Source organism: Haliotis rufescens, unplaced genomic scaffold (genome assembly GCF_023055435.1).
Source record: "Haliotis rufescens isolate VD_foot unplaced genomic scaffold, xgHalRufe1.0.p SCAF_9, whole genome shotgun sequence".
NCBI classification, from domain to species: domain Eukaryota; kingdom Metazoa; phylum Mollusca; class Gastropoda; order Lepetellida; family Haliotidae; genus Haliotis; species Haliotis rufescens.
The window spans coordinates 17572775-17644863 of record NW_025964383.1 but is presented as its reverse complement, the minus strand read 5'-3'; the positions used below and the strand labels follow the sequence as shown (position 1 = coordinate 17644863).

Genomic DNA, 72089 nt, shown 5'->3' with positions numbered 1-72089 from the left:
TGCAACACTGTGTACATGCCAATGAGAATTAATTCGTTGTAATGAAATAAGAGGTAATTGAAGTCGCTCAGAAACGTTCCGAATGTATCTATCGTCTGAACTTCCGATACCTACGGTCAATACTCCTTGTATTGAAAACGCATGTTTTTCACAATATAACGCAGAACGGCCGTCATTTTGTGACAAAGGGAATCCTATTTCAACTCTTATCATTTCACCTGTAGATGTAAACAATAAACATTTCACCTATCCATGTATGTTATAGTTCGGCTTCAAGATGTACGCATTGTATAGTCTATATGTTTTATCTAGACATCTAGATGTACAGAAGGTATAGTTAATCTACGTGGCTAAGTTGTCTTAAGGTATTATTCAGTAGATGTCAATGGACACTCGTACAGTCACCCTACCTGTCTTGGTGTAAACATGAAACAACGGTCTCCGACAATTCTCCACTGGTCCAACATGACGCTTCTCTCTCGATTTCTGTAACAGAAAGATTTGACGAATTCAACACATAACATCTGATAGCTATTGATGAAGGTCTTGTAAAGTTAAACACATCTGCCATAGTAAATAGTAGTTATCTTGGATAGCATTGTCAATTAATTTAAGGAATCAACATGTCACTCAAGGTGGTACACGGGCTAACATTTCAGAAGCAGCTGCTCTTAGAAAACTGGACATGCGTATACCTGGTTTGTGGCTACAGAAGATATTGAGGGCAATGTTCAGACGTTCAACTCTCCCAGACCCTGATCGTTGGCATTCATCTGCTGTTGTCAGTGTCTGCTGGCTGCAAAGAGAAAATATTTATTGCAAGTCTCTCTGCCTAACATTCGAAATTATATTCTGAAGGTTGAATGTAAGTGGTTGGTAATTCAGTTAATTTGTATGTGTGCCAACCTCTTCATTATCAATGTTGCGGTGGTTCGGTGAAAATAATAACAGCTTTATCAATATGGCACATTAAATAATAGTTAGTAAGAAGTTGTCATATTTACAAAATGACCCTTGTAACTTTACCCGACTTCTACTATGTAAGCATATCACATACGGATGGGATTGTATGGTTACGATTAATTAGTGTAATGGTTGCTCGAACTACAGATGCATGGCAATTGTTCATGTCTCCATGGCAGTACAAAGGTGGCAAATTCAAATATCAATAGTTGACATCAATAACACTCTAGGCTATCGGAGAGTTACGATAAACACAATTACTGAAAGTAGACTGATATCCTTGTCAGAACAACTTTTCAGCAATCGACTGGATCTTGGAATGACTTTCACGATAGGAAATATCATCAACAAGTGTTTTTAAGCCTACTGATTGCTGAGTAGTTTTTAATATTGGCTAGTATTGTGCACAACCACCAGTAGCTAAAGTGATGACCAAATCCTGCTGGGGTATCATGCAGGAAGCCAAGGTACTGTAAGTCCTCATGATCCCCAGCGACGTGGCCTAGCTTTGGTTACTGGTGGCCATTAGCCCATGTATTAAACATGTATACATGATATTGTTATGCTTAAATATATTTGATAAATTGTTTTTAAATATAACTTTGCATAAATGACTCAATTGTAAACTTGAATAATGCCGATGGGACGTTAAATTTTAACTCACTCACTCACTCGTCAGAGGTTGACTATTACTTTCTCTGAAAGGAAGCAGCTTAACAATTATTGTTTTTAAAAAGATTTTATTAGCAAAATAACGATACTAACCTGCAATCAAGGCTCAGTCTGCCATCTTCGATAAGATTGCTAAACCTTGGTCTTTGCAAGATCCCCAATATTTGTGCAAAAACGTTCTGACATTCATCAGATCTATCTGGTAAAGTCTCTCTCCTCGTAGGCCACTCAAGGCCGGACACTGGAAGGTCACACAGAGAAGGATATAATTGTCAGCGAAGGTAATATTGCCGTAATAGTATTTACCAAGACTTCAATATAATGTAGTATGTATCGCACAATGTTGCTGGTGGTAAAATACATGAAAGGAAACTTGAATAAAAGCGACGAAAACCTTTCCGTATTCCAAAAAAAGTTTCGATTGTACGATACCGACGATATGGTGAGCATGTGTTGATGAATCAGTATCAACTAGTGATTAAACGGGTTTATGTACGGGGATTTAATATAACAACAAAAATTCCCCATTTCACGTTGAAGCGATGTGTTGTATATTTTCTTCTGGCAATAAATTCTTCGACATAATATCTTCCATAGCTTTAATGAATTTGGAGAAGCAGGCCTTTAACCATTTTTTACTCATATGTCAATGTGTCGTTTTGCTGCTATTACAATATTATTGAGAATGATGTCATTAAGCATCCAAAAAGACTCATTATCAATATTGTACATAAGTTAAGAATTGTTTTAGATCCCCCCAAAAGTTGTTGACAATTATGCATTCTCGAGAAACACAGCAAGTTGTGACACACATATGTCAACTAGTGTCCACACAAAGTGACCACATCGACGGAATCAGTGAATGAGATGTTAAACGCCGCTTTTAACAGTTTTCTGTTATATACCAGTGTAATGAGGTAGCGTGATAAGGATTATGATGAGGATGTATCTGGGATTTAAATCAACGATCACTGTGTGCTGGCTGGCATGCTTATGGTATGCAACTCATTTCGTTAGTCTGCCATGTATACATACTGAAACATGCTACAGTATAATGGTTACCTACCAGATGAGAGGAGAGCAGCAGCAACACACATCACAAACTTCATCCTGGCAGCATGCAGTCGATGTGCACGATGTCACAGAACATCCCAGGTGTTTATATAAGAAGCATTCAGAAAGGTAATGATTTTTCCAATTTGTTTCAATTGCAAGAGTAATCATCCTTCCAAGTCATTTGTCAACTTAAAAGGTTATGAGGAATTCAGTAAACTGAATAATATGCCCACAATTACCCGACTTTCCTATAAATCTGTATAACGACTTAATTTGATGGAACAATAAGGAGAGACATCCAGCTAAGACATTAACATTTCAAAGGGGCGTGAACACCCAACTGAATACAACTAAATATCCCAAAGGAATTTCGAAGAAGAATTGGTTGTCAACAGTGATGGACCTTGACCTGAATTTCATATTGCAATTTTTTTGCAATCATGATTCATGTATTGCGATATGTACCACATATATTGCATTTGAGCAGTAATTTGTTGAACATGAATACACCCCCCCCCCCCCCCCCCCCCCCCCCAATCCCCCCATCACTGCACATTTTTGACATGTTTGTATTCTGTGGGATGTTGCTATGGTCACAAAACATGCGTAAAGACACATTATATACGGGAATCTAGTCGCGAAACAATTCGTCTTTTCGATCACAGAAAACCGTTGCTAATTTCCTTTATTTTCATAATTGAATTCGATTTGTCACCTGCTTGTGTAAAGTTTTCCATCAGGTCTTTGTTTTGTTTGTTTGTTGTTAAACGCCGCACTCAGCAATATTCCAGCTATATGACGGCGGTCTGTAAATAATCGAGATTGGACCAGACAATCCAGAGATTGACATCATGAGCATCGACCCACGCAATTGGGATACAATGACCAACAACCAAGTCATACACCCGATCCACCCGATCCCGTTAGTTGCCTCGTGTGAAGATATGCAGGATGTTGGAAAAACACAATATACCGGTATTTTCCAAACATACAGTGATAGTATTCATTAGTATTGTCGTGAGAGGTGGTTGTAGCAAGAGGCGACTAACGGGATCGGGTGGTCAGACTCGCTGACTTGATTGATGCATGTTTTGTTTCTTTGCTTGTTGTTTAACGCCCACTCAGCAATTTTCCAGCTATATGACGGCTGTCTGTAAAATAATCGATCGATGGCAATTGGGATCGATGGCATGTATCAACCAAGTCGGCGAGCCTGACCACCTGATCCCGTTAGTCGCCTTTTACGATAAGCATAGTCACCTTTTACGGCAACTATGGGTTGCTGAAGACCAACTCTATCCCGGAAACTTCACGGGTCGTTGATGCATGTCATCGTATACCTGTTTTCCTGACATCAGATCGAGACTTGGCACATTGCCTTAAATACGTAATGTCAGCGATAATACATACCAGTCGAAACTGATGACTAAACCGTCAGCGTTGTATTATATTCACTTCGAGTAGTTAGTTTTATAGCAGTCCGACATTTTTTGGCCATTTGAAATTGTGAATAGTGGCATTAAATATAATATATTTAGGCCCCTTAATCAGTTGTTGATCACTCTTCATATAAATGCATTAGCTATGTACCTGTTGTGAAGAACGCATTCATATTTCAACTCTCCCTTGAAATTCCCTGACAGCTAGGCACATCTTTTTATACTTCAACTCTCCCTTTGAGCCGATAACAAGCAACGAGATTCGCAAATGTACAAGTATTTCAATTCTTCCATTAAACCATATAATGATGTGAGAACGAATGTCCTTTTATGTTTTTGAAATATCCTTTGGACCCCAGTGAGGGTTAGACACTGATCATCAACTGTGTATCATTCAACCCTTACTTTGCATCCATAGACATAGACATTGAATAGTTCCAGTGTATACATCCTTAACAGAAGATGTTAGGGAAGTGAACAGTCCCAGTGTATAGATCCTTAACAGAAGATGTTGGGGAAGTGAACAGTCCCAGTGTATAGATCCTTAACAGAAGATGTTGGGGCAGTGAATAATCCTAGTGTATAGATCCTTAACAGAAAATGTTGGGGCAGTGAATAATCCTAGTGTATAGATCCTTAACAGAAAATGTTGGGGCAGTGAATAGTCTCAGTGTATAGATCCTTAACAGAAGATGTTGGGGGCAGTCAACAGTCCCAGTGTATAGATCCTTTACAGAAGATGTCGGGGGCAGTGAATAGTCCAGTCCCAGTGTATAGATCCTTGACAGAAGGTGTTGGGGCAGTGAATAGTCCTAGTGTATAGACCCTTAACAGAAGATGTTGGGAACAGTGAATAGTTGCAGTGTATGGATCCTTTACAGAAGATGTTGGGGCAGTGAAAAGTCCCAGTGTATAGATCCTAAACAGAAGTAGTTCCTTTGGATACTTGATTGAGGCATTTTGAGAAAATTAGTTTGCGAACCTTCCAAATATCCAGGTTGGGAGAGATTAAATTTTATTACATGAAATCATATGGTGGTCTGATAAAATTTATTTTCATTTTCTCAGTTATATCGGTAACGCCATCAAATAATAACCACAGTATTGTTACACTCCTAACAATGATACTTCTAAGTTTATAAATAAAAACATCACAAAAGGTGATGTGTTTTAAAAATGATTAATTGCAGTATCAGGACCACAAGGCTGCTCATAACTTTAAATTTGGCTGTTGACCATTTAATGTTGAAATTTACATAAATACACAACAGAGTAAACTCTGACAAAATGTCACTTGGAAGTAATGATTTTTATTTCCAACGTATTAAAGGTTATTATAGTTAATACTTATTCACATGAAGTGCCCATTAATCATAATGTAATATGTCAACGACAAAGGACAGTCTCGAGGATCTGCCAAATAAGATTATATAAAATTACCAATTGATTGAATGGCTATCATGCAAGTGATGCTTATGGGTGTATTATGTCAACAAAAGGTCACGCTCTCTCAAACAAAACACGATCAAAATCAACCCTCAAAAGGCAACCGACATTTGAAATTCCTTTTCAAAGAGGCACAATTCATAAAAGGTCTGGTCATTTCATTCTAGAAATTGTATGGTAATGAGCGAATGAGTTAAGATTTATAGTGACATTTGCAATATTCCAGCCATATCGTGACTAAATAAAGTAATTTAAGAAATAAACGACGAGTTGTTTATCGTACAATAAAACACTGCAGGGAGAATACACAATGAGAGGCCCCCATTCCATCTTATTTACAAGATTTTTCACCCCGACACACATTTTCAGTTACAAAAGAATGTCACCAAGTTATTTTCTATCATCAAATAAAGTAATTGCATATACGTAGGGCCTTCATCCTGTTTTCCTAAAGTATTTAATTTTGAAATCAAGTCAGATAGAGCCATTTGCTTTTCCCCAATTTCCTGCAATGCGTTAAATTAAAAGTAGTTACAAACACACTTACGTATGTTGAGACCCATCACCTTTAGCCTCATGCCTAATGTCACACCCATGACGAGCATGTACAATCTGTATGTTAACAGGCCGCCGTCGCATGGCAGGAGTACTGATAAGCATGTACAAGCCATATGTTAACAGGCTGCCGTCGCATGGCAGGAGTACTGACGAGCATGTACAATCTGTATGTTAACAGGCTGCCGTCGCATGGCAGGAGTACTGACAAGCATGTACAATCTGTATGTTAACAGGCCGCCGTCGCATGGCAGGAGTACTGATAAGCATGTACAAGCCATATGTTAACAGGCTGCCGTCGCATGGCAGGAGTACTGACGAGCATGTACAATCTGTATGTTAACAGGCTGCTGTCGCATGGCAGGAGTACTGACAAGCATGTACAAGCTATATGTTAACAGGCTGCTGTCGCATGACAGGAGTACTGACAAGCATGTACAAGCTATATGTTAACAGGCCGCTGTCGCATGGCAGGAGTTCTGACAAGCATTTACAAGCTATATGTTAACAGGCCGCTGTCGCATGGCAGGAGTACTGACGAGCATGTACAAGCTATACGTTTACAGGCCGCCGTCGCATGGCAGGAGTACTGACAAGCATGTACAAGCTATATGTTAACAGGCCGCCGTCGCATGGCAGGAGTACTGACAAGCATGTACAAGCTATATGTTAACAGGCCGCCGTCGCATGGCAGGAGTACTGACAAGCATGTACAAGCTATATGTTAACAGGCCGCTGTCGCATGGCAGGAGTACTGACGAGCATGTACAAGCTATATGTTAACAGGCCGCTGTCGCATGGCAGGAGTACTGACAAGCATTTACAAGCTATATGTTAACAGGCCGCCGTCGCATGGCAGGAGTACTGACGAGCATGTACAAGCTATATGTTAACAGGCCGCTGTCGCATGGCAGGAGTACTGACAAGCATTTACAAGCTATATGTTAACAGGCCGCCGTCGCATGGCAGGAGTACTGACAAGCATTACAAGCTATATGTTAACAGGCTGCTGTCGAATGGCAGGAGTACTGACAAGCATGTACAATCTGTATGTTAACAGGCCGCCGTCGCATGGCAGGGGTACTGACGAGCATGTACAAGCTATATGTTAACAGGCCGCTGTCGCATGGCAGGAGTACTGACGAGCATGTACAAGCTATATGTTAACAGGCTGCCGTCGCATGACAGGAGTACTGACGAGCATGTACAAGCTATATGTTAACAGGCCGCTGTCGCATGGCAGGAGTTCTGACAAGCATTTACAAGCTATATGTTAACAGGCCGCCGTCGCATGGCAGGAGTACTGACGAGCATGTACAAGCTATACGTTTACAGGCCGCCGTCGCATGGCAGGAGTACTGACAAGCATGTACAAGCTATATGTTAACAGGCCGCCGTCGCATGGCAGGAGTACTGACGAGCATGTACAAGCTATATGTTAACAGGCCGCCGTCGCATGGCAGGAGTACTGACAAGCATGTACAAGCTATATGTTAACAGGCCGCTGTCGCATGGCAGGAGTACTGACGAGCATGTACAAGCTATATGTTAACAGGCCGCTGTCGCATGGCAGGAGTACTGACAAGCATTTACAAGCTATATGTTAACAGACTGCCGTCGCATGGCAGGAGTTCTGACAAGCATGTACAAGCTATACGTGAACAGGCCGCCGTCGCATGGCAGGAGTTCTGACAAGCATGTACAAGCTATATGTTAACAGGCCGCCGTCCCATGGCAGGAGTTCTGACAAGCATGTACAAGCTATATGTTAACAGGCTGCCGTCGCATGGCAGTAGTACTGACGAGCATGTACAAGCTATATGTTAACAGGCCGCCGTCGCATGGCAGGAGTACTGCTGTTCAGCGTCAGGCAACTGACAAACACTTACTTTTTATGATTTAGTTGGAATCGCAAATGGACGCAAATGCAGACATTTCTTTTGATTATGGAAATGGTTTCAGCTGTTAATGATACATATCTTGATATTAATACTTTTGGTACAGGTACAAAGTCTGTGACAAAGAGGGTCGACGGGGTAGTGGTAAAAGCATTCATCCATAGCTAATCCACTCACTCACTCACTTAACTGTAATCAACATCTAGGCAACTATTTATTGACCTACTTATTGACTGAAAATAGAATATTAACATCAGACCCTCTTCTCCAAAACGATTGCAAACCTATCAGGCTGGAGTGTAAGAAACTACATCTAAACGTCGCTCCGGTGGGGTAGGACATCTATGTCATCCCAAATTTTCAGTGATCCATTCATATAGTTTAAACTTTAATTTTGCCTTTTACACGGTTTAAGTGGATGATCGATTATTCTCTGGCCTTGCCGTTTTATATTTCCGGGAATGAAGCTGAAAATTTTAGCCTGATAGTTTGTGAATAAATAGTTTATTCCTAAATTCTTTGGAATGTTCCATTATGGGAAAAATAGAAAGAAATCATCCAGCAGTTCCATCGGCCTAGTCTTGCATACTGTACATTGGGCCTGTGAAATTCCAGGTTAGAATTGATCTTCAGCTACCCATGCTTGTCTTAAGAGGCGACTAACTGGATCAGGAGGTCAGGCTCGATGATGCTAATCATGGATACGATATATTGATGGACAACTTCTTTATTACTATTAGGAGCGACGTTTAGATGTAGTTTCTTACACTCCAGCCTGATAGGTTTGCAATCGTTTTGGAGAAGAGGGTCTGATGTTAATATTCTATTTTCAGTCAATAAGTAGGTCAATAAATAGTTGCCTAGATGTTGATTACAGTTAAGTGAGTGAGTGAGTGGATTAGCTATGGATGAATGCTTTTACCACTACCCCGTCGACCCTCTTTGTCACAGACTTTGTACCTGTACCAAAAGTATTAATATCCAGATATGTATCATTAACAGCTGAAACCATTTCCATAATCAAAAGAAATGTCCGCATTTGCGTCCATTTGCGATTCCAACTAAATCATAATCTTTTCTGGCGGACAAAAATAAAGAGTTGTAAATGTTATGCTACTGAAAATATAATATTTGGTCATTCGTCTGATCAATGTTTTTATTCACTTCAAAAATCACACTGATACTTTTCAAATAAAAACAATTCCATCTTTTGATTTCTGTCTATTTTATTCTGCTTCATGTGTGTTTCAGGGGTATTTCATGTCAATTCATGTCATTTCATGTCGTTTTACTTCATTATTGACCGCAAATAAAGCAAAGTACCATTACTCTAGATTGTAAATACAAATAAACTATACTCAAAAACATTGCTTTGCAAAAGAGCATTGATTTTAGGACACATTAGGAAATTTATGGTAATTACAAAATGTTATTTACCAGAAGCAATGTAATTAATTCAAATACATAATATCACAATTATATACATGAAAAACTAAAGATGTTAGTAAAAATGCTGTTGTATTTACCTAGTTGTTGACCACTTTAATCACATCATGTGACTACCTAGCCAGCTGCCATGTGGCTCTGTGCATGCCTTACATGCCTTGATTACATGCATTTATAAATAGACTGGGGCAAAGCGCACCCTATTGGGCTTAAGAAAATGAAAATAGTCTACCTTGATACCCAACTGAAGCATCATAAAATGAAGACACCTTTAAGTGTATGACCATTACAGTTATATCATAGCAAATTTATTGACAAAACTCATACCTGGTGTAACAACTCAATTAACAATATCCATATCGGGTCTGACCACAAATTGCGTTGGTACAGACGAGGCAGTGGCGGCGTATTGAAAATAAATGTCAACCAAACACTGGCCCAAACGTGCAAGAGTTACCAGGTGGTTCTGGTCCTGTCGTAGGCCTCGGTCCATTTGGAGAAAACAGCCGGCCATGGCAGTAGAGCAATGTTATGCTGCCTAAAAAGGTCTGTTACAAAACGTGGAACGTGTGGGAGGGAATTATCCTTCTACAAAGGGACGTTACGTCTATGCATTGCACAAAGGGTAGAACATGATCTCGAACGATGTCGTCCCGTTATCGTACGCCATTCAAAATGAGTTGTCTTATAAGTTGAGATGCCACCCCATACCATAGCATTTTCCCCTCGACGTTGAATAACATAAGCCTAGCTAAAACGTTCCCTGGACGCCTGGAGAACCTTGCACGACCACCATAGCTGTCCTGATGAAACCCGGACTCATCTGAGAACAGAATACTGTCCCAGTCTTGTCTTCTGAAACTCAGACGCTGTCTACTGCTCACGGTAACGTAGAAGCAAAATTGGGCGTGCACGTGCAAACTGTGAATCACGACCTTAAGGTCGAGGAGAGATATCTTCATGAATGTGTATTGAAATATGCATTAATATCCCCTGCCCGGGTTTTCGGCGTGACGAGCGAACGCTTTCACCACTAGGCTACCTGACCGCCCCGCATTAAGAAGTTCAACTGTTCAGTAGGTCATAGTTGCGGAAAATTACAATAAACTTCAGTTACAGATCTCCATAACGAATATTTAATATCCGACTAAAGATTGCGGCTTCCTCCCATTAGCATTTTATCCTCAGCAGTTTGAACTTTACATAAAGTAACCTCTCTGTGACACTGTATGTGGTAAGCTTATTACTGGTATAAGTGGATACGTCAACATCAAATGTAATTGCTTTAGAATATTACTTTTTGTAAGAATTACACATTGGACGTTTGGAGGCGTCTCAGGATGTGTGCAATTACCACTAGCTATGAGAGGAAATTGGAAACATACACAGACTGCCTGACTATAGATAGGATGTGATGTTAACAATTACAGGGTGTGACCATGCATATGTTTACACGATCATTAGGGGACAACAAGGGTATCAGAGTATAATTAGAGGAAGTTGTTAGTGAATCCATAACAGCATGTAGATTTCAAATCTATTTCTCCTCTGTGGGTAATCCTTTCACGCTGATGGGAGGAGGTCACTCAACCAGTTCATGCATTCTTTGTCAAAGAAGATCAGACTTGGATAGAATCTAATGCTTTGAAGGTTTGTGTATCGTTTTGCGTATTAAGAAGTGTTGCTACTGTTCATTGAGTGTTGCAGTCTAGTTTGGTTTGGAGTGTTGTTTGTAATGCGTGCAGTGTAGTAGTACGTTTTCTGGTGTTTCTAGTTGGTTGCAGTGGGGGCATTTACCTGTTTTGTGTTTCTTTATCTTATGTAGATATGGTATAGTCTTGTGTGACATGTGTGTAGTTTAATTATTGCCCTGTCAATGTTTTTGGATTCATGATGAATCTTGACTTTTTTGAGTGGCTTTTGGAGCACATGTTTTAGTTTGCAGTTTGAGTTTTGCCACTTTTGGAGAAAAAAAAAATCTAAGTGATGCTCTTAATTTAGTTTTTGGATATTGGTAGGTTAAGGCTCGTGTGGGGGTTTTGGCGGTGTTTGGATCAGTTGCCTTATTTATTTTCCAGGAGAGTGTTCTGTCTATTTTTGGGGTTTGAAGTATGGGTGTGAATATGCTGTTTGGTTTGGTTTTAAGTCGTTTAGGTTGTGTAAGTTTAAATAATCTAGTATGCGTTGTGACATTGGTGTTAACTGTGGGTTTTTGCGAGCGAGCGCTTGATTTTCCTAGACTGATGTTATGTTTGAGGATTTGTTGGATGTGGGTGTTTGACTCTTTTGGCATGTATATATGCAGTGTATGAGGGACGTTGGAAGTGATATGAATTGTGTATTTGCTGGCCATGGACAAGTACTTAATGCTTTATAATGTCAGCAATTTACTCTATGAAATAGGAACTATGAAATACAAAAGTCGTGAGTTTCATCCGTGCATGATTCATTTGGCGTTAAGCCTCTAATTCCAGGTCGTTGTATTTCACACTCACATTGTACATAGGACACTGTTTGATGGTTGGGATGACGAAATCGGACGTGTTGAAGATCAAAGAGGAAAGGAAAAGAGTGTTTCTGAGTCTCCTTTGAGGACACTGGACCATGTTAGAGTTCATTGCCAAATCAATATATATATATATATTCCGTTGTTCCGCTATGTCGGTTGTATATATATATATATATATATATATATATATATATATATATATATACATATATACCCAAAACCACCACACGAGCAAATGTCGGTAGTATATATATATATATATATATATATATATATATATACACATACATATACATATATATACATATACTACCGACATAGCGGAACAACGGAATCCAATCATGAAACGACAGGTGTAATGAAGGTAATTGTCTGTAAAATTATTTTCGAGGGAGACACGCAAATCACCTTGATGGTATGCTGTTGATTAACTTGCATATGGTTGCCCTGGGTATTGCCCGCCTTTCCGCCATACCCCAAGCTGGGCCCCGTTGGCGGGTGCTGGGTCTATGGCGTTCACTCTCCGCCCGAGAACATCCCACAAATGCTCCATTGGGGATATGTCAGGGGACTTAGCGGGCTAGTCCCATCTCCGTATGCCTTCTCGTTGGAGATAATCGGTGACGAACTGTGCACGATGTGGTCAGGCATTGTCATTTTGCTGTTCAACATTTCTACCGATAATTCTAGCCAATGGAACAACGACAGGACGCACAACTTCTTCAACATATCGCTGGCCAGTCAAATGTCCATTCACAACAACCAAATCAGTTTGCCTGTCATGTCTGATACCGCCCCACTACATGACACTTCCGACCCTATGACGAACATGGTATAGAAGTGTTGCCCTAGCATACTGCTCGCCGCCACGTTGCCAGCAACGGTTTCTGCCATCTGCGAATCGTAGGCATAAACCTTCATTCGTCTGTAAACGTGGTGTAACGCCATTTGCGCACAGCCCGTCCCTGGTGTTGAGAAGCCAACCTCAGTCTTTGGTAAGCTGTTAGGGTCACCCCCTTCACCCGGCGCATTGCTTTCGGTCGGGCTGCACAGAGCCGGCTTTTAGTGGTAGATGTTGGAATTTGTCCACCTGTTATTGTACGTAATTCTCAAGTGATCGCCGGAGCAGATATAAATCTAGAGCCAAGTGAAATTAAGGTAATGAGACGATTTTGTTTAGGTGTTGTCATTTTAGGCTTGCCACGCCCATGTCTAATTGCAACTCCGCCCGTATGACCTCACTTGTCCTACAGTCGACAAATTACATTTTTTGATTTGCCATACATTCGGGCAACATTGTATACCACATGGCGACAATAATAGAAGGAATGTAGTGCTCAAGTTATCTCCACATCACATGTGTTCAACAGACAATGAACCTATTGATACTGCTATCTAACAATGATAAATAAAAGTATATCCAAATCAAATAAATGAAATAGTACTAATAGAACGCCATGCGAACACGTTGTTTTTAATTACTCGTGCCACGGATGATTTACATAAAGCTGTAGTCCGGTGAACAAATTGCAATGAAGCTTCTGCCTTAGCTACATACACTGTGGTTAGGTTTTATATGCATCATACATGTACCTATGATCATGGGTTCGAATCCCGGTTCGTCCCGATTATGTTTTTATCCCTGCTCCTTGGTTTCACCAAATTTGGTAATCGTTTAAGACCAGCATTAATTTGGGCTTTCCTCAAACATTAGGCTGACAGGCTTTGATAAAAGTGGAATCCTGTACAAGGGCCGTTAATTCCAACACACACACACACACACACACACACACACACACACACACACACACACACACACTCTCTCTCTCTCTCTCTCTCTCTCTCTCTCTCTCTCTCTCTCTCTCTCTCTCTCTCTCTCTCGTGGCTATACAGAGACTCATAACACTGGTTTGCCAGTTTCTTTAAATAAATGCAGGTTCGTTGAACAGTGAATGACTACGACTACGAATCAAGGCTACTACATCCCGCCTGCTTACCATCACCTAACTGCTAAATCCCTATGTCCATCCAATCATCTCTATCAGTCTGCTTGCTGACTCTGTGTCCATTAGACAATTCACTGGCTTCTAATTCACTGGCTTCCACTCATCACTATCAGCTTCCGTGGTTGTTTACCCTGTCCCATTAGTCTCTCTCTCTCTCTCTCTCTCTCTCTCTCTCTCTCTCTCTCTCTCTCTCTCTCTCTCTCTCTCTCTCGTGGATATACAGGGACTCATAACACTGGTTTGCCAGTTTCCTTGAATAAATGCAGGTTCGTTGAACAGTGAATGACTACGACGATTACGTTAATGTTTATAGCATAAGAGCATCTATCTGCATTCAGTATGATTTTTTATAGGAAAGCAAATTTTGTTTCGTTTTTTTAAATATTTAATCCTGCGATTATAACGGATGCTAAAGCTTCGAACGCTGGTGGTATAGTAAAATATGTATGCAGTTCTTTTGATCCTAAAACATAGTATTTGTCTTTGTACGGTTCTATACTGTATGATACCATTCTAACGACGTGTTATTTGATTCTGGTCTTTGTAAAAGCTGATTTATCTATTTGATCTTTAAAATAACCTATCCACAGAGCTAGATAAACAAAGACCTAAGACCATCATATGATAAAATATTTTAACCTCATTATGCTGACGCATGCCATGATATTGATTGTTTGATTTTATACATTTCAAATATTTAAAATATGCCTGCAGTTAAAAACACCTGTTATTTATCGATTGATCTGTATGGATTCTGGCGTCACATGAATCTGTGTACACCTACAATTTAAACTAAAAATATGTGTCGTTTTCTGATCTATGCATTACACACTCAGTAACGATAGAACACGGACTGCTTTCTATTTTATGCAAGAGATTCCAAACAACGGAAAATGCAGTATTGAACGCCTGAACCAGCTCGCCACGAATGTAGAGTTTGCTGACTTCTCTCTCAGTTCGATCAGATGTAGCTTACAGGGATGCATATTTACCGAGCCATCCATGTACATCAACCAAACAACTTAAATGCTAATAGCATCTAATTAACCCAACTTTTCCTTCATCTCCTTCAGTAAGTCGACTGTGGGACGATGGAATACAGTTAGGGGATTACAGTTAAATGGTTTATTAAATGTCCACAGTCATGGACGTTATAAGCTTGTACATATATGTAGTTGGTCATTTGGTGCTTTTCGTTGGTTCGTCCTGTACTCGTTTCGGGAACTTGACAGGTTTGTAGAAAATCAATTTTTTAATATGTTGTTTGTGGGAAATCAGTTTCATAATATTTTGTATATTTTCACTAATATTACACTGCATTAGTTTGGTGCATTGTCTGTACATGAATCACAACACGTTGGTATAGGGATTACTGTTAAATGATTTTATGATACCCAAGATTAATGAAGTTTATTTAAGCGACAATGTAGTCAATATTTTACTCATCTTGATCTGTAGATACATTAAAATAGTCATAAGAGACTGGTAACGTAGATTACAGTAGCAGCTTTTAATTAAGATTTTCTTCACCCTGCAGTCTTGTAATATAAACCTCCTCCTGTAATCTCTCTTAATGCCAGCTGTTGTTTTTCCCATCTGAAATTTGAGTGAGTAGAATTGTTTTAAGCCGCTTTCAGCAATGTTTCAGCAATATCACGACGGAGACACCAGAAATGGGCTCCACACATTGTACCAATATGGGGAATGGAAAACGGACCTTGGCGTGACGCTACCCCACATTTGAAATATACATGTAGTTATAATCTTAGTAAGTGCATGTTTTCTATATGAGTAATCGTGTAAATCAAACCATTATCTGCAATGTACAACATGCCGCGAGGGATGTGTCTGGGAACATGGTAGACAGAGAAACTATGTGATATGTAACATTAATAATAGAAAACATAGATACGATATGACATTCACGCTAAATACATCCACTGTGCTTTTGCTGGGAGAATGCTAAAAGCGGTGTAAAATCCAATTCACTCACTCATTTACACTAGATGTATACATTGTGATTTCATTGTTCAAGGTACAAATGTGCATAATAGTTTTTATCTTAAAATTTATTAAACAGCACCTTCCAGAATAATACTGGGAAAAAATGAACTACATCACCTCTTAAGCAAGATGTCTCTCCATCCGGGTTCATCTTTGATTTTTGTTAGTCATTCATCAATAGGTAAGTGAATCTTCCTTTACTTCTTCAAATTCAAGAAATGTATTTGCCAGGGATTGTTGAATCTGTGGTCTGTGATTATGTTTTTTTGCGTCCACAATCAAGACACATTTGCCTACTCGACATCTTATAGTGTTCCTGTTATTATTTCATTTTTTGAAAATGAATTGTCCCATTCTCGCGATTTCGTGTCTTTGAGGCCTAATTTGACAAGTCGAGATTGCGGGATTGCGAGATTTTGCATCATGTCCAAATGTCGCATTCTCGTGTTGTCGACATTTGACAAAAAGTGCTATGTAGCAGATACACAGGCATGCTACGAGAATGCTAAAGAAACGATGGTCGAAATTCAGACTAATTTATTAAGATTCAAACATAACATGATGTTTTGCTCCACTTTTATCGGAAGGTGTGTTTGCATGGATACGTCTAAGGAAAAGTATCCAAAATCAGCTGCCGGAAGATGGCGCCAGTAGTGTTGGTACACTCTCTAAGATTGCTCACATTTTGGTCAGCACATTCAGCAACAGCACGCCTGAAACAGAATAAACAAATTCAGTAAATAATAACATGTATATTGTACATCTTGTCGCCAAATATGACACTCGCGTTAATGGAGAGATTTGATTCATATATTGCAATTATCTCGTCACAAGTATCTTTTTTATAATAATAAAGGTGCAAATTTGTTATTTAGGTCAACTTAAGGAAGGAAAACAGGAAGTGAGGCAAGTCTTAGATGATGTTTCCACTACAAAGAGAAATATTTTGCTTGGTCCAACAAATGTACCCCCGAATGCCTGTTTCAAAGGTTTACCATTACCCTTAATGCAAAGAAGGAAGGACTGGGCCACCCCTGTCCCCCATTTGTCACTAACGTGGTGACCATTTATATAGATTCATCACTATTTCCAAAGGGTCAGGATAATTTGTCAATACTGAAAGCAAATGTCATCTGTGGTTTGCTGAGAAAACAAAATGTGAAATACTAGTATTCGACTTCCTTGTGCTTAACGTCTATAGGAAATTTGGGGACAGGACATTTAGGAAAGAAAAAGGCATCCTCATGGGCGTCCAATTTGCTTCCACCTTGATGAGATGTATATTTGTGCATATAAATCGGAATTACAGCTCGGACTGTCAAAATGAAAACATTTGGCTGAGAGTGTTTCTCTGAAGCTTCATGAATATAGATTTATCAGATCGATCAGTAATGGTCTAATAGCCACAATCCGATAGTGGTTCATAAACACATGATTTAACAGTCGATTTCGTTTGATTACAGGAACGAATTTACGGTTGATACTATTTTATAAGAATTTTGTTTTTAATTTGACGCATCAGTGACTTATTTATGCTTTTATCCGCCTATCATTGAGTGTTAACATTTGGCTATGTATATATAAGTGCAAATTTTATATATTTCGTCCCACCCCGCCGTGATATTGCTGGAATACGCTAAAAGCAGCGTAAAACCATACTCACTCACATACTCATATATATAGGGACATTGTGTCGCTGCTGTTAGTAACTTGAACACTGGGACCATCACACTTAGGGTACCTGCTTACAGTTAGAGCAGTCCCGTGAAGATTCAGGGTAGAATTGGTCTAACAATTAGAGGCGACTAACGGGATCTGGTGGTCAGGCTCGCTGACTTGGTTGATGCATGTCATCGATCCCAATTGCGTGGATGGATGCTCATGATATCAATCACTGGGTTGTCTGGTTGGAATATTGCTGGGTGCGGCGTAAAACAACAAACCAACCAACTACAGCTAGATTAAGTCACTGTTTAGATACTTGCTGGAAGCTGATATATTGGTCTTAAAGTCAAACGAAAGTCCATCAGTTGGTGGTGTGTTTTTTGCCAGTTGTTCTATTCACTCACAATTGAAGCATTAATGCAGGTGCAACATGTACAGTCTCCGTGCATAATTTCATTTTGTAACTACAAATTTAATTAGTATCTCTTCATGAACTAGTTGGAGATTCCTCATAACCATATTTATTTCTTTGTTTAACTCCACACTCAGCAATACCCCAGCTGTTGAGTATTTTATTCTGTGAAGGACCACAAATCGGAAGGATAATTTCACCGTCCGTATAGTCATTCTACTGAAAATTCCAAAGACCAAGTTATCAATTTAGATATCTTTTGATAGGGTAATTGTGCGTTACTGTACGTGCCCTGACGTTTGTGACTGACACCGGACTGATGTCTAGCAAAGATCCAAGAAGTTTATGTGCATCACGAATGCATTTACCAAATGATCTATGGAAGATGTCTACATATCATGAAAGTATTGGACACTTCAAGGGGCCATATATCCGTACAGACACCACATATCGTCACACATCTACATTGCGACACTGTGTACATGCCAATGAGAATTAATTCGTTGTAATGAAATAAGAGGTAATTGAAGTCGCTCAGAAACGTTCCGAATGTATCTATCGTCTGAACTTCCGATACCTACGGTCAATACTTCTTGTATTGAAAACGCATGTTTTTCACAATATAACGCAGAACGGCCGTCATTTTGTGACAAAGGGAATCCTACTTCAACTCTTATCATTTCACCTGTAGATGTAAACAATAAACATTTCACCTATCCATGTATGTAATAGTTCGGCTTCAAGATGTACGCATTGTATAGTCTATATGTTTTATCTAGACATCTAGATGTACAGAAGGTATAGTTAATCTACGTGGCTAAGTTGTCTTAAGGTATTATTCAGTAGATGTCAATGGACACTCGTACAGTCACCCTACCTGTCTTGGTGTAAACATGAAACAACGGTCTCCGACAATTCTCCACTGGTCCAACATGACGCTTCTCTCTCGATTTCTGTAACAGAAAGATTTGACGAATTCAACACATAACATCTGATAGCTATTGATGAAGGTCTTGTAAAGTTAAACACATCTGCCATAGTAAATAGTAGTTATCTTGGATAGCATTGTCAATTAATTTAAGGAATCAACATGTCACTCAAGGTGGTACACGGGCTAACATTTCAGAAGCAGCTGCTCTTAGAAAACTGGACGTGCGTATACCTGGTTTGTGGCTACAGAAGATATTGAGGGCAATGTTCAGACGTTCAACTCTCCCAGACCCTGATCGTTGGCATTCATCTGCTGTTGTCAATGTCTGCTGGCTGCAAAGAGAAAATATTTATTGCAAGTCTTTCTGCCTAACATTCGAAATTATATTCTGAAGGTTGAATGTAAGTGGTTGGTAATTCAGTTAATTTGTATGTGTGCCAACCTCTTCATTATCAATGTTGCGGTGGTTCGGTGAAAATAATAACAGCTTTATCAATATGGCACATTAAATAATAGTTAGTAAGAAGTTGTCATATTTACAAAATGACCCTTGTAACTTTACCCGACTTCTACTATGTAAGCATATCACATACGGATGGGATTGTATGGTTACGATTAATTAGTGTAATGGTTGCTCGAACTACAGATGCATGGCAATTGTTCATGTCTCCATGGCAGTACAAAGGTGGCAAATTCAAATATCAATAGTTGACATCAATAACACTCTAGGCTATCGGAGAGTTACGATAAACACAATTACTGAAAGTAGACTGATATCCTTGTCAGAACAACTTTTCAGCAATCGACTGGATCTTGGAATGACTTTCACGATAGGAAATATCATCAACCAGTGTTTTTAAGCCTACTGATTGCTGAGTAGTTTTTAATATTGGCTAGTATTGTGCACAACCACCAGTAGCTAAAGTGATGACCAAATCCTGCTGGGGTATCATGCAGGAAGCCAAGGTACTGTAAGTCCTCATGATCCCCAGCGACGTGGCCTAGCTTTGGTTACTGGTGGCCATTAGCCCATGTATTAAACATGTATACATGATATTGTTATGCTTAAATATATTTGATAAATTGTTTTTAAATATAACTTTGCATAAATGACTCAATTGTAAACTTGAATAATGCCGATGGGACGTTAAATTTTAACTCACTCACTCACTCGTCAGAGGTTGACTATTACTTTCTCTGAAAGGAAGCAGCTTAACAATTATTGTTTTTAAAAAGATTTTATTAGCAAAATAACGATACTAACCTGCAATCAAGGCTCAGTCTGCCATCTTCGATAAGATTGCTAAACCTTGGTCTTTGCAAGATCCCCAATATTTGTGCAAAAACGTTCTGACATTCATCAGATCTATCTGGTAAAGTCTCTCTCCTCGTAGGCCACTCAAGACCGGACACTGGAAGGTCACACAGAGAAGGATATAATTGTCAGCGAAGGTAATATTGCCGTAATAGTATTTACCAAGACTTCAATATAATGTAGTATGTATCGCACAATGTTGCTGGTGGTAAAATACATGAAAGGAAACTTGAATAAAAGCGACGAAAACCTTTCCGTATTCCAAAAAAAGTTTCGATTGTACGATACCGACGATATGGTGAGCATGTGTTGATGAATCAGTATCAACTAGTGATTAAACGGTTTTATGTACGGGGATTTAATATAACAACAAAAATTCCCCATTTCACGTTGAAGCGATGTGTTGTATATTTTCTTCTGGCAATAAATTCTTCGACATAATATCTTCCATAGCTTTAATGAATTTGGAGAAGCAGGCCTTAAACCATTTTTTACTCATATGTCAATGTGTCGTTTTGCTGCTATTACAATATTATTGAGAATGATGTCATTAAGCATCCAAAAAGACTCATTATCAATATTGTACATAAGTTAAGAATTGTTTTAGATCCCCCCAAAAGTTGTTGACAATTATGCATTCTCGAGAAACACAGCAAGTTGTGACACACATATGTCAACTAGTGTCCACACAAAGTGACCACATCGACGGAATCAGTGAATGAGATGTTAAACGCCGCTTTTAACAGTTTTCTGTTATATACCAGTGTAATGAGGTAGCGTGATAAGGATTATGATGAGGATGTATCTGGGATTTAAATCAACGATCACTGTGTGCTGGCTGGCATGCTTATGGTATGCAACTCATTTCGTTAGTCTGCCATGTATACATACTGAAACATGCTACAGTATAATGGTTACCTACCAGATGAGAGGAGAGCAGCAGCAACACACATCACAAACTTCATCCTGGCAGCATGCAGTCGATGTGCACGATGTCACAGAACATCCCAGGTGTTTATATAAGAAGCATTCAGAAAGGTAATGATTTTTTCAATTTGTTTCAATTGCAAGAGTAATCATCCTTCCAAGTCATTTGTCAACTTAAAAGGTTATGAGGAATTCAGTAAACTGAATAATATGCCCACAATTACCCGACTTTCCTATAAATCTGTATAACGACTTAATTTGATGGAACAATAAGGAGAGACATCCAGCTAAGACATTAACATTTCAAAGGGGCGTGAACACCCAACTGAATACAACTAAATATCCCAAAGGAATTTCGAAGAAGAATTGGTTGTCAACAGTGATGGACCTTGACCTGAATTTCATATTGCAATTTTTTTGCAATCATGATTCATGTATTGCGATATGTACCACATATATTGCATTTGAGCAGTAATTTGTTGAACATGAATACCCCCCATCCCTGCACATTTTTGACATGTTTGTATTCTGTGGGATGTTGCTATGGTCACAAAACATGCGTAAAGACACATTATATACAGGAATCTAGTCGCGAAACAATTCGTCTTTTCGATCACAGAAAACCGTTGCTAATTTCCTTTATTTTCATAATTGAATTCGATTTGTCACCTGCTTGTGTAAAGTTTTCCATCAGGTCTTTGTTTTGTTTGTTTGTTGTTAAACGCCGCACTCAGCAATATTCCAGCTATATGACGGCGGTCTGTAAATAATCGAGATTGGACCAGACAATCCAGAGATTGACATCATGAGCATCGACCCACGCAATTGGGATACAATGACCAACAACCAAGTCATACACCCGATCCACCCGATCCCGTTAGTTGCCTCGTGTGAAGATATGCAGGATGTTGGAAAAACACAATATACCGGTATTTTCCAAACATACAGTGATAGTATTCATTAGTATTGTCGTGAGAGGTGGTTGTAGCAAGAGGCGACTAACGGGATCGGGTGGTCAGACTCGCTGACTTGATTGATGCATGTTTTGTTTCTTTGCTTGTTGTTTAACGCCCACTCAGCAATTTTCCAGCTATATGACGGCTGTCTGTAAAATAATCGATCGATGGCAATTGGGATCGATGGCATGTATCAACCAAGTCGGCGAGCCTGACCACCTGATCCCGTTAGTCGCCTTTTACGATAAGCATAGTCACCTTTTACGGCAACTATGGGTTGCTGAAGACCAACTCTATCCCGGAAACTTCACGGGTCGTTGATGCATGTCATCGTATACCTGTTTTCCTGACATCAGATCGAGACTTGGCACATTGCCTTAAATACGTAATGTCAGCGATAATACATACCAGTCGAAACTGATGACTAAACCGTCAGCGTTGTATTATATTCACTTCGAGTAGTTAGTTTTATAGCAGTCCGACATTTTTTGGCCATTTGAAATTGTGAATAGTGGCATTAAATATAATATATTTAGGCCCCTTAATCAGTTGTTGATCACTCTTCATATAAATGCATTAGCTATGTACCTGTTGTGAAGAACGCATTCATATTTCAACTCTCCCTTGAAATTCCCTGACAACGAGGCACATCTTTTTATACTTCAACTCTCCCTTTGAGCCGATAACAAGTAACGATATTCGCAAATGTACAAGTATTTCAATTCTTCCATTAAACCATATAATGATGTGAGAACGAATGTCCTTTTATGTTTTTGAAATATCCTTTGGACCCCAGTGAGGGTTAGACACTGATCATCAACTGTGTATCATTCAACCCTTAGTTTGCATCCATAGACATAGACATTGAATAGTTCCAGTGTATACATCCTTAACAGAAGATGTTAGGGAAGTGAACAGTCCCAGTGTATAGATCCTTAACAGAAGATGTTGGGGAAGTGAACAGTCCCAGTGTATAGATCCTTAACAGAAGATGTTGGGGGCAGTCAACAGTCCCAGTGTATAGATCCTTAACAGAAGATGTTGGGGAAGTGAACAGTCCCAGTGTATAGATCCTTAACAGAAGATGTTGGGGGCAGTCAACAGTCCCAGTGTATAGATCCTTAACAGAAGATGTTGGGGCAGTGAAAAGTCCTAGTGTATAGATCCTTGACAGAAGATGCTGGGGCAGTGAATAGTCCCAGTGTATAGATCCTTAACAGAAGATGTTGGGGCAGTGAATAATCCTAGTGTATAGATCCTTAACAGAAAATGTTGGGGCAGTGAATAATCCTAGTGTATAGATCCTTAACAGAAAATGTTGGGGCAGTGAATAGTCTCAGTGTATAGATCCTTAACAGAAGATGTTGGGGGCAGTCAACAGTCCCAGTGTATAGATCCTTTACAGAAGATGTCGGGGGCAGTGAATAGTCCAGTCCCAGTGTATAGATCCTTGACAGAAGGTGTTGGGGCAGTGAATAGTCCTAGTGTATAGACCCTTAACAGAAGATGTTGGGAACAGTGAATAGTTGCAGTGTATGGATCCTTTACAGAAGATGTTGGGGCAGTGAAAAGTCCCAGTGTATAGATCCTAAACAGAAGTAGTTCCTTTGGATACTTGATTGAGGCATTTTGAGAAAATTAGTTTGCGAACCTTCCAAATATCCAGGTTGGGAGAGATTAAATTTTATTACATGAAATCATATGGTGGTCTGATAAAATTTATTTTCATTTTCTCAGTTATATCGGTAACGCCATCAAATAATAACCACAGTATTGTTACACTCCTAACAATGATACTTCTAAGTTTATAAATAAAAACATCACAAAAGGTGATGTGTTTTAAAAATGATTAATTGCAGTATCAGGACCACAAGGCTGCTCATAACTTTAAATTTGGCTGTTGACCATTTAATGTTGAAATTTACATAAATACACAACAGAGTAAACTCTGACAAAATGTCACTTGGAAGTAATGATTTTTATTTCCAACGTATTAAAGGTTATTATAGTTAATACTTATTCACATGAAGTGCCCATTAATCATAATGTAATATGTCAACGACAAAGGACAGTCTCGAGGATCTGCCAAATAAGATTATATAAAATTACCAATTGATTGAATGGCTATCATGCAAGTGATGCTTATGGGTGTATTATGTCAACAAAAGGTCACGCTCTCTCAAACAAAACACGATCAAAATCAACCCTCAAAAGGCAACCGACATTTGAAATTCCTTTTCAAAGAGGCACAATTCATAAAAGGTCTGGTCATTTCATTCTAGAAATTGTATGGTAATGAGCGAATGAGTTAAGATTTATAGTGACATTTGCAATATTCCAGCCATATCGTGACTAAATAAAGTAATTTAAGAAATAAACGACGAGGTTTTTATCGTACAATAAAACACTGCAGGGAGAATACACAATGAGAGGCCCCCATTCCATCTTATTTACAAGATTTTTCACCCCGACACACATTTTCAGTTACAAAAGAATGTCACCAAGTTATTTTCTATCATCAAATAAAGTAATTGCATATACGTAGGGCCTTCATCCTGTTTTCCTAAAGTATTTAATTTTGAAATCAAGTCAGATAGAGCCATTTGCTTTTCCCCAATTTCCTGCAATGCGTTAAATTAAAAGTAGTTACAAACACACTTACGTATGTTGAGACCCATCACCTTTAGCCTCATGCCTAATGTCACACCCATGACGAGCATGTACAATCTGTATGTTAACAGGCCGCCGTCGCATGGCAGGAGTACTGATAAGCATGTACAAGCCATATGTTAACAGGCTGCCGTCGCATGGCAGGAGTACTGACGAGCATGTACAATCTGTATGTTAACAGGCTGCCGTCGCATGGCAGGAGTACTGACAAGCATGTACAATCTGTATGTTAACAGGCCGCCGTCGCATGGCAGGAGTACTGATAAGCATGTACAAGCCATATGTTAACAGGCTGCCGTCGCATGGCAGGAGTACTGACGAGCATGTACAATCTGTATGTTAACAGGCTGCTGTCGCATGGCAGGAGTACTGACAAGCATGTACAAGCTATATGTTAACAGGCTGCTGTCGCATGACAGGAGTACTGACAAGCATGTACAAGCTATATGTTAACAGGCCGCCGTCGCATGGCAGGAGTACTGACAAGCATGTACAAGCTATATGTTAACAGGCCGCTGTCGCATGGCAGGAGTACTGACGAGCATGTACAAGCTATATGTTAACAGGCCGCTGTCGCATGGCAGGAGTACTGACAAGCATTTACAAGCTATATGTTAACAGGCCGCCGTCGCATGGCAGGAGTACTGACAAGCATTACAAGCTATATGTTAACAGGCTGCTGTCGAATGGCAGGAGTACTGACGAGCATGTACAAGCTATATGTTAACAGGCCGCTGTCGCATGGCAGGAGTACTGACAAGCATTTACAAGCTATATGTTAACAGGCCGCCGTCGCATGGCAGGAGTACTGACAAGCATTACAAGCTATATGTTAACAGGCTGCTGTCGAATGGCAGGAGTACTGACGAGCATGTACAAGCTATATGTTAACAGGCCGCTGTCGCATGGCAGGAGTACTGACAAGCATTTACAAGCTATATGTTAACAGGCCGCTGTCGCATGGCAGGAGTACTGACGAGCATGTACAAGCTATATGTTAACAGGCCGCTGTCGCATGGCAGGAGTACTGACAAGCATGTACAAGCTATATGTTAACAGGCCGCCGTCGCATGGCAGGAGTACTGACGAGCATGTACAAGCTATATGTTAACAGGCCGCTGTCGCATGGCAGGAGTACTGACAAGCATTTACAAGCTATATGTTAAACGGCCGCCGTCGCATGGCAGGAGTACTGACGAGCATGTACAAGCTATATGTTAACAGGCCGCTGTCGCATGGCAGGAGTACTGACAAGCATTTACAAGCTATATGTTAACAGGCCGCCGTCGCATGGCAGGAGTACTGACAAGCATTACAAGCTATATGTTAACAGGCTGCTGTCGAATGGCAGGAGTACTGACAAGCATGTACAATCTGTATGTTAACAGGCCGCCGTCGCATGGCAGGAGTACTGACGAGCATGTACAAGCTATATGTTAACAGGCCGCTGTCGCATGGCAGGAGTACTGACGAGCATGTACAAGCTATATGTTAACAGGCTGCTGTCGCATGGCAGGAGTACTGACAAGCATGTACAAGCTATATGTTAACAGGCCGCCGTCGCATGGCAGGAGTACTGACAAGCATGTACAAGCTATATGTTAACAGGCCGCTGTCGCATGGCAGGAGTACTGACGAGCATGTACAAGCTATATGTTAACAGGCCGCTGTCGCATGGCAGGAGTACTGACAAGCATTTACAAGCTATATGTTAACAGGCCGCTGTCGCATGGCAGGAGTACTGACAAGCATTTACAAGCTATATGTTAACAGGCTGCCGTCACATGGCAGGAGTACTGACAAGCATGTACAAGCTATATGTTAACAGGCCGCTGTCGCATGGCAGGAGTACTGACGAGCATGTACAAGCTATATGTTAACAGGCCGCTGTCGCATGGCAGGAGTACTGACGAGCATGTACAAGCTATATGTTAACAGGCTGCCGTCGCATGGCAGGAGTTCTGACAAGCATGTACAAGCTATATGTTAACAGGCTGCCGTCGCATGGCAGGAGTACTGACGAGCATGTACAAGCTATATGTTAACAGACTGCCGTCGCATGGCAGGAGTTCTGACAAGCATGTACAAGCTATACGTGAACAGGCCGCCGTCGCATGGCAGGAGTTCTGACAAGCATGTACAAGCTATATGTTAACAGGCCGCCGTCCCATGGCAGGAGTTCTGACAAGCATGTACAAGCTATATGTTAACAGGCTGCCGTCGCATGGCAGTAGTACTGACGAGCATGTACAAGCTATATGTTAACAGGCCGCCGTCGCATGGCAGGAGTACTGCTGTTCAGCGTCAGGCAACTGACAAACACTTACTTTTTATGATTTAGTTGGAATCGCAAATGGACGCAAATGCAGACATTTCTTTTGATTATGGAAATGGTTTCAGCTGTTAATGATACATATCTGGATATTAATACTTTTGGTACAGGTACAAAGTCTGTGACAAAGAGGGTCGACGGGGTAGTGGTAAAAGCATTCATCCATAGCTAATCCACTCACTCACTCACTTAACTGTAATCAACATCTAGGCAACTATTTATTGACCTACTTATTGACTGAAAATAGAATATTAACATCAGACCCTCTTCTCCAAAACGATTGCAAACCTATCAGGCTGGAGTGTAAGAAACTACATCTAAACGTCGCTCCGGTGGGGTAGGACATCTATGTCATCCCAAATTTTCAGTGATCCATTCATATAGTTTAAACTTTAATTTTGCCTTTTACACGGTTTAAGTGGATGATCGATTATTCTCTGGCCTTGCCGTTTTATATTTCCGGGAATGAAGCTGAAAATTTTAGCCTGATAGTTTGTGAATAAATAGTTTATTCCTAAATTCTTTGGAATGTTCCATTATGGGAAAAATAGAAAGAAATCATCCAGCAGTTCCATCGGCCTAGTCTTGCATACTGTACATTGGGCCTGTGAAATTCCAGGTTAGAATTGATCTTCAGCTACCCATGCTTGTCTTAAGAGGCGACTAACTGGATCAGGAGGTCAGGCTCGATGATGCTAATCATGGATACGATATATTGATGGACAACTTCTTTATTACTATTAGGAGCGACGTTTAGATGTTTCTTACACTCCAGCCTGATAGGTTTGCAATCGTTTTGGAGAAGAGGGTCTGATGTTAATATTCTATTTTCAGTCAATAAGTAGGTCAATAAATAGTTGCCTAGATGTTGATTACAGTTAAGTGAGTGAGTGAGTGGATTAGCTATGGATGAATGCTTTTACCACTACCCCGTCGACCCTCTTTGTCACAGACTTTGTACCTGTACCAAAAGTATTAATATCCAGATATGTATCATTAACAGCTGAAACCATTTCCATAATCAAAAGAAATGTCTGCATTTGCGTCCATTTGCGATTCCAACTAAATCATAATCTTTTCTGGCGGACAAAAATAAAGAGTTGTAAATGTTATGCTACTGAAAATATAATATTTGGTCATTCGTCTGATCAATGTTTTTATTCACTTCAAAAATCACACTGATACTTTTCAAATAAAAACAATTCCATCTTTTGATTTCTGTCTATTTTATTCTGCTTCATGTGTGTTTCAGGAGTATTTCATGTCAATTCATGTCATTTCATGTCGTTTTACTTCATTATTGACCGCAAATAAAGCAAAGTACCATTACTCTAGATTGTAAATACAAATAAACTATACTCAAAAACATTGCTTTGCAAAAGAGCATTGATTTTAGGAAACATTAGGAAATTTATGGTAATTACAAAATGTTATTTACCAGAAGCAATGTAATTAATTCAAATACATAATATCACAATTATATACATGAAAAACTAAAGATGTTAGTAAAAATGCTGTTGTATTTACCTAGTTGTTGACCACTTTAATCACATCATGTGACTACCTAGCCAGCTGCCATGTGGCTCTGTGCATGCCTTACATGCCTTGATTACATGCATTTATAAATAGACTGGGGCAAAGCGCACCCTATTGGGCTTAAGAAAATGAAAATAGTCTACCTTGATACCCAACTGAAGCATCATAAAATGAAGACACCTTTAAGTGTATGACCATTACAGTTATATCAGAGCAAATTTATTGACAAAACTCATACCTGGTGTAACAACTCAATTAACAATATCCATATCGGGTCTGACCACAAATTGCGTTGGTACAGACGAGGCAGTGGCGGCGTATTGAAAATAAATGTCAACCAAACACTGGCCCAAACGTGCAAGAGTTACCAGGTGGTTCTGGTCCTGTCGTAGGCCTCGGTCCATTTGGAGAAAACAGCCGGCCATGGCAGTAGAGCAATGTTATGCTGCCTAAAAAGGTCTGTTACAAAACGTGGAACGTGTGGGAGGGAATTATCCTTCTACAAAGGGACGTTACGTCTATGCATTGCACAAAGGGTAGAACATGATCTCGAACGATGTCGTCCCGTTATCGTACGCCATTCAAAATGAGTTGTCTTATAAGTTGAGATGCCACCCCATACCATAGCATTTTCCCCTCGACGTTGAATAACATAAGCCTAGCTAAAACGTTCCCTGGACGCCTGGAGAACCTTGCACGACCACCATAGCTGTCCTGATGAAACCCGGACTCATCTGAGAACAGAATACTGTCCCAGTCTTGTCTTCTGAAACTCAGACGCTGTCTACTGCTCACGGTAACGTAGAAGCAAAATTGGGCGTGCACGTGCAAACTGTGAATCACGACCTTAAGGTCGAGGAGAGATATCTTCATGAATGTGTATTGAAATATGCATTAATATCCCCTGCCCGGGTTTTCGGCGTGACGAGCGAACGCTTTAACCACTAGGCTACCTGACCGCCCCGCATTAAGAAGTTCAACTGTTCAGTAGGTCATAGTTGCGGAAAATTACAATGAACTTCAGTTTCAGATCTCCATAACGAATATTTAATATCCGACTAAAGATTGCGGCTTCCTCCCATTAGCATTTTATCCTCAGCAGTTTGAACTTTACATAAAGTAACCTCTCTGTGACACTGTATGTGGTAAGCTTATTACTGGTATAAGTGGATACGTCAACATCAAATGTAATTGCTTTAGAATATTACTTTTTGTAAGAATTACACATTGGACGTTTGGAGGCGTCTCAGGATGTGTGCAATTACCACTAGCTATGAGAGGAAATTGGAAACATACACAGACTGCCTGACTATAGATAGGATGTGATGTTAACAATTACAGGGTGTGACCATGCATATGTTTACACGATCATTAGGGGACAACAAGGGTATCAGAGTATAATTAGAGGAAGTTGTTAGTGAATCCATAACAGCATGTAGATTTCAAATCTATTTCTCCTCTGTGGGTAATCCTTTCACGCTGATGGGAGGAGGTCACTCAACCAGTTCATGCATTCTTTGTCAAAGAAGATCAGACTTGGATAGAATCTAATGCTTTGAAGGTTTGTGTATCGTTTTGCGTATTAAGAAGTGTTGCTACTGTTCATTGAGTGTTGCAGTCTAGTTTGGTTTGGAGTGTTGTTTGTAATGCGTGCAGTGTAGTAGTACGCTTTCTGGTGTTTCTAGTTGGTTGCAGTGGGGGCATTTACCTGTTTTGTGTTTCTTTATCTTATGTAGATATGGTATAGTCTTGTGTGACATGTGTGTAGTTTAATTATTGCCCTGTCAATGTTTTTGGATTCATGATGAATCTTGACTTTTTTGAGTGGCTTTTGGAGCACATGTTTTAGTTTGCAGTTTGAGTTTTGCCACTTTTGGAGAAAAATAAATTCTAAGTGATGCTCTTAATTTAGTTTTTGGATATTGGTAGGTTAAGGCTCGTGTGGGGGTTTTGGCGGTGTTTGGATCAGTTGCCTTATTTATTTTCCAGGAGAGTGTTCTGTCTATTTTTGGGGTTTGAAGTATGGGTGTGAAGATGCTGTTTGGTTTGGTTTTAAGTCGTTTAGGTTGTGTAAGTTTAAATAATCTAGTATGCGTTGTGACATTGGTGTTAACTGTGGGTTTTTGCGAGCGAGCGCTTGATTTTCCTAGACTGATGTTATGTTTGAGGATTTGTTGGATGTGGGTGTTTGACTCTTTTGGCATATATATATGCAGTGTATGAGGGACGTTGGAAGTGATATGAATTGTGTATTTGCTGGCCATGGACAAGTACTTAATGCTTTATAATGTCAGCAATTTACTCTATGAAATATGAACTATGAAATACAAAAGTCGTGAGTTTCATCCGTGCATGATTCATTTGGCGTTAAGCCTCTAATTCCAGGTCGTTGTATTTCACACTCACATTGTACATAGGACACTGTTTGATGGTTGGGATGACGAAATCGGACGTGTTGAAGATCAAAGAGGAAAGGAAAAGAGTGTTTCTGAGTCTCCTTTGAGGACACTGGACCATGTTAGAGTTCATTGCCAAATCAATATATATATATATTCCGTTGTTCCGCTATGTCGGTTGTATATATATATATATATATATATATATATATATATATATATATATATATATATATATATACCCAAAACCACCACACGAGCAAATGTCGGTAGTATATATATATATATATATATATATATATATATATACACATACATATACATACATATATATATATATACATATATATATATATACTACCGACATAGCGGAACAACGGAATCCAATCATGAAACGACAGGTGTAATGAAGGTAATTGTCTGTAAAATTATTTTCGAGGGAGACACGCAAATCACCTTGATGGTATGCTGTTGATTAACTTGCATATGGTTGCCCTGGGTATTGCCCGCCTTTCCGCCATACCCCAAGCTGGGCCCCGTTGGCGGGTGCTGGGTCTATGGCGTTCACTCTCCGCCCGAGAACATCCCACAAATGCTCCATTGGGGATATGTCAGGGGACTTAGCGGGCTAGTCCCATCTCCGTATGCCTTCTCGTTGGAGATAATCGGTGACGAACTGTGCACGATGTGGTCAGGCATTGTCATTTTGCTGTTCAACATTTCTACCGATAATTCTAGCCAATGGAACAACGACAGGACGCACAACTTCTTCAACATATCGCTGGCCAGTCAAATGTCCATTCACAACAACCAAATCAGTTTGCCTGTCATGTCTGATACCGCCCCACTACATGACACTTCCGACCCTATGACGAACATGGTATAGAAGTGTTGCCCTAGCATACTGCTCGCCGCCACGTTGCCAGCAACGGTTTCTGCCATCTGCGAATCGTAGGCATAAACCTTCATTCGTCTGTAAACGTGGTGTAACGCCATTTGCGTACAGCCCGTCCCTGGTGTTGAGAAGCCAACCTCAGTCTTTGGTAAGCTGTTAGGGTCACCCCCTTCACCGGGCGCATTGCTTTCGGTCGGGCTGCACAGAGCCGGCTTTTAGTGGTAGATGTTGGAATTTGTCCACCTGTTATTGTACGTAATTCTCAAGTGATCGCCGGAGCAGATATAAATCTAGAGCCAAGTGAAATTAAGGTAATGAGACGATTTTGTTTAGGTGTTGTCATTTTAGGCTTGCCACGCCCATGTCTAATTGCAACTCCGCCCGTATGACCTCACTTGTCCTACAGTCGACAAATTACATTTTTTGATTTGCCATACATTCGGGCAACATTGTATACCACATGGCGACAATAATAGAAGGAATGTAGTGCTCAAGTTATCTCCATATCACATGTGTTCAACAGACAATGAACCTATTGATACTGCTATCTAACAATGATAAATAAAAGTATATCCAAATCAAATAAATGAAATAGTACTAATAGAACGCCATGCGAACACGTTGTTTTTAATTACTCGTGCCACGGATGATTTACATAAAGCTGTAGTCCGGTGAACAAATTGCAATGAAGCTTCTGCCTTAGCTACATACACTGTGGTTAGGTTTTATATGCATCATACATGTACCTATGATCATGGGTTCGAATCCCGGTTCGTCCCGATTATGTTTTTATCCCTGCTCCTTGGTTTCACCAAATTTGGTAATCGTTTAAGACCAGCATTAATTTGGGCTTTCCTCAAACATTAGGCTGACAGGCTTTGATAAAAGTGGAATCCTGTACAAGGGCCGTTAATTCCAACACACACACACACACACACACACACACACACACACTCTCTCTCTCTCTCTCTCTCTCTCTCTCTCTCTCTCTCTCTCTCTCTCTCTCTCTCTCGTGGCTATACAGAGACTCATAACACTGGTTTGCCAGTTTCTTTAAATAAATGCAGGTTCGTTGAACAGTGAATGACTACGACTACGAATCAAGGCTACTACATCCCGCCTGCTTACCATCACCTAACTGCTAAATCCCTATGTCCATCCAATCATCTCTATCAGTCTGCTTGCTGACTCTGTGTCCATTAGACAATTCACTGGCTTCTAATTCACTGGCTTCCACTCATCACTATCAGCTTCCGTGGTTGTTTACCCTCTCTCTCTCTCTCTCTCTCTCTCTCTCTCTCTCTCTCTCTCTCTCTCTCTCTCTCTCTCTCTCTCTCTCTCTCTCGTGGATATACAGGGACTCATAACACTGGTTTGCCAGTTTCCTTGAATAAATGCAGGTTCGTTGAACAGTGAATGACTACGACGATTACGTTAATGTTTATAGCATAAGAGCATCTATCTGCATTCAGTATGATTTTTTATAGGAAAGCAAATTTTGTTTCGTTTTTTTAAATATTTAATCCTGCGATTATAACGGATGCTAAAGCTTCGAACGCTGGTGGTATAGTAAAATATGTATGCAGTTCTTTTGATCCTAAAACATAGTATTTGTCTTTGTACGGTTCTATACTGTATGATACCATTCTAACGACGTGTTATTTGATTCTGGTCTTTGTAAAAGCTGATTTATCTATTTGATCTTTAAAATAACCTATCCACAGAGCTAGATAAACAAAGACCTAAGACCATCATATGATAAAATATTTTAACCTCATTATGCTGACGCATGCCATGATATTGATTGTTTGATTTTATACATTTCAAATATTTAAAATATGCCTGCAGTTAAAAACACCTGTTATTTATCGATTGATCTGTATGGATTCTGGCGTCACATGAATCTGTGTACACCTACAATTTAAACTAAAAATATGTGTCGTTTTCTGATCTATGCATTACACACTCAGTAACGATAGAACACGGACTGCTTTCTATTTTATGCAAGAGATTCCAAACACAGGAAAATGCAGTATTGAACGCCTGAACCAGCTCGCCACGAATGTAGAGTTTGCTGACTTCTCTCTCAGATCGATCAGATGTAGCTTACAGGGATGCATATTTACCCAGCCATCCATGTACATAAAACACACAACTTAAATGATAATAGCATCTAATTAACCCAACTTTTCCTTCATCTCCTTCAGTAAGTCGACAGTGGGACGACGGTATAGGGATTACAGTTAAATGGTATATAAACGTCCACAGTCATGGACGTTATAAGCTTGTACATATATGTAGTTGGTCATATGGTGATTTTCGTTGGTTCGTCCTGTACTCGTTTCGGGAACTTGACAGGTTTGTAGAAAATCAATTTTTTAATATGTTGTTTGTGGGAAATCAGTTTCATAATATTTTGTATATTGTCACTAATATTACACTGCATTAGTTTGGCGCATTGTGTCTGTACATGAATCACACCACGTTGGTACAGGGATTACTGTTAAATGATTTTATGATACCCAAGATTGATGAAGTATATTTAATCGACAATGTAGTCAATATTTTACTCATCTTGATCTGTAGATACATTACAATAGTCATAAAAGACTGATTACAGTAGCAGCTTTTAATAAAGATTTTCTTCACCCTGCAGTCTTGTAATATAAACCTTCTCCTGCAATCTCTCTTAATGCCAGCTGTTGTTTTTCCCATCTGAAATTTGAGTGAGTAGAACTGTTTTAAGCCGCTTTCAGCAATGTTTCAGCAATATCACGACGGGGACACCCGAAATGGGCTCCACACATTGTACCCATGTCGGGAATGGAAAACGGGCCTTCGTCGTGACGCTTCCCGCACATTTGAAATATACATGTAGTTATAATCTTAGTAAGTGCATGTTTTCTATATGAGTAATCGTGTAAATCAAACCATTATCTGCAATGTACAACATGCCGCGAGGGATGTGTCTGGGAACATGGTAGACAGAGAAACTATGTGATATGTATCATTAATAATAGAAAACATAGATACGATTCTTGAGTGTACATTCGTTGGTTCCTACATTTGGCACTTTCAAGTTTGTTAATACGGATATGACTACCCTTATGATATTCACGCTAAATACATCCACTCTGCTTTTGCTGGGAGAAAGCTAAAAGCGGTGTAAAATCCAATTCACTCACTCATTTTCACTAGATGTATACATTGTGATTACATATTTCAAGGTACAAATGTGCGTAATGGATTTCATCTTAAAATTTATTAAACAGCACCTTCCAGAATAATACTTGGAAAAAATGAACTACATCACCTATTAAGCAAGATGTCTCTCCATCCGGGTTCATCTTTGATTTTTGTTAGTCATTCATCAATAGGTAAGTAAATCTTCCTTTACTTCTTCAAATTCAAGGAATGTATTTGCCAGACATCGTTGAATCTGTGGTCTGTGATTATGTTTTTTTGCGTTCACAATCAAGACAAATTTGCCTACTCGACATCTTATAGTGTTCCTGATATTATTTCACGTTTTCATTTCTAAACAGGAAGAAACATATATGACACTATTGAAGACTGGACTACACAGCATGGTGTGACTGCACTGTTCATCCATGTGCATGCCTTTGAACAGAGTCTGACCGACGTGATTGAGGAAACTCTCCCGAAGAACAAAATCAACATTTATCGCAAATTATTCAACTTTGTCGTCTTTTGTGATGGTATCAACAACTGCTTGCCACGCATCACACATATCGTACGTTTTACAAACCTAATACACGTATTTCAGATATTCGTTTGGTAGAAATACTGGTTTCACCTGTGAGTTCAACAGGCTATTTCTAAGGAAAGCTTGTTTTTTTATCACAACATACAAAACGCTATCATCATGTGTATTAATGATTTGTTGTATCTGCGAAAGTCTTCGAGAAAAGACAAGGAATGCGGACAAGGAACACATATCTGAGATATTCATTTCATATAGGTTTGACCGTTTCTAAGTAAAGCTTGTCTTTCCATCCCAACGTACCAACGTTATCATAATGTTTATTAATGATTTGTTCTATCTTCAAAAGTCCTCCAAAAAAGACAAGGAAAGCGGACAAGGAACACTGCTACGTCATTTTTCGAAATGGTTCTTCCTGAATGTGGACCCGCCATTAACAGAAGTATATGCTGATCTGGACAACATAGCGGTAGCAGTCAAGGTAATCAGCAACAGCATATATCCGTTGAGACGTTAAAATCAACTGACACCCAACGTGTCCAAAATGTTTGAAACCATTGTCAGTATTGACTCAATATGATTATTACACTGAATATAAGTGTAGCTCCTAAAGTGGTTTGTTTCAATCGTTTTTAGGAAAAGAACATATCTGGTCGCTCAGATGTGAAAATCAGCACTCTCTTGTGGAAGTCCAACAGCCGGAAATGGTCGCAAATCGGTGACTTAACAAATAATGGGGGCACATACCCCGCCTTCATTTCTCCTCTTTTCCCCAATACGGCATACATGTTGAACGGAAGAAAACTAAAAATTGGCATCTTGGAGGTAAATAACTACAGCAACATGCAGATATTTGAAACGCTTTTTGATAATTTATATCACATAATAGAGTAATGACAAACCTATATTTGACAGTCGTGATGATATTTAAAAAGAATTTGAAACTATCTTTCTAAAGAAATCAACACGTACGTATTTCAATTAAAGACTTAGGTTTCAGTAAAACTGATTCACATGAATAATTTCAATATTGCTCACTGAAGCCATACATAATATCTCTTATGCATTTGGCTTAAACATAAACATAACTAATGAATGTTAAAAGATAATTATTCTCGTGATAAAACTTGTTTCTGCAGTGGCAAAACTTTTGCAAGAAATCAGATTGTTCAACAAATGGCTCCATTGTGTACACTCATGTTTGCAAGGATTTATTCGACAGCCTTGCCGAATATCTCAATTTTACGTACGTATAACAATAAACTCCCCCTTATTTATATAAGTATAAAGTTTACTATTGATAATTTGTCCATACATTCTTAAGAACAATTTCTTAACTACGCCAATCTAGTGTCATATTTCAAAGATAATAGTATCATATGTAATGTCTGTCCCCTACAACTCACATTCATGATGCGTGTTGTGAAGAAATGAAGAGCCTGATATGTTCTATGACCAACATGTTTCACTTTCACTTCAGATATGAACTGATCGAACCACCGGACAAGTCTTGGGGTGAATTGTCCGAAACATGGAACGGTCTTCTTGGCATGGTAGCACGAAATGTAAGGAGAGAATATATTGTGTCGAACTGTTTGCAAACGTAGATCCATTGGAAAATTACACATAAAGCCATTTCCACCTTGTCTGTCTTTTTTCAGGGTATCGATCTTTCGGGCATACCTTATGGAATCACCCTTAAAAGATCCAAGGCCTTTGCATTTTCTTATATCATGTACCAATACGAATGTGAGGTAGTCCATAAGAAACTGTCAAATAATGATAACCACTGGATGTTGTTGGTGTCTGTTTTTAAATGGGAAGTGTATGTATGCGGACTGCTGACGATGGCATGGTGCATAGGACTCTATACATTGCTGGAACGATACAGTGTTGGAGAGCATTTCGAGGCCGGGGAGATTCCTGCATGTCCACCATCAACATCAGACAGTGTCATGACGGCCGTTCTTGTGCCGCTACGTCAAGGTACTCAGCTGTCATTCAGATTCAGGACAACATTGGCTGTCAACTTTGGTCCAGGGAGTTTATATTATCGTTGGTCTAACGTTGTAGTATTTATCATTCCTTAATGCCTCTCCAGTAGTCGGGAATGTGGTCCACAATTAATCGATTAAGATGTTTTGGGGGACAAAATAACTGGTATAAATTTCATTAACCCACATCTACTACAACTGAGTGCTATAACTCCAATCACCACATTACGTTGTTCGGCCAATAAGTCAAATCATAATATCCTTGATGATAATAAGGTTTTGACCTCAAGGATGTTATTAGTTTGATATTTTTAAACACAATAATACATTTTGTTTTAATCTTACTACTACTGCTGGGACTGGCCATATTGTATTACGGCATTGTAACGTAAACTACAGGGCATTTTGTTCAGAGGGAGGTAACTCTTGTTCGAATGATGAACTATTGCAAATTACTGTAAAATGAAAGCATTGGGATTTCGTTAACTTCCCTTGTGTAGTGCGCTTAATATCCACAGGTTCGCTGCATCTCCCACGGGCCAGTTCAGGACGCATATTCTACACAAGCTGGGTGTGGTTTTGCATCATCATTGTCGCAGTTTACACGGGTAATCTGGTTGCAATTATATCAGTGGTAAAAGAAAACATACCCTTCAATACGATAAAAGAGCTTGCAGAAAATGACGACTTCAAGATTATCATTGCTAAAGGCACATCTTATGTAGATATCTACAAGGTAGGTTGCATGATTGCAATGTAAACTGTTGAATTGTAATGTCCTTTTGCTTCCCCCAGGTCCCCTTGTATTGTAGAGAAGGGTAAACATCGAAATAGGTCATGGACTGAAACTTTTGTCTGATGTAAGTGATTAGCAATACCCCAAACATTTACTACTTAAATGACGTTTGTAAATCATATTTGATGTCAGGAATGAGCTAATAAGCTACTACCCATATTCCCAACGTACTTCTATCAACTGATTTCTAAAAAGATGTGTTTTGTATTGCTTTTCAGTATTCTAATGATAGTGTGAGCAAGAAAATCTGGACGAAAGTGTTGGACGCCCGATCTGCAGATATCCGAAACTCTCTGGACGAGGATCTTCACATTAAGATGCTCCTACAGTCTAGCTACTACGCATACATTACCGGTTCAACCGAGACTAATGGTATAGAAAAGATGGTTTTTAACCTCCGAAAGATGAAATGTAGTATTGGTCCATATTTTCTAAGCCTACCCTTTCCTGCCAATTCACCCCTTGCGGAGTTATTTTCAGACAAGTAAGTACTAAAAACGCATGTTTCATGTTTAAATGACAGTCTAAGGCGAAAGAAATTTATCCCATTAAGGAATATATGCTTTGATTCAATATTTGTTTCAAATTGTACAATATATGTTAATGTACTCGAGTGAACACAATCCCTTCTGAAAGAAAGATTAACATGTAATTATTTTTTTATTAAAGAGGTTATTGGTATCAATTCATAAATAAATTGCAAGTGATTCTGCAGCATTTGATCGGCTAACCTACAATTTATTTGACGTTTATGTTTCCATAACCTGAAAAGAAATTAGACCGCGTCAACTAACGCACAAGTGTTTCCTGATTGATTGATTGATTGATTGATTGCGCTGAACGATGTCACTGATTGTAATTATTGTTGTCGATATTTGTTTGTGTTTATGATCAAATAAATTACTGTTATTTACGTTTATACCCCCATAACCGCAAACAGTCTCAAAAGACAAGTCTTAAGCAGTAGTACTATAAATACTACACCTTACTGTTCCAGACTTATGCGTCTATATGATAACGGCATGCTGGAAGCCTGGGCAAGAAAATGGTCCAGCACAAAACGGGAGGAAGATGTACCTGCAATGACGAAGGTTGACATGAGTAACATGCGGAGTGCCTGGACAATGTGTGTATCAGGAATTACAGTAGCCATCACGATTTTAGGAATTGAACGTTTCCTAAACTACCAAATAAACCAAGATTGATTGACTATTCTATGAAAATGAACACATGAATGTTACTGTTAGTTACAGTCACATTTCATGACATCTTCATGGCTTCGGTAAATCAGGTTAAACTATACTATTCAAAAACAGTAAAAGAACACCCGATTCTTTGATATCGCTATAGTTAATCTGTCATGTCATGCCATAGTATACATTACTCTTCTCTGGTATAAGAAAGTCCCATGACAGATTAACAAAGGTAATATGAAAGAATCGGGTGTTCTTTAACTTCTTTGGAGTAGCAGATAAGCCATAATATACTACTCAAAAGAAGTTAAGGATCACCCAATTATTTACTATTACTATAGTTTATCTTTCATACCATTACAGATTAACAATAGTAATTTGAAAGAATCTGCTGATCCTAAAGTTCTTTTGAGTAGTATACTAGTAATCGAGCGTATCCTGAAATATCGCTTAAACAATGATTGAACTTGTTTTTAAAAAGGGTCTTATCGTCCAGTGTTCCCTAGTTTGCTATGCTTCTTCAGTTAAAACGTATCAGTAACTGGTGTTGCACCATACCAGACATTCTACTCCTCAAGACATATCCTTCTTAATACTTTTCATATTCTATGCCAAAAAGCATAATAAATGCTTGATCATATCTTTTGAAATATAGGGAGGGAATGTGTGAGTATGATTTTACACCGCTGATAGCAATAATCCAGCAATATCCACATTAAAAATGGGCTTCACATGCAGTACTTATGTAGGGAATCGAACCGTATTATTCTTTCGATTTTAATCGAAAGATTCACATGTGGCACTCCGTGTCTGCGATAGCTGTGACTTTATATTTGAATAATTGTTTACTTTTATTTACATGGGAGTTATTGTCCATTGATTATTCGCTCATTCGACTGCATCACAGACAGTTAAAAGTATAATATACCTTAAACAGTGTATGTTCATGGTTCAACACAGAACATGGAAAAAACGTACATTTTTCAACAGCAAAATCCCAGCAAAGTTTCTGTATGATTTCAGTGTACAAAAAGCATGTATCTGAGCTTGAATAAATTACACATTGGTACAAGTTTAAGGCCTCGGTGTTCATAAAGGTTTATTGTAGACATGTGGAGAACATTTCTCAATATGTGGTATCAGTGGCCAAAATGATGTCCGGTGCAATTCCCGATTTTGGCTTGAGTGATATGTCCCCTTATTGTTCCAGATGTAGAAGTGACTTTCCTTTTATGTGTTTGTAAGATCGTGTGAGTGACGGATGCTACCGCTAGGACAGGACATATGTTCCCTTATTTTCCAGATGTAGAAGTGACTTTCCTTTTATGTGTTTGTAAGATCGTGTGAGTGACGGATGCTACCGCTAGGACAGGACATATGTTCCCTTATTTTCCAGATGTAGAAGTGACTTTCCTTTTATGTGTTTGTAAGATTGTGTGAGTGACGGGTGCTACCGCTAGGACAGGACATATGTTCCCTTATTTTCCAGATGTAGAAGTGACTTTCCTTGTATGTGTTTGTAAGATCGTGTGAGTGACGAATGCTACCGCTAGGACAGGACATATGTTCCCTTATTTTCCAGATGTAGAAGTGACTTTCCTTTTATGTGTTTGTAAGATTGTGTGAGTGACGGGTGCTACCGCTAGGACAGGATATATGTTCCCTTATTTTCCAGATGTAGAAGTGACTTTCCTTGTATGTGCTTGTAAGATTCTGTGAGTGACGGGTGCTACCGCTAGGACAGGATATATGTTCCCTTATTTTCCAGATGTAGAAGTGACTTTCCTTTTATGTGTTTGTAAGATTGTGTGAGTGACGGGTGCTACCGCTAGGACAGGATATATGTTCCCTTAATTTCCAGATGTAGAAGTGACTTTCCTTTTATGTGTTTGTAAGATTGTGTGAGTGACGGGTGCTACCGCTAGGACAGGATATATGTTCCCTTTTTTCCCAGATGTAGAAGTGACTTTCCTTTTATGTGTTTGTAAGATTGTGTGAGTGACGGGTGCTACCGCTAGGACAGGATATATGTTCCCTTATTTTCCAGATGTAGAAGTGACTTTCCTTTTATGTGTTTGTAAGATTGTGTGAGTGACGGGTGCTACCGCTAGGACAGGATATATGTTCCCTTTTTTCCCAGATGTAGAAGTGACTTTCCTTTTATGTGTTTGTAAGATTGTGTGAGTGACGGGTGCTACCGCTAGGACAGGATATATGTTCCCTTTTTTCCCAGATGTAGAAGTGACTTTCCTTTTATGTGTTTGTAAGATTCTGTGAGTGACGGATGCTACCGATAGGACAGGATATATGTTCCCTTATTTTCCAGATGTAGAAGTGACTTTCCTTTTATGTGTTTGTAAGATTGTGTGAGTGACGGGTGCTACCGCTAGGACAGGATATATGTTCCCTTATTTTCCAGATGTAGAAATGACTTTCCTTTTATGTGTTTGTAAGATTGTGTGAGTGACGGATGCTACCGCTAGGACAGGATATATGTTCCCTTATTTTCCAGATGTAGAAGTGACTTTCCTTTTATGTGTTTGTAAGATTGTGTGAGTGACGGGTGCTACCGGTAGGACAGGATATATGTTCCCTAATTTTCCAGATGTAGAAGTGACTTTCCTTGTATGTGCTTGTAAGATTGTGTGAGTGACGGGTGCTACCGCTAGGACAGGACATATGTTTCCTTTTTTTCCAGATGTAGAAGTGACTTTCCTTTTATGTGTTTGTAAGATTGTGTGAGTGACGGGTGCTACCGCTAGGACAGGATATATGTTCCCTTATTTTCCAGATGTAGAAATCACTTTCCTTTTATGTGTTTGTAAGATTGTGTGAGTGACGGATGCTTCCGCTAGGACAGGATATATGTTCCCTTATTTTCCAGATGTAGAAGTGACTTTCCTTTTATGTGTTTGTAAGATTGTGTGAGTGACGGGTGCTACCGCTAGGACAGGATATATGTTCCCTTATTTTCCAGATGTAGAAGTGACTTTCCTTGTATGTGCTTGTAAGATTGTGTGAGTGACGGGTGCTACCGGTAGGACAGGATATATGTTCCCTTATTTTCCAGATGTAGAAGTGACTTTCCTTGTATGTGCTTGTAAGATTGTGTGAGTGACGGGTGCTACCGCTAGGACAGGATATATGTTCCCTTTTTTTCCAGATGTAGAAGTGACTTTCCTTGTATGTGCTTGTAAGATTGTGTGAGTGACGGGTGCTACCGCTAGGACAGGATATATGTTCCCTTATTTTCCAGATGTAGACGTGACTTTCCTTGTATGTGCTTGTAAGATTGTGTGAGTGACGGATGCTACCGCTAGGACAGGATATATGTTCCCTTATTTTCCAGATGTAGAAGTGACTTTCCTTTTATGTGCTTGTAAGATTGCGTGAGTGACGGATGCTACCGCTAGGACAGGACATATGTTCCTTTTTTTTCCAGATGTAGAAGTGACTTTCCTTTTATGTGTTTGTAAGATTCTGTGAGTGACGGGTGCTACCGCTAGGACAGGATATATGTTCCCTTATTTTCCAGATGTAGAAGTGACTTTCCTTGTATGTGCTTGTAAGATTGTGTGAGTGACGGATGCTACCGCTAGGACAGGATATATGTTCCCTTATTTTCCAGATGTAGAAGTGACTTTCCTTTTATGTGCTTGTAAGATTGCGTGAGTGACGGATGCTACCGCTAGGACAGGACATATGTTCCTTTTTTTTCCAGATGTAGAAGTGACTTTCCTTTTATGTGTTTGTAAGATTGTGTGAGTGACGGGTGCTACCGCTAGGACAGGATATATGTTCCTTTTTTTCCAGATTTAGAAGTGACTTTCCTTGTATGTGCTTGTAAGATTGTGTGAGTGACGGGTGCTACCGCTAGGACAGGACATATGTTCCTTTTTTTCCAGATGTAGAAGTGACTTTATTTGTATGTGCTTGTAAGATTGTGTGAGTGACGGGTGCTACCGCTAGGACAGGATATATGTTCCCTTATTTTCCAGATGTAGAAGTGACTTTCCTTGTATGTGCTTGTAAGATTGTGTGAGTGACGGGTGCTACCGCTAGGACAGGATATATGTTCCTTTTTTTTCCAGATGTAGAAGTGACTTTCCTTGTATGTGCTTGTAAGATTGTGTGAGTGACGGGTGCTACCGCTAGGACAGGACATATGTTCCTTTTTTTCCAGATGTAGAAGTGACTTTATTTGTATGTGCTTGTAAGATTGTGTGAGTGACGGGTGCTACCGCTAGGACAGGATATATGTTCCCTTATTTTCCAGATGTAGAAGTGACTTTCCTTGTATGTGCTTGTAAGATTGTGTGAGTGACGGGTGCTACCGCTAGGACAGGATATATGTTCCTTTTTTTTCCAGATGTAGAAGTGACTTTCCTTGTATGTGCTTGTAAGATTGTGTGAGTGACGGGTGCTACCGCTAGGACAGGACATATGTTCTTTTTTTTCCAGATGTAGAAGTGACTTTCCTTGTATGTGCTTGTAAGATTGTGTGAGTGACGGGTGCTACCGCTAGGACAGGATATATGTTCCCTTATTTTCCAGATGTAGAAGTGACTTTCCTTGTATGTGCTTGTAAGATTGTGTGAGTGACGGGTGCTACCGCTAGGACAGGATATATGTTCCCTTATTTTCCAGATGTAGAAGTGACTTTCCTTGTATGTGTTTGTAAGATTGTGTGAGTGACGGGTGCTACCGCTAGGACAGGATATATGTTCCTTTTTTTCCACATGTAGAAGTGACTTTCCTTGTATGTGCTTGTAAGATTGTGTGAGTGACGGGTGCTACCGCTAGGACAGGACATATGTTCCTTTTTTTCCAGATGTAGAAGTGACTTTCCTTGTATGTGCTTGTAAGATTGTGTGAGTGACGGGTGCTACCGCTAGGACAGGATATATGTTCCTTTTTTTTCCAGATGTAGAAGTGACTTTCCTTGTTTGTGCTTGTAAGATTGTGTGAGTGACGGGTGCTACCGCTAGGACAGGATATATGTTCCTTTTTTTTCCAGATGTAGAAGTGACTTTCCTTGTATGTGCTTGTAAGATTGTGTGAGTGACGGGTGCTACCGCTAGGACAGGATATATGTTCCCTTATTTTCCAGATGTAGAAGTGACTTTCCTTGTATGTGTTTGTAAGATTGTGTGAGTGACGGGTGCTACCGCTAGGACAGGATATATGTTCCCTTATTTTCCAGATGTAGAAGTGACTTTCCTTGTATGTGCTTGTAAGATTGTGTGAGTGACGGGTGCTACCGCTAGGACAGGATATATGTTCCCTTATTTTCCAGATGTAGAAGTGACTTTCCTTGTATGTGCTTGTAAGATTGTGTGAGTGACGGGTGCTACCGCTAGGACAGGACATATGTTTCCTTTTTTTCCAGATGTAGAAGTGACTTTCCTTGTATGTGCTTGTAAGATTGTGTGAGTGACGGGTGCTACCGCTAGGACAGGATATATGTTCCCTTATTTTCCAGATGTAGAAGTGACTTTCCTTGTATGTGCTTGTAAGATTGTGTGAGTGACGGGTGTTACCGCTAGGACAGGACATATGTTTCCTTTTTTTCCAGATGTAGAAGTGACTTTCCTTGTATGTGCTTGTAAGATTGTGTGAGTGACGGGTGCTACCGCTAGGACAGGATATATGTTCCCTTATTTTCCAGATGTAGAAGTGACTTTCCTTTTATGTGTTTGTAAGATTGTGTGAGTGACGGGTGCTACCGGTAGGACAGGACATATGTTCCTTTTTTTTCCAGATTTAGAAGTGACTTTCCTTGTATGTGCTTGTAAGATTGTGTGAGTGACGGGTGCTACCGCTAGGACAGGACATATGTTCCTTTTTTTCCAGATGTAGAAGTGACTTTCCTTGTATGTGCTTGTAAGATTGTGTGAGTGACGGGTGCTTCCGCTAGGACAGGATATATGTTCCCTTATTTTCCAGATGTAGAAGTGACTTTCCTTGTATGTGCTTGTAAGATTGTGTGAGTGACGGGTGCTACCGCTAGGACAGGATATATGTTCCTTTTTTTTCCAGATGTAGAAGTGACTTTCCTTGTATGTGCTTGTAAGATTGTGTGAGTGACGGGTGCTACCGCTAGGACAGGACATATGTTCCTTTTTTTTCCAGATGTAGAAGTGACTTTCCTTGTATGTGCTTGTAAGATTGTGTGAGTGACGGATCCTACCGCTAGGACAGGACATATGTTCCTTTTTTTTCCAGATGTAGAAGTGACTTTCCTTGTATGTGCTTGTAAGATTGTGTGAGTGACGGGTGCTACCGCTAGGACAGGATATATGTTCCCTTATTTTCCAGATGTAGAAGTGACTTTCCTTGTATGTGTTTGTAAGATTGTGTGAGTGACGGGTGCTACCGCTAGGACAGGATATATGTTCCCTTATTTTCCAGATGTAGAAGTGACTTTCCTTGTATGTGTTTGTAAGATTGCATTGTGTGAGTGACGGGTGCTACCGCTAGGACAGGACATATGTTCCTTTTTTTCCAGATGTAGAAGTGACTTTCCTTGTATGTGCTTGTAAGATTGTGTGAGTGACGGGTGCTACCGCTAGGACAGGATATATGTTCCCTTATTTTCCAGATGTAGAAGTGACTTTCCTTGTATGTGCTTGTAAGATTGTGTGAGTGACGGGTGCTACCGCTAGGATAGGACATATGTTCCCTTTTCGCGATGACTGATATTCGGTGATCCGTTCCTATAATATTCCCGCTACGTTGCCTTTTACTCCCATAAAATCTGTTTCGGGGGATAATGGAGATATTCTTTGGCGTAGGCGTTTCATAATAATTACGAATATGGAAAGAATTTTGTTGCTTTTATTCACTGCAAGGAATGTTCTCAAGCTCCACGCGTAAATTATTAAATGATGCATGACTACAGGGATAAATCGATGAAACATTACTGTATGTCGGAAATTCACGTGAGTCCAAATAATGGCACAGGACTGGAATCTAAAACATTGAACAAACTCGTTAACGAGTTAAGGAGCTGACAGACCTCAAGTCAATGGTAATGTACACACATGATTTGCAAAGTTTGCATGTTTTAGTCAACTTGACATGATATTTGGAAATGTTGTTGACATTTGTATGACATCCTGTTTTATTTGCAATTCAGTCGCCTGGTTCTATATTTGTCAAGGGGGTAATAATTGCAGATGTATTTACACTGGTATTACATGCTCTATCAGGGCAAATTCCGAACACCTTACTATTGTAAAACGGTATTTAATGCGGGAAATATAATATAATCATTCGTGTCCTGAAATGTGAATTGAATTTATGTGTTGTGATAATAAAGATTGGAAAAGGTCAAGCAAATTTGTTATACAGTACGTTAGTTTACACAATATGTGGCTTTCACGTTGGACAAAATACGGTCACAAAATCGTTTAACAACAGTTTGGTCCTCAGCTCATGAGTGAGTGAGTGAATTGGGTTTAACGCCGGTTTGAACAGTATTCCAGTTATATCGCGGCGTGTCAGCTTCTTGTGGGAGGAAAGCCCGAAGTGATGTAGGTCTCAGACGTTTACCACGAGCACGGGTATGGTGCTGACAAACCTAGAAACATAACCGGGGCGAACCGGGATTCGAACCCACGATCATAGGTTTCTGGCGTGCCCAAGGGACGCAACTCAGTTCATGAAAGTTAGTTCTGTAAGGAAGAAGAGAAAGTGATAGTTCTACAATTCACTATCAGGAATAGTCTTTCTTTGTGGGTTATCGCCAAACTCAGCAGTATTCCAGCTATGTGACGTCGGACCGTACATAATCGACAACCTGGAATATGGACATCATTAACATCGATCTACGTAATTGGGATTCGGTGATATGCATCAACCAAGTCGCCCGATCCCGTTAGTTGAGTTGACCCTTATGACAAGCATGGGTAGCTAAGACCATTTCCAACCTGGATCTTCACGGGGTTCCAGAATAGTGTATAATAATAATATCTGAAATATGGAATTAGTAGATATGAAGAATGCACCTCGTTTTAATATAAATAAACACGGATATTATATCAAGTCTGAACCAGGCGATCTAGTGACTGACATCATGCGCATCGATCTACGAACATGGGATACGATGGCATGTGTCAGCCGAGCTGGCCTGATCATCACGGGGTTCATTGCCTCTTAGGACGAGCACGGGGCTGCTGAAACCGGATGTTAATGTGTGGGCTTGATGTAATAATGTCTGTAAAGTATTTTTACACAGGACTAAAACATGGCAGTTCACTGCTGCAGCAAGACCATGAACCAGTGTGGTTCGGGTCCATAATATTGATGTTGTTCATTATTGACTTTTTGATTGCGTCATGATATATATTTGTCTTTACTCGCTGAAATAATGCCGATGCGACGTTAGATTTTAACTTTTGTTATTATTTGCTGCCCAGTCATGAATATTTATCCTTATTTGAATGTTTAACCTTATGTGATGGAATGATGATATAGTTCTAGATGTGGTTAATTTGAAATTTAATCTGTACACACAATTCGATAACCTATGCACACAGTTATAATTTATATTGTTATGTGTGTACCTTCTCTATGCGGGGCGGTCGGGTAGCCTAGTGGTTAAAGCGTTCGCTCACTCACTCACTATCATCTGTATGGTATACACATGGGATTTATGTTTATGTGATAATGGAAACCACTTAATAGTTTTCTTTAAAAGTTCATTATCCAAAATATCTAATTGTTTCACTTTGTTTCCAAAGTGCACCGAAAATCTTTGTCCTTTGTTTCAATATGTCCAGTAATCAACCGGCGTTTCCTTCAAATTCTTAGCCCCCTCTGGACATTACCCTTACACCGACCTCACACCACGCTATGTTGGTTGGTTGGTTGGTTGGTTTGTTGTTTAACGCCACAGTCAGCAATATTCCAGCTATATGATGGCAGTCTGTAAATAATCGAGTCTGGACCAGACAATCCAGTGATTGATATCATGAGCATCGATCCACGCAATTGGGATCGATGACACACGCTACAGTAAAAACTTGACCCACGTTGTCAGACAGAGATCCGTCCAGATTTTCAACAGGAACAGACAGATTCCACGGCTAGTCGCGGCGTCTGCTACGGCCGCCACATCACCAACAACTACATCGATGGTTGAAGAATCGTCAACCGACTTTCTGCATGTGTGAAAGAGACAGAGCGGGTCTCCGCACTATGGACATTGGCCCATCGTCCTGGAGTGGACCGCCTACGTGGTCTAGTGGTAGAGCGTCTGCCCGAAGAGCGGAAGGTCCGGGGTTCGATCCCCGGCCGCGTCATATCAAAAGACGTTAAAAGATGGTACTTGTTGTTACCCTGTCTGGCGCTCGGCATTAAGGGGCTAAAACAAGGACTGGTCGGCTCGGAGTCAGTATACTGTGTCTGAGTTGGGTATTCATGTTACACTGCGGCATGGTATCTCAGTAAGCTGGCACTATAAATCGGCATCAGCCTGGACTAGTACAAGCAGCCACACACACTGACGTCGCTATATAAGTTCAATAATCTTGGACGCGACGTTAAACCCCATTTCACCTCACCTCACCTATTGAAACAAACCTGGAGTGCGTACTGTCACTCGCTTACCATCATACCGTTTGGACCATTATTCACACACCAACAATAAACATGTCTGCTATCGTCTTGAACTTCACCTCGGTGTTTTGTCCTCCGATGTCATTTAGTTTTCGATGCAAATCCCTATTTTCACCTGTAATATATGCTCCCGTTTTTTTCTCAAATGAACAATTGACAGTCCATGCATGTATTTGTGACAGGTGCCACCGGTGGTGCAGGATACGCTCACCTATTCGCGAACACCTGGTACCATCAATATTTGATAGTGGTTCATAAACACGCGCATATTTAATAGTCTGAATTGTACAACAGAATCTGCTTTTGATAATGAAAAGGTTGATGTTTCTTTATCTATTGAGTGGTCGTAATGATTGTTCTGTTTCCGAAAGGCTTTTTCTTTCCGCTGAAGTTTTTAGCCAGTAATAAATACAGATGTGTGTCCTTCATTCAAACTAGAACAATGAAACCAGACCCGTGAAAATCCGGGGTAGGACAGGTCTTCAGCAACCCATGCTTGCCTTAAAAGGCGAGTTTGCTTGTTGTAAGAGGCGACTAACGGGATAGGGTGGTCAGGCTCGCTGACTTGGTTGATGCATGTCATCGATCCCAGTTGCGTGGATCGATGCTCATGATATCAATAACTGGATTGTCTGATCCAGACTTGATTATTTACAGACCGCCGTCACATTGCGTTAAACAACAAACAAACAAACAACAATGAAATCTAAACATGGACATTAGATACTGTAATCATAGCTGACACTATTTGTCAATATTTTTCATTTTAGCGTTCAGTTAAGTGCACTTCAAGGACGCTGCTGCGGTAACCGTATCTCTGTGCTGTCTGAATAAACGATTTTGATAGTTTGTCCCACAGTGATTTCGTAATAGACTCTGATCTAAATCTTCAATGCACTTACAATGCTTCAACAAAAAGCATGCACCGTGACAACAAACCCACCATGATTCACTTCCAAAGACACTTGCCTCCAAATAGGAGTACATATAGTTTAGATCATGCAACAATGTATTTACTTGCTCGAGTTAAACACCGAACTGGTAAAGATTTTGTAGCCGCCATTGTACTCAGCTCTAGCTTGTAATCTTTTATGTGTGTGTGCGTGCGTACGTACGTGCGTGTGTGTGTGATTGTGTGCTAGCACTATAAAACCGTCTCCACCAGTACGAGCAGCCACACACACTTGCGCGCGTGCATCTTAAACTAAGTGCAATGGTCTTGTTGTTATTCTCCATTTCACCTCACCCACTCACTCACTCACTTACTCACCTCACTTCCCTCTTGGCTTCTTGAAAAAGCACGGCAACAAATGCCGTTATACTATAGGGCACGAGCTATTAATCAATACCAGTGTGTTTGCAAAACCTCCCATTTCTATGGCTACATTGAAAAACATCTCTTTACATCAAGGAAATATGAACAACAGATGCACGATGAGCATTATGTCAATCAGAGCAGGGGGGATAAACATACCGGAGTATTGAAAGCATCATCGATGTTTTGACGTACGTGATAGGAATCTCGTGGTTCTCAATTTGGTCTGCGCGAGTGATGCACACAACCCAAACTAAATAACTAATATAACTAAGAAGTATGAAGTAAATGGAAAAACGACGACACAGGGTTTGGCAAACGATGAAGGCTTTTCCTGACCATTGCCATATCGATGACATGGGAGTTATACAATCTCTAAGTTTGTTGAGGCATCGGTAGGCCGCCAGTTGGAACCTCAATCGTCCGATGGAATTAAACCGATAAAACCATTTCCCTAGTCATAAGAAAATATGCTAAAACAGAGTAGATTGCAGGATTCCGACTTTATCCTAAGCATGTGTTTATGAAGAACAATCAAAAGGGATTATACCAGCTGAGCGTATCCTGCACCATCTGTTGATTCTGTCACAAATACATGCAAAGGGAAGTCAACTGTTCACCTGATAAAACACGAGAACGTGTTACAACTCATATCTGGAATAGAATCAAAAGAAGACAAAACTCACGGGTGAAGTTTAAGACGACAGTAGAAGTGTTTTGTTGGTACAGTGTATGTGAATAATGGTCGAAACAGATTGTGATGGTGCGCAGACCAGATCTGTCACTTACAGAGATGCAGAAAGTCGGACGGCGATGTTTCATCGTCAACATAGTTGTTGGTGATGTGGCGACTAGCTGTCTGCTCCTGTTGATAATCTGGGCCGTGTGACAACGCAGGTCAAGTTTTGAATGGGGATCTTTTACATAACGCGGTGGATCACGTACATGTGTAGCATTAGATGTGGCGACGTGGGGGATAAAAATTGACATTTATAGATAGCACTCGGCATTGGACGTACTGCCTGGAGGGGAATCGTGATTAGAAGGGATACGCCGAATGTTTGTTGAATATATTAAACAGACAAAGGACCAAGAATTTCGGTGCACTTTGGAAACATAGTGAAACTATTAGTTATTTTGGATAATGAAGTTTTCAAGAAAATTTAATTGGTTTCCACTATGACATAAGCATAATTTTGGTTCAGTACCCTTTGTCTCTGACCTGCATGTGTATACCATACGGAGGACACAAACAAAATGACACACTTATGGACATCACTTTTAGAATTATTTAAAAATATCCATATCTCACAAATTAACCAAATCAACCACCATATCCTAAATCCATCATAAAATATTATTCAAATAATATGAATATTCATGACTCATATATGCAGCAAAACTTAACAGAAGTTGATATAGACAGATCTCAGGATCACATAATCATGACGAATTGCGTAACTGAAACAATAATGACCAACATGAATTTTATAGATCTGAATTGCACTGGTTCTTGGTATTGATACGAACGTCTAAGGCGCCGCGATTCGCTATGCAGAGTTGCATCCCTTGGGCACGCATGAAACCTATGATTGTGGGTTCGAATCCCAGTTCGACCCGATTATGTTTCTAGGTTTGTCAACACCATACCCGTGCTCGTGGGTTTCACCGAAGTGGTAACGTCTGAGACGTTCGTGTACTTTCAGCAGATGTTCACATATACAGTTGGGGTCACGGGTGGCCCAGTCGTCTAAGGCGTCGCAATTCGCTGTGTAGAGTTGCGTCCCTTGGATACGCCGGAAACCTATGATTGTGGGTTCGAATCCGAGTTCGCCTCGATTATGTTTCTAGGTTTGTAATCACCACACAAATGCTCGTTGGTTTCACCAAAGTGGTAAGCGTTTAAGATCAGCTTCACTTTGGGCTTTCCTCCCACATGCAGCGGCCACGCAATGATATAAGTGGAATGCAACTGGCAAGACATGACAACACAACACTGAGAAGACTGGGACGCCAATTTCCTTGAACACATACAGGTCCCAGTGTACACATGTTGGTTTGGTTTGTTTGTTTGTTGTTTAACGCCGCACTCAGCAATATTCCAACTATATGACGACGGTCTGTAAATAAATAATCGAGTCTGGACCAGACAATCCAGTGATTACGGCAAGCATGGGTTGCTGAAGATCTATTCTAACCCGGATCTTCACGGGTCGTGTGTAGTTGAACAGGACAAAATATTTACCTTACCTTTGAAATACTCTTCATCAGCATAGGTTGCCATAGGATAACATATTTCAAGCATATATATATGCTTTTTTTTATAAGAGTTCTTGGATAGAACTGGAAGGGACACGACGTTCACACCTGACGAATCAAATAGCGTGTTCTTCGTCTACGATAGCAGTTGTTTGTTCTTGTTTCTTACGACTGATATAAAAAAGCAACTCAAGCTATTTCCATAATCATAGGAAATTTGTACGAAGAGAGTCTATTGTGTTGAATCACAATCAAATAGTAATGATACGAGGTGGCCCACATGAAAGGGCAAACCACAACCAGGTGAATTTTAACATTTTCGACTAACGGGTGATATTACGTTTATTACATATCATGCCAATGTATCTTTTATCAGTGCCCGGTCACGACGATTACATTTCCAGCCATTTCACGAAATAATCCTCTCCAAAGGTTAATGTTTATAACATAAGCTTCACAAACGAAAACACAAGAGCATTTATCTTCATTTACCCTGCTTCTTCCTGTTTTAAGAAAACACATTTTATTTCGTTTTTGAAATATTTAAACCTGCGAATTTAAAGGATGCTAAAGCTTCGAACGCTGGTATATTAGAATATGTATGCTGTTCTTTTGAATCTAAAACATAGGATATGCCTTTGAAAGGTTTCATACTGTATGCTACCATTCTAACCATATGGTATTGGAATGTATGTGGCATTTGTAATGAAAATGTAAATGAAATAAAAACGTTCTGCATAAGAAGATGAACTGGATTTTAATTATCTATTTGATCGTTAGATGATTCTTAATGATAAAATATAAGTCCTTGGGAGCTGATAAACTAGATCTCCATAAAACATACACCTATGACAAGCATAATTTTTATGATGAAATATTTAAACCTCATTACTGGTGTCGTCCGATGCGATATAATACATTTCAAATATTTAAAGAATAGCTGCAAACAAAAATATCTGTTATTTATCGATTAGTCTGCATTATGTGTGGATTTTGGCGATATGTACACATGCGATTAAAACTGCAAATCGAAAGAAGGCGTATGTTTCTGATTTATTCATCACTCACCCAATTACGAGGAAACAAAGAATGCCAAGAGATTCCAAACACTACTTACATCTACCGAAAGAATACTGAAACACCCATGGGCAACGCTATATGGAGACTCCAACTTCTTTTATGCATATCACCAATAGTCCTGTAGTACGTCTATTAAGACATGTTTACACAGTATACATACCCCGTCATTGTCATTTCGATACCAGTTTAATTGGACACATGCTTCTGACTATCGCCTTCATGGCTGTGTCAATATTTGTAAACGATTCTATGAAGAATGATGAAGTATTGAACGGACGCACCAGAACGCCAAGAGCGTACAATGTTCGCTGACGTCTGTCTCAGTTTGGTGTAGGTTTTTGATGCATATTGTCCTTGCCATACATCTATTGAAACCCAAAAAGGTAGTATCAGGATTCCTCTTGAATGATTTTCAAACGCCTAGAGCCATGGATGTTGCACGCATGTACATATATCTAATTGGTCAGTTGGTTCTTTTCGTCGGTCCGTCCTGTAGTCGTTTCGTGAATTTGACAGGTATGTAGAAAATCAATTTTATACTGTTGTTTTTATATTGTGACTCAAATTACACTGTATTAGTTTTGTGCACTGTGTCTGCTAAAATTACCTTTACCTGGAACAGATATATAATGTACCTCTATATTCAGTACCTTTAGATGCTTCATCAAATGGTCCCTCATAAGGTGTTTTTTTATGATGCTCATGATTACTTTATTTGATTTAAATGACAATGTAGTGTTCGCTTTACTCGTTCTTGATCTGTAGATGTTATACTATGTCCTTTCAGATGTGTGCCAGAGAAAGTATGTGATGTGTATCATTAAAATATATTGCATTTATAGGATTCTTGAGTTCATATTTATTGGTTCGTAAAGTTGGTGTTTCCAGTTTTGCTTATTCGAATGTGAATACTCTCAAGACGTTCACACTAAATTAATTAATAGTGATTTCCTTTTTTCAAGGTACTAATGTCCGTAGTGGTTTTAATATTAATATCTATTCCAGATCCTTCCAGATTAACCCTTGGAAAATATGAACTACATCACCTATTAAGCAAGATGTCTCTTCATCCGGGTTCATCTTTGATTTTTGTTGGTCATTCATCTATGGGTAAGCGAATCCTGTACGTCTTCAAATACAAGGCCGATATTTCCAAGGCATTCAAACCATCGTTGAATCTTTGGTCTGTATATATAAGTTTTAAGTGTTCATTATCAACGAGCAAACTTTTGTTCCTATTGTTCCTGTTAATAGTATTCCTGTACTGATATTAGTTCCCATTTCTGAACAGGAAGAGACATACATGACGCTATTGAGAACTGGACTACACAGCATGGCGTGACTGCAATGTTCTTCCAAGTGCATGCCTTTGAACAGAGTCTGATCAGCTTAGTAGAGAATACTCTCCAGAAGAACCAACTCCACATTTATCGCAAATTGTTCAACTTTGTCGTCTTCTGTGACGGTATCAACAACTGCTTGCCACGCATCACACATATCGTACGTTTGCCAAATAAAATACACGTATCTGAGATACTCATTTTATATAAGTTTGACCGTTTCTAAGTAAAGCTTGTCTTTCCATCTCAACGTGCAAACGTAATCATAATGTTTATTAATGATTTGTTCTATCTTCCAAAGTCCTCCCAAAAAGACAAGGAATGCGGACAAGGAACACTGCTGCGTCATTTCTCGAAATGGTTATTCCTGAATGTGGATCCGTCATTATTAACAGAAGTATATGCTGATCTGGACAATATAGCAATAGCAGTCAAGGTAATTAGCAACAATATATATTCGTTAACACTTTTACATAGACTGACACTAAACGTACACAAAATAATTGAAGACGTGAAGCAATCGTCAGTTTTTACTGAGTATTATATTTCATTGATGTGAACAATTAGCTTTTTCCTTAAAGGGGTGTGTTACTTTCGTTATTAGGAAAAGAACACATCTGGTCGCTCAAATGTTAAAATCAGCACTCTCTTGTGGAAGTCCAACAACCGGAAATGGTCGCAAATTGGTGACTTGGCAATTAACGGGGACATTTACTCCGCCTTCATTGCTCCTCTCTTCCCGAATACAGCATACCTGTTAAACAGAAGAAAACTAAAAATTGGCGTCTTGGAGGTGAATAACTACCACCACAAGCAGATATATAATTTATGTCACATAATAGAGTTATGACAAAGCTATATTTGTTAGCAAGATAGGATGACATTCCAAAAAGGACTTAAAGCCACCTTTCTAAGGCAACCAATTCAGTCTGAATAGCATACATAACTGATAAACTAATTTTTTATATTTTACATTTTAAATTAAGGGCTTAGGTTTCGGTAAAACTGATTCACATGAGAAACATCTCTTCAGGAAAAAGGGAAACGTTTATTGTAGCCATTAATAACATCCCTCATGCATTTGGCTTAAACATTAATATACCGAATTGATATTAGAAGACAATTTTTCTCTCTTGCAGTGGAATCAGTTTTGCAGGAAATCAGATTGTTCAACAAATGGCTCCATTGTGTACACTCATGTCTGCAAGGATTTATTCGACAGCCTTGCCGAATATCTCAATTTTACGTACGTATTATCATATACCCATCTCCACTACTTTTATCAGTACTATACTGTCATCGTCATTTTACCATACAACCATAACAGCAATTCCTTTAATACGCTAATGAAATGTTTTATTGAAAATGAAAACTGGCATTACATGTAATGATATGACCGTCCAATGTTTCCATTACCAAATTGTTTCACTTTCACTTCAGATATAAATTTTACGTACGTATTACAATATACCCATCCTCACTATTATTATCAGTATTGTGCTTACTATTGTTACTGCTGGTGCCCATTTTACCATAGAACAACAATTGCTTATCTACGCTGATAGAAACGAAAGTAGTATTACATGTAATGATATTAACCTATAGGTCCCTCCCATTCCACGGCCATGTCCACTCGCATTCAAGATGTATGTTGTAATCACATGATGTATCTAATGTTTAACATGGCCATGATGTTTCACTTTCACTTCAGATATGAACTGATCGAACCACCTGACAAGTCCTGGGGTGAATTGGCCGAAACATGGAGCGGTCTTCTTGGCATGGTAGCACGAAATGTAAGGAGAGAATATATTGAGTCGAACTGTTTGCAAACGTAGATCCATTGGAAAATTGCACATAAAGCCATTTCCACCTTGTCTGTTTTTTTTCTCAGGAAATCGATCTTTCTGGCATACCTTATGGAATCACCCTTAAAAGATCCAAGGCCGTTGCATTTTCTTATATCATGTACCAATCCGACTGTGAGGTAGTCCATAAGAAATTGTCAAATAATGATAACCACTGGATGTTGTTGGTGTCTGTTTTTAAATGGGAAGTGTATGTATGCGGACTGCTGACGATGGCATGGTGCATAGGACTCTATACATTGCTGGAACGATACAGTGTTGGAGAACATATCAAGGCCGGGGAGATTCCTGCATGTCCACCATCAACATCAGACAGTGTCATGACGGCCGTTCTTGTGCCGCTACGTCAAGGTACCCACTATCATTTAAAGTTTGGGACAACATTTTGTGTCAGCGTTGAGCGAGTGAGTCTAGTTTATCGTTGGGAAATAATTATTTCGTTAATACTTATTATTGAGGAGCTTGGAATGTGGTCCACAATTATCGATTAAGAAGATATTGGTCAAACATTAAGCTTATGTATATTTCTTTCACCCAAAGCTGTCCATGGACGTCTACTACTACTGTAAGTTAAAATTCTATTTACCACATTACGATGTTAGGTCAATAGGTAAAATCATAATATTCTTATTGAGAATAAGGTTTAAACCCCAAGCAGGTTAGTTTGTTGTTTTATTTTAAAACATTAGTTTTGTTTTAATATTTCAAATTCTATATATATGATTATCACCACAATTTGCAAAATGAAAAAAGCTACAGACAACAGGTCATGTAACAAGTCCCCAAATAATTTAAATTCCAGTGATTTATCCCCAAACATACAGGATTGAGGCCAGATTTGGCCACACAAAGGAGCCTATGTATTCATCGGATGCAGCGTGTCTCATTAACTCCATTTGTAAACTGAATATTACAGCAAAATACAGATAGGTTAGTTCCCAAGGGAACATTCTTCTTCAAACATGATTCATAAGGATTGATCATGGGATGATGTTCAATTTTATCCGTCTCTGACTATCCGCTGCAGAAGTGAAAACTTGCAAATGTAAATATGATGAGAGGACGCCATTGACCATTTCATGGTAATTACGTTAAGCCACAAATGGAATGATGATTTCCAAAGTGTCAACCTCATTTTGATGCCATATATGCCCCAATCGTCTTCAAGAATATTGTTTACTTAATAAGATGACAAGTATAAATTTGTTTAACACATATGATGAAAGGTTGTTAACGAGCATGTGGATCAATAACAGAACCCTTTGACTGATTATGCGATCGTGATAATTAAACACTCAAATGAAAACTAAATACACCATACTGATGAATGTATATAATGTCTTTTACAAGAGAAAATAAAGTATGTTATATTCTTTTCAATATCTTTATTCTGAAAGGGTTTAGTTTTATTTATTTTATCATGCATAAGTTTTTTTAACATAGAAATTTGGTTTAATAAATGTTTTCTGCCAAGTTCAACCACAATACCTAATAGTTATTAAACAGTAGAACACCGTTTGGTTTAAGCCAACACGTAATAGGATATTGGTTCTCTCGCACCATCGTATCACTCAAAACTTCTGTAAACACTGCTTCTTGAACAAAATTTTAATATTACATATCACTGTTCGAGACCGGGTTGTTTAATATTTGCTGATTTATGCTCCCTAAGTCATCCCACAGATATGAAAATACAGCTCATCAGTGTAATCATGTAAGCCAATTCCATCTAACCAAGGTACAGAGTAATCAACTAAGTAATACGTACTTATGATGGGTGCCACCGATGGGGGAGAATACACTTACATGTTTGATGATGAAGGTCAATGATAGACAGGTGGAGGACATTTTCAAATGTGACTCATCAGTAACAAAAATGATGTGCGATGGAATTCCGTATTTCAACTTGTACCATATGTCTTGCCTTTGTATGTGTTTCTGACGGAAGCAATAGGAGGGGCTGAATATGCTCAACTTCTCGCGAACACCTGGTGTCATCACTATTTGGTAGAGATATATGATTATCGAAAGCATTTTTTCGCCTCAATTTTGTACAATGTCTGTGATGATATTTGTGATAGCATTCGCAATAATCAGCCTACGGAAATCAACTGTAAATGTTCTAAAGCAGTATATTTACTTCTCCACTACATCAGTGAGTCTTTGTGACAGAAAGTTTGCCTACATCGGTTGAATTTCTCAAAACACGGAAAAATATACTACCAAAACAATTATAGTTTATAGTTTATAGATTATAGTTCATCAACAGTAAGACGAAAATATCAGGGGTTCTTTAACCTGTTTTGAGCAGTGAATTAAACATTTGAAAACATTGCATCCATAGGTTCGCTGCATCTCCCACGGGCCAGTTCAGGACGCATATTCTACACAAGCTGGGTGTGGTTTTGCATCATCATTGTCGCAGTTTACACGGGTAATCTGGTTGCAATTTTATCAGTGGTAAAAGAGAAAATACCCTTCAATACGATAGAAGAGCTTGCAGAAAGTGACGACTTCAAGATTATCATGACTAGAGGGTCATATGCTGAAGATACCTACAAGGTGAGAAGCACACTTGCTTTGTGAACTGTGTAATTGTATTGTCTTTATGCTTCCTCTAGGTCCCTCTTGTCGCATTGTAGAGAAAGGCACATATGGTAGTAGGTCATGGATGGTAACTTTTGTCTGCTGAAGGTGATTAACCATCCGAATAGTTACTACTTAAATCCCTTTTTGTAAACTAAATTTGATGCCAGGAATGAAATACTAACATACTCTTGCCTCATATCCCCAACATACTTCTGTCAGCTAATTTCCAATAATTTTCTGAACGCTTTTCAGTATTCTAATGATAGCGTGAGTAAGAAAATCTGGACAAAAGTGTTGGACACCCGATCTACAAACATCCAAAACTCTCTGGACGAGGATATTCACATTAAGATGCTCGTACAGTCTAGCTACTACGCATACATAACCGGTTCCTATACGGTTGATGGCATGGAGGAGACGTTTAATAACCTCCGTAGGATTAGATGTGGTACTGGTCCAAAATATCTAAGCCTGCCCTTTCCTGTCAATTCACCTCTTGTGGGGTTATTTTCAGACACGTAAGTACTAAACACGCACATGCTTCATATTTAAATGACACTCTTCAAAGAATACATTTAACTTTTCCAGTGATATATGCGTTGGTCCACTTTGTACAATATGTATTAATGTGAACATGTGCTTGCCATAAGAGGCGACTAGGCTTGTCATAAAGAGGCGACTAACGGGATCGGGTGGTCAGGCTCGCTGACTTGGATGATGCATGCCATCGTATCCCAACTGCGTGGATCGATGCTTATGATGTCAATCATTGGATTGTCTGGTCCAAACTCGATATATTGACATACCGCCGTCATATAGCTGGAATATTGCTGAATGCGGCGTTAAACAACAATCAAACAAACACAATAATGTGAACATAATCTCTTCTTAAAGAAATGATGCCATATTGTTATTAAGATAATAGTGAATAGACGGTTATTGTTATTCGTTAATAAATACATTACAAGTGATTCCGTGGCATTTGATCGGATAACCAAGCAAAGTTTATGCGTTATGTTTCCATCAACGGAAAAGAAATTAGACCAAGCCCACCAACCGACTACTGTTTCCTTGAATTTGGCTGATAACTAAATGAGCAGGGCTTGTTGTGCTACTCCGTTTAACGATGTCACTGATTTCGTAACTGTTATCCTCATTTGTTTGTGTGTTTATGATTAGATAAGAAGGCTTTGAAGTTATTATTGCTGACGTATATATTTATAAGAATTTACTTTATATTTTATAATGTTCATGGAGATATAAAAGAAAAAACTGGTGTGCGTTAATCCGCTACAAGGTATGAGTGAGTGAGTGAGTGAGTATGGTTTTACGCCGCTATTAGCAATAATCCAGCAATATCACGGTGGGGGACACCAGATATGGGCTTCACACATTGTACCCATGTCGGGAATCGAACCCGGGTCTTCGGCGTGAGGAGCGAACGCTTTAACCACTAGGCTACCCGACCGACCCCCGCTACAAGGAATTTCATTGTGCACGACAGTATTTAGGTTTATACCCCTTAAGCAGTAGTACTATAAATCTACACCTTACTGTTCCAGACTCATTCGCCTGTATGATACCGGCATGCTGGAAGCCTGGGCAAGAAAATGGTCCAGCAAAACAACGGAGGAATATGTACCTGCAATGACGAAGGTTGACATGAGTAACATGCGGAGTGCCTGGACAATGTGTGTATCAGGAATTACAGTAGCCATCACTATTTTAGGAATTGAACGTTTCCTAAACTACCGTGTCAACAAACATTGATTGACTATTCTATGAAACTGGGCACATCTAAGTAAGTTACCGTTTACATATATAACTGGTGGCCCCCTTCATTGGTTCGGTAAATACAATGTAAATATACTACTAAAAAGGTTAAAGAACACCAGATTCTTTCATATTATTACAAGTAATCCGTCAACCATAGTAATTTAAACCTATCGGGTGTTCTTTGACTTCTTTTGATTAGTATATCAGCCAAAATATCAGATTTTAAGTTGAAAGATTCCACTTCCTTCGTCGAATTGTCTCATGCTCTCGCGATGGCCGCGCCTTTTTAGACATTAGACATGACTTATGGAAATAGTTGTGTTGCTTTTATTGACATGGTAGTTATTGTTCATACCTTGCTGACGCTGATTATTCGCTCATTCCACTGCATCACAGATAGTGAAAAGTATAACCACACCTTAAACAGTGTCAGTTGTTAATGGTTTAACCCTAAACACCATATATGTTTCCACAGCAAAATCCCGTAGCCCTCTATGTGATTTCAGTGTACAAAAGTCATGTATCTGAATATGAATAAAATTTTCTCATACCATTCAAAGCCTCAGTAAAATGTTCATAAAGGTTTATGGTAGACAGGTAGAGGACATTTCCAAATGTGACGCATCAGTGACAAGAATTATGTCCGATCCAATTCCATATTTTAAACTGAACCCTATGTCCCCATATTTTTCAGATGTACAATTGACTTGCATTTGCGTGTGTTTGTGACGAATGCAACAGATGGGCAGGGTACGCTCACATTTTCGCGAACACTTGGTATCACCACTAATGGTTAGTGATTCATCAACACATGACCCGTGAAGATCCAGGGTAGAATAGGTCTTCAGCAACCCATGCTTGCTGTAAAAGGCGAATATGCTTGTCGTAAGAGGCGACTAACGGGATCGGGTGGTCAGGCTCGCTGACTTGGTTGAGGCATGACATCGATCCCAGTTGCGTGGATCGATGCTCATGATATCAATCACTGGATTGTCTGGTCCATACTCGATTATTTACAGACCGCAATCATATAGCTGTAACATTGCTGAGTGCGGCGTAAAACAACAAACCAACCAAATCATAAACACATGTTTAGGATATTGTCGGATCGTCCAGTCAACTGATTGGCGGGTGCTACCGGAACAGCAGGACATGCTTACCCTTTTCACCTGGTGTCATCACTGATTTTCAGTGATCCATTCATATTCATTTTCACTGCTATTACGCCCAAGGGAATCTGTTTCGGCGGATAATCGAGACTGGTTATTCCCTGGCGTTAAAGGGGAAGTGTACACGCAAAAATCACTTTCTTTCTTTTTCTAAACAAAACGCAATTTAAGAATTAGTTAGTATTTGTGTTTGAAAATATACACTCACTTTTTCCACAGTGAAAGTAGGAAGCTCACAATACTGTGAAAATGATATGCCGTTATGAGGCCTTCGTTTTTCGAGCTAAACAGGCCTGAGTTATCCCCCTTAGATTATGACGTAATTGGTGCCAATTCAACTGGGTCTCTGTCTATTCTCAACGCAAAAGATTTCAAGTACCAGTTTGCGGTAAAACAACATGGCCTACGACACACTCCGGCGCAGTGGTGACTCAGCATAACACTATGCTGGCTGGCATCTGAGACGCTAGAGTCACATTCCTGTACCTACACCACGTGAAGCGGCTCTAACAAAGCCTGTTGACGTCATAATGTTTATCAATTGGCACCAATGACGTCATATTGCAAGGGGCATAAGCCATGGTGTTTTGGTTATGGAAATAGAACACTTGGTAAATGTGAAATATAAATCGTTTTAACGCAAAACATATGTTAATTAATTGTGATATTTTTATATTTTTGTCTATGACACTACTCGGTTAACACTTTCAATGTGGAAAAAGTACAAGAAAAATAGGTTCATTTCCGTGTGAACTTGCCCTTTAAGGTTTCAAAGAAGAAGAAGGAGTTTATTCGGTATCAAAGACTGCATGGCCAAGAGTACAATACATGAGATAAATCTTTGCACATGGACAGGTGGGACAACTGTTATACTATCTCAATACAATATTTATGATACATTATACAGGCAGATTTCTTTTCAAATATATAGCAATATTTTTAATTAGCTTAACATTTTTTGTTGCTACTAGTTGATTAAATTTTGCTCGTGGTGGATACTGGTAATAGTAGCTTGGGATGTAGAGCTATCTGTTTTCCATATAAAATGGACAAACTAAAAGGAAATGGTATTCATCTTAAATTACATTATGATTACATTTCTTTCACTTAAAAAAATCAGTATTGACTTTGTCATTGTAACGAAAGTGTTGAATACCCAACTTATGGCTCAAACATCGGAATTTAAATAATATGCGGATAAGATTTATAATAATACAATGGAAAGTGTGAACACCTCATTTTGGAAAATATGACTTTCATGTGTTAAAATTTTGAAACGAACTGCTTTTATAATAAAGGAAGACTACATTATCGATGACAATGCAGAATATCTACCTGCTAGTGATTGGTATGACAGCGATGGATTTTCACTACCCCGTAAAACAGGGATAAAGAGGTAACGACTTTGGTAGAAGGCTGCTTGACATTTGCTGTATATATTGTGTTCATTTTCTTAATGGAAGGTTTTCTGGAGATGAGGTTGGTAATTACACATGTAGAGCAAACAATGGATGTGGCAGAGTGGATTATATGCTTGCTACCTCAGCTCTGTTCGAGCAAGTCATAGACTTCAGGGTGCTGAGTCTGGACGAATCTGATCACTTCGCTATTATTTGTGAATTGAATATTAACGCTAAGCTTATGGACATAGCCGGTGACATGTTACTGACACCCTATACAAAGTACGTTTGGAGAGATAGCTCCCCCCCCCAAAAAAAAAAAAAAAAATAAAAAAATCACTGATTAAGGATATTAATGCTGAAATTTATAAGGATATTGATAACGCCCAATTAGATATCCCATCTTTTCGATCGGGCAGCAGCTTCAATGAGCAGACGGCATGGGTCACGTGACTCTATACCCGCTCGACAGCCCGCGTGGTGGAACATGCAGTGTGAGACAGCCAAGCGTGAAAAGTATCGGGCCTGAGACAAATTTAGCAGCTTTTGTGAAAAATGGGGTATGAACCTAAATATACAAAAATCGAAATGGTGGATATCTACGGCAGTATGAAAAATGGTATTACGGGGGCTCTCAGATCGAAACCGTCTCCTTTTATAAATATCTTGGTCTTAATTTTACACCTAAACTTGTTTGGACGAGATCGAAACAGGTCGGCAAAGCAGGCGGAGAAAGTATGCTTACTCATATACAGATTGCACTCTATGTGTGGTGGCTTACCAATTACGACTGCACAAAAGATTTTTGATAGCATGGTTCTGCCCATTCTAACATACGGCTCCGAACTTTGGGGATAGTACCGAAGTATATCTTACACAAGTCGACTCTACACTTTTGAAACAAGCGCTGTCAAGATTAAGATGTGGCTGTCATCAGTTTATGATCGAAATGGGCAGACGCAAAGGCATCGATCCAGAATGTCGCTTGTGTAGATATTGTCTTCGATTAAATATTAGTCTAGTGGAAAATGAATTATATCATTTTGCACTTGTATGCCTATCATTGTATGCTTTTAATGATTTAAGATATGGATACATTGATCCTTTGTTCGGCCGATGTCATCTAATCATAAACCTACTATTGTACAGCTATCAAAATTCATACTGAATGCAATGAAATTGTATAAGTCACTTGATCAGTAATTGTATTTCTGTAATGTTATGTTCTATGGGCCTGTTGCCTCTTACTTGAAACAAAGGTGTTACACATGGGGGGAAAATCCATTTCCCTATTACTTCCTTTTTTGATGGAGAACGATTTAATAATTTCTCATGATTTGTGATAACACCGAAACGCATACAGTTTCAATATCGATATTTATCGCAATTTTCCCCCAACGTTCATTTTTCAGATATTTTAAAAATGTGCGTCAGAAAAGTAACTCGGTATCCTGGGGTTACCGTCCCAATACCTCGCCGCATTTTAGGTATTTATATGCACGTGGGTGACTGACCTTACACCACGCTATGTAGAAGATACCCATTCAAAGCTTTACCAGGGTAGTCAGACAGAGAGATCGGCACAGATTATCAACAGGAGGAGACGGATTGTACGGCCGCCACATCACCAACAACTTCGTCGACGATGAAGAACCGCCGTCCTACATTCTGCATGTGAGAAAGTGACAGAGAGGGTCTCCGCACCGTGAACATTGGCCACTCGGTCCCGGTGTACGTTCTGTCACACACTTATCATCATATACCGTTTCTACCATTATAAACACATCAGCAATAATAACAAACATCAGCAATAATAATAAACATGTCAGACTACAAAATCAGAAAACTCCTAGAAGCCGTCTACATCAAAAGGATCCAGCCAGCAATGAACAGAGATCAAGGCTACTACATCCCGCCTGCTTACGATCACCTAACTGCTAAATCCCTATGTCCATCCAATCATCTCTATCAGTCTGCTTGCTGACTCTGTCTCCATTAGACAATTCACTGGCTTCTAATTCACTGGCTTCCAATCATCACTATCAGCTTCCGTGGTTGTTTACCCTGTCCCATTAGTCTCTCTCTCTCTCTCTCTCTCTCTCTCTCTCTCTCTCTCTCTCTCTCTCTCTCTCTCTCTCTCTCTGTCTCTCTCTCTCTCTCTCTCTCTGTTGTTCAGCACTATCCATCACTTGCTTGATAAAGGTGTTAGGATCTACACCGAAACGTCGCACTAATTGTAATAAAGAAGTTGTTCACCCATAGAACTTGTCTTTCCTTAACACGTCTGCTGATCATGTCTTAAACTTTAACCCTTTGTCTGCGGATGTATTTTAATATTCGATACAAATCCCTATTTAGATTTGTATCAAATGTTCTCCGTTATCAGGGAAAGAATTGACTTGCCTTTGTATGTTTTTGTGATGGCCGCCACCGGTGGGTCAGGATATTTGCAAACACCTGGTACCATCAACGCTTCATAGCGATTGTTAGCACAAGCTTTTGATCGCATTTGAGTCTGCTTTTGAGAGGTAGATTTTAATTATTCCAATCATTAACTGTTACTTTTTCAGTGCAGGAAGCTGTGGTCGGGACACATGCAAAATGGTTCAATTCCTAAGACACTTTCCTTCAAATACGAGTACTTATATTTTACATCGTGCAACACGTTATATAATTATCGAGTTCGAAACTGGACTGGTAAAATATTTTTAGCCGACATTGCCCTCAGTGATGCCGGTCAAAAACCCGAACTCTCTCCATGTTTCCAATCCAATAAGCACATAGGAAGTTGCATGATCGAAAACAGAAGTACACACGCAGGAAGCGAATCGCGTTGCAGTTTTCATGGGATTACGATTTATGTGCTCTGTGGTCGGGTTGTTATTTAGGAGATAAACCTACTGTGTATTAAAATTTGATGCAGCCACACATTAGATTCGATACCTCACATTTTCATTTGGATCCTAGCGCTTTAACGCTTATTGTATAAGTAAGAGGTATCTTATGTACATTGTACCGTCGGACTACATCAAATTTCAAAACACAGTAGGCATATCTCCATTCTAATATGAGGACAAGAACGGTTCCAAGACGATAGTCTTCTGGAACGCGTAATTACACATAAGTGCATAGGTCAGCTATCTTAGAATGTTCCGAAACGGGGTCACAGGTAGTAATACATTTAACAAATATTACACCTGTTCAAGATTATTACTTTTATTCTTGAATAGTTCAAAATAATGGTTACCCCAGGGCACAGTGTTTTAAAAAGAATAAATGAAATAACCCTTCATAGAAGTATGTTTAATTTCATCGCATCCTATTTCATATTTTCAAGTCATTTATTTTTCAAATGTATTTCTCCAACAAACTTTATTAAATAACAAGATTTAAAAAAAATATTTCATCATGTTTGATAAGCTGTTGCTGTCATATTGAAACTATACAATTCTGTGGTAAATAAGGAGTAAAGCTTTATTTAGGTTCAACTCGGCAAGCACCACAACGGCATATAAGACTGTAGTAGACTGGGCGGGCCATGTGTGAACGATTAGGTCCCTGAGAACGCTGTGTGTACGACACTATAGGTAGCGCGACAGCCATGTTACCACCAGGGGGTACATTGCGAAACTGGATTTAAAGAATGCGTACAGAGGCGAACCCGTCCATCCTGATTGGTATCCTGCGCTAGGTCTTCAGTGGCAATTCTTTGAGATCTGTGGATAATCACGTGAGTTATATGTTTGGCACTAAGCTTCCGTTCGGCTCTGCTCGTAGCCCGAGATCTTCCAACCCATAGCGTCTAATATTACCCCTATAATGAAACGTAAGGGATACGATATGACAATATCTTTATATCTTTATCTGGATTACTTTGCTATTATTACCGGGAATAAAGACCCCTATAAAGAAGTATTGGAATGCTTGCGTCGGCTTAGATTTAGGTATAAAATTAAACTATGATAAATTCGTTGCACCAACAAAAATAACATTTACCCAGAAGATATACATATAGATCTGAGAGACTGTTCAGATCAATTTGTAAAAGCGAAGAAAGTACAAAAGTAGCAGTTGCTAGGAAATCTTTAACTGACAGTTAAGTCATTGTTGTTTTGACAGCACCAGTGGCAACTGAGCTCAAATATTTAGATTCTGAGATCAAAATTTACAAACAAAGCGACGGAGAAACATATTTTATCAGTGATGTTATAACAGTACAGTAAACTACGTTTATAACGAACACGCTTAGAAAGAACTGACCGATTTAACGAACTTATTTTCTAGTCCAGGCCATTTGTTGTATATATGCTGTATGTATGCTCATAACGAACGGCGGTTATCACGAACTAAAAATAGTGGTCTCTTTGAGTTCGTTACAACTGTAGTTAATTGTTTTTGTATATAGGTTGTATAATACCTTGTTCTACAGTCTCTCATAATTCAATGAATCGCTCGTGCATTTTAATCCAAAGGTATGATTTTATACTTTATTTATATTGGTATACATCGGGGTGAGACTATAACATAGAACATGTCTGTCTGAGGCTCTATCTTCGATAACTCGTTGGGTTTCTGTGGTTTATTGGTCTTATAAAACCTAACTTTCACACGGACAGAATATTTGTGTTTATTTGTGTTAAAACGAGGTGCCTTCAATCATGTATACTGATTCTATATTTGAGATCATCTTGTTTGTACACTATTTTGGACTCCCGTGAAGATCTGGATTCGAATTGGTCATCAGTAGCCAATGCTTGTCGTAAGAGGATCGGCGACTTGGATGATGTATGTCATCATATCCACATTGCGTAGATCAATATTCATCATGTACACCACTGGACTGTCTTGTTCAAAGTCGCTTATTAGCAAACTGCCGCCTTGATGCTTGAGTATTGCTGAGCGCGGCGTTGAGCAACAAAACAAACACACATTCGTCTTTTCTGTTGGAATACGAACCTTCATGAAGTGAGGACCACATTGTAGTTCCACTGTCATGCGGTCGATTTTACGTCCAACGTAAAAGGCCTGTAAACTTTTGAACTGTAAAACAATATTGTTCAATATTTTCAAATCTTTAAACATAAATATTGTGTCAGGGTATGAATGATTATTCCGCATGATACCCCGTTTTACAAAGGTAAGGTGTTGGGGATTTTCTATGATTTGTACCCCATAGAACATGTAATTCATGTTTTAATACATTTGCAATTAATACCCCTTGAAAAATAAAGAAACATGCGACTGAATTGCAAACGAAACAGGATGTCATACATATGTAAACATCTCCAAACATGATGTCAAAGTCACTAAAACATGCAAACGTGGCACATAAAACTCTCTCCATATTCATAAGAAATCTCTGCTTAAAGCAGAGTCGATTCCACGATTCCGACTTTGCAATAAGCATGTGTGTACATTACTCTAGCATCATTAAAACATTCACAGTTGGAGCTTGAGTACATTTCTTGTAGAGAATAAAAGGACAAAACCCTTCCATATTTATAATAATTACAAAACGTCCACACCAAAGCCGTCGAAACATATTCCATTGGGCGTAAAAGGCAAAAAAGGTTTGCGATGAGGGTAAGCATGCCCTGCGGCTGCCCTACCGGTAGCACCAACAGCTCACACAATCTCACAAACACATAAAAGGCAAGGACATTCCACATCTAAAAAATACGGGAATATGTGATACAAGTCAAAATAGAGATTCTTTTTGTTCACTGATGTGTCACGTTACTTTACGAAAAGAGCACGGAAGACTTGAAAGGTGTGAGAAAAAACACGACTGACAATGTTTACCGTATGTTTATATGTTTCAAAGTCTATGGTGAAATCGAATGAGCGAATAATCAATTTTAGGAAGGCATGAACAATCACTCCCACGTTAAAAAGCAACAAACCTCTTTCCAAAAAGGAAAAAAAGAAACAAGCTTCTGATGTTCATTGTTTGTTGTCATTAAATGTATTTTCTGGAGGCTTTGATGCCATTACATTTTTTAAATGTAACAAATTAATCTGTAGTATACATCTTTAATTGAACCAGACAGTCCAGAATGTCTATAGTTAACGATATGCTCGATTGTGTTGTGCCAGATGTACAACTTAAAAGAAGTTAAAGAACACCCAATTCTTTTGTATTATTATCCTTAACCTGTAATGCCAGTATTACTCTGTGTCTACACAAAAGAACAGTGATGTATGTGATGGCCTGACATGACACATTAACTAAAGTAATATGATAGAATCGGGTATTCTTTTTTCTTCTGTTGAGTAGTATATACTGAACCGCAAGAGAAACGTCATCATGGATAGATACATGAAAAACCTTATTTGTCCAAACACTGTAAACATACTTTGAGACATATTAAAATGATGAAACTTGGCAAAACTGATTATCAAGGTTGAAATTAAAGTGTCAAATGTTCTTAAAGTGAAACACAACACTAGTCTCTGAGAAAATGGCATCACAAGTCAGTATCTCGTTTGTCCTTGAGCCCACACTCTGAGGAACGCCTGACGCAGTTCGGCTGCAGTTGTTGGCCTTGGTCGGACGTCATTCAGCCGTCTTTGAATCTCGTGCCACAGGTGCTCAGTGGGATTTATATCGGGACTGAAGGCAGGCCGATGCATGGTTCTGATGCCAGTCTGCTGGAGGAAGTCTCTTGTTGCTCTCGCAGTGTGGGCACGGGCGGTATCATGCTGAATCTCGAAGTTGCGCCGACGTGCCAAATGAGGTATGGCGTGTGGTCTCAAGACTTGATCAATGTACCGAGCTGCTGTGACACTATTGCCTCTCCCTGGACCGATGATATGGAAGGTCACAAGGCCAACCCTCCGTGCAAGACCAATTCCACTCCACACCATGATGCTTGGACTACCCCACGAGTCTCTCTCAACAACACAAGCATCCGAATCACGTTCCCCACGGCGTCGCCAGACGCACGGTGTCCGCACTGATGTGTCGCTGGTGTGTCCCCATGGTCTGTCGAGTAGTTTCCGCAGCAGTAACAAAGCGATCTTGGAGATGCTGTAGCACAATCTAACGATCCTGACGTCGGGTGGTGACCCTTGGTCTTCCAATACGTGGTCGATCATCTGAAGTGTTGGTTGTCTGTTACCGTTTGCTGAAGCCTGTATATGGTCCTTACGTGGACTGGAAAGGCATTGGCTACATTGCCGGGCGGTTTGTCCAGCTTGCAATCGTCCAAGGGCTTGGTGTCGCTGATTTCTTGTCTATCTTGGCATGTGACAGCAATTCAATAACGAATGAATGTTATCCGATCTGGGTGGATGTTTATAGGGCAAGAAATGGGGGAACGCGTGTGCATTTCAATTTGTACGGAACTCACGTGCATCGGCTTCCCATGGTCGTTGCCATGATGCGTTTGGGCCATCGGTTTTATTGTCATCTGCTTTGTGTTTTTTTATCATCAATTTTAATTTTTCCAGACAATGTAATGTTAAATTTTAGAAACTTTGTCAAACATTACCCAGATATTTAAATGACAACTTTTCATGCAATGTTACTTGGGGTGACGTTTTTTTGCGGTTCAGTATATTTTAACCGGATTTACCGATGCAACAAAGATAGCATCAAGAGGTTTTTTTATAGAATAGTCAATCAATCTTTTTTTTACGATAGTTTAGGAAATGTTCAATTCCCAATACAATGATGGCTACTGTAATTCCCGATACACACATTATCCACGCACTCTGCAAATGGCTCATTAGAAGCTTCGTCATTGCATGGCCATGTTCCTCCGTTTTGTCGCTGGACCATTTTCTTTCCCAGGCTTCCAGCATGCCGTTATCATACAGACGAATGAGTCTGAAACAGTGAGACGTATATTTGCGTTACTACTGTGCACAAATCAATTACAACGGGGGCGGTGGGAAAGCTTAGAAGTAAAAGTGTTTGCAATAGACCTGGTTG

The 72089-nt window shown here is 39.4% G+C and overlaps 3 protein-coding genes across 3 annotated transcripts in view; 1 reads left to right on the top strand and 2 right to left on the bottom strand.

Moving 5' to 3' along the window:
- Positions 1 to 2756, bottom strand: part of LOC125377519 — a 4778-nt gene extending 2022 nt beyond the window's left edge. Inside the window, exons 1-4 of the mRNA XM_048391175.1 lie at positions 2702 to 2756; positions 1729 to 1876; positions 696 to 796; positions 411 to 486 (exon numbers count right to left, since the gene is read on the bottom strand). Of these exons, the coding sequence (XP_048247132.1) occupies positions 411 to 486; positions 696 to 796; positions 1729 to 1876; positions 2702 to 2744 (368 nt within the window). The 5' untranslated portion in view covers positions 2745 to 2756. The remainder of the gene's footprint in view (positions 1 to 410; positions 487 to 695; positions 797 to 1728; positions 1877 to 2701) is intronic.
- Positions 2757 to 16516: 13760 nt separating this feature from the next.
- LOC124119852 lies at positions 16517 to 21328 on the bottom strand. Its single transcript, XM_046482511.2, has 5 exons — positions 21240 to 21328; positions 20267 to 20414; positions 19234 to 19334; positions 18949 to 19024; positions 16517 to 16707 (listed from the first exon to the last, which is right to left on the bottom strand). The coding sequence occupies exons 1-5, from the start codon at positions 21280 to 21282 to the stop codon at positions 16602 to 16604; spliced, it is 474 nt and encodes a 157-aa protein (XP_046338467.1). The 5' UTR covers positions 21283 to 21328; the 3' UTR covers positions 16517 to 16601.
- Positions 21329 to 30210: 8882 nt separating this feature from the next.
- Positions 30211 to 47063, top strand: LOC124119853 (glutamate receptor ionotropic, delta-2-like). The gene is made up of 10 exons (XM_046482512.2): positions 30211 to 30299; positions 35575 to 35783; positions 36103 to 36234; positions 36390 to 36578; positions 36893 to 36999; positions 37234 to 37318; positions 37415 to 37739; positions 38266 to 38483; positions 38762 to 39027; positions 39541 to 47063. Exons 4-10 carry the CDS (start codon positions 36540 to 36542, stop codon positions 39746 to 39748), a joined length of 1248 nt encoding a protein of 415 aa, XP_046338468.2. The 5' UTR covers positions 30211 to 30299; positions 35575 to 35783; positions 36103 to 36234; positions 36390 to 36539; the 3' UTR covers positions 39749 to 47063.
- Positions 47064 to 72089: the final 25026 nt, after the last annotated feature.

Excerpts from the sequence above, each read along its gene's own strand:
- LOC124119853 (XM_046482512.2), top strand. The coding sequence starts at position 36,540 with ATGTTGAACGGAAGAAAACTAAAAATTGGCATCTTGGAG. Across the intron at positions 37,319-37,414 it reads TTGGCATGGTAGCACGAAAT|GGTATCGATCTTTCGGGCAT; the intron begins GTAAGGAGAGAA and ends GTCTTTTTTCAG. Across the intron at positions 39,028-39,540 it reads GCGGAGTTATTTTCAGACAA|ACTTATGCGTCTATATGATA; the intron begins GTAAGTACTAAA and ends TTACTGTTCCAG.
- LOC124119852 (XM_046482511.2), bottom strand. The coding sequence starts at position 21,282 with ATGAAGTTTGTGATGTGTGTTGCTGCTGCTCTCCTCTCATCTG. Across the intron at positions 19,025-19,233 it reads CTTCTGTAGCCACAAACCAG|AAATCGAGAGAGAAGCGTCA; the intron begins GTATACGCACGT and ends TTTCTGTTACAG. Across the intron at positions 16,708-18,948 it reads TCATGTTTACACCAAGACAG|GCGTGCTGTTGCTGAATGTG; the intron begins GTAGGGTGACTG and ends ATTCTGTTTCAG.